The sequence below is a fragment of the Natrix helvetica genome, assembly GCF_964273705.1.
Source record: "Natrix helvetica genome assembly, chromosome: 1".
Classification (NCBI taxonomy): domain Eukaryota; kingdom Metazoa; phylum Chordata; class Lepidosauria; order Squamata; family Natricidae; genus Natrix; species Natrix helvetica.
In genome coordinates, this window is record NC_138548.1 from 131,878,551 (window position 1) to 131,950,639 (window position 72,089).

The window sequence follows — 72,089 nt, forward strand, 5'->3', positions numbered from 1 at the left end:
TTTGAAATAACAGAGATACAATTTCTCTTTCTCTCCTCCCACTCCCTTCATCTACCCTTATTTTTCTTATATAGATTGCTTTTTTCTTTTTTTCTTTTCTTGCCCTTTTCTTTTTCTACCTCTTTTCCGTACCCTTTATCATATTTTTCATATTATGTGCTCTCTATCTTAATCTTGACCTCTCTGCTTACTATTTTTATATAACTACTATATACTCTTTCTCCTTCTTTCCTCCTTCCTTCCTCTTTCTTTTTTCTTATCTTCTCTTTCTCCTAGAGTTTATTGCAATTGGATTGAACTGCAAAATGAAGAAGAAGAAGAGAGAATAAATTAGCAAGATGAGTAGAAAGCCAACACCAGTGGGCTCTACAACAACAACCCCTACCTCCTCACCAGCAGGAGGACAAAGATCAATACAATCTATGATTCAACAGGAAAAAGAGAAGACTATATCACTAGATTCAATTATGCAATCAATACAGAAACTACAAACAAGGCTCCGATGAAAAATTGGATACACTTATAAAGAAATTGGGCAATATAGAAATGAAGATGGAGACAATGGATCAGCGAATTGGCAACATAGAAAAAAAACAGATGAAGCAGAGAGAAATATAAAAGATATACAACAGTGGGTCAAAAAACAAGAAGATAATATGCAAAAAATTGCTGAGAGAGAGAAGCAAAGAGAAAAGAGGGATGAAGAATTTGATTCTAGATTGAGTGAAGTGGAAACAGAAAGTAGTGCAATAATCGGATGGGAGATGGAGCATTCCGAATATTTTCTGAGGTTTCAAAATATAGTAGAAGAAAAGGGAGAAAATTTGCCACAAATAATATCTGAAATCCTCATAGAAATATTAGAGATACCTGAAGAGAAGATACTGGACGGTATAGATGAGACATTTCGAGTTAATACAAGATATGCAATGAGAAACTCCCTCCCCAGGGAAGTCCACGTAAGATTTACTAAAAAAGCATTAAAACTACAAATTCTGCAAAATACAAGAGATAGAAAACTGGAATATAAAGGCAAGGAGATTGCAATTCTAAAGCAAATACCAAGAAGGGTGAGAGAGAAGAGAAGAAAGTACCAATTCTTGACTACAGTTTTACTTAAAATAGGAGTTAACTATAGATGGCTGATTCCGGAAGGCCTAATATTTCTATGGAAAGGACAGAGATACAGAATTGATACAATTGAGAAGGCAGAAGCTTTCTATGCAGAACATTTGAGAGGAAAGGCAGCGAAGCCTGGAAACAAAGAACTACCGGTGCAACTGCTGGATATACCTATAATTGAAACTGAGAAGATAGAGGGTGCTGTAGCTGGAATTGACATTGAAGAAGGTGCTGTTGGGGGTGTAGAGATTAGAGCACAATGGGAACCAAGATCAACTAGAGCTATAAATCTTATATATAAAACATAAGGATGGAAGGAATAAAATTACTTTCAATTTATTTATATTTGGTGCTTCTAGACTGCCCCCTCTCCCAGAAGGGACTCGGGGCGGTGTACAGTCCATAGAGAATATCACAAAATACAATAAAAAATTAAATATGTACAGTTTGGAGGAGGTTAAAATGCAATTAAAAGAACTGTACAAAGCTAATATAAATATAAGTTTTAAATCCCTAAAACAGACACAACAAATTAAAAACCCCTAAGATAACCAGATAATAATACAATTAATATAAATGGACTTAATTCGCCAAATAAAAGAAAGAAAATATTTCATAAATTAGGAAAACTAAAATTAGACATAATTTGCCTACAAGAAGTACATATCCAGCAAAGAAATGGCCACCTATTAGTACAACCAAAACTGGGGAAAAAATTTACTTCGTTAGCGGACTGTAAGAAAAGTGGAGTGAAATTTTACATTAAAGATAAAATTCCTGCGAAACAAATCTATACAGATGAAGATGGAAGAATTTTAATGGTGGAAATAATGGATAATGTTAGGAAAATACTTTTAATTGGAATTTACGCACCTAATGAAAAACAAGATGAATTTTATTAAAAAATCCACAAGAAAATTTCTGACCTAGACTATGTTGATATTTGTATGATGGGAGACTTCAATGGCATTGTAGACCAGAACATGGACTATAAAACCCATAAAACAACAAAATTAAATAGAAAAACACTCCCAAAGTCCTTCTTCAGGATGATGGATGAAATAAACCTAAAAGATGTTTGGAGAGAAAGGAACCCCACTAAAAACAATACACCTTCTACTCAAATAGACACTCATCACTCTCTAGAATTGATATGATTTGGGCCTCAACGGACATATCCAGCAGTGCACTAGAAGTGGAAATTGAGTCCAATATTTGGGCGGATCACAACCCAATGACAATAGGATGGAGACAACAAAGAATAAGATCTAGATGGACACTAAATAGCATGATATTGAAAGAGAAAGAATTTGTAAAGAAAATGGAAAAAGAATTGACTTTCTTCTTTAAAGAAAACAAAAAAGAAGATACATCCTTACAGAATCTCTGGGATACAATGAAGGCCTTTTCTAGAGGTTTGATAATAGACTATGCAAGAAAGAGAAATTTAAAGAAAAGACAAGTGTCTAAGGACCTAGAAAAAGACTACAGCACTTTGGAAAAAGAACTACAGAAATTTCCACAAAAGAAAGAGATTAAAATAAAGATGGACACAATAAAACACAAAATGGACCTACTGGAAAAGGAGGACTTGGCTCAAAAAATCAGAGATGCTAAATAGAACTATTTTGAAAATGCAAGTAAACCAGGCAGATGGCTGGCATATAAACTGAGAAAAGAAAGAGAGACCAAGAAAATACTACAACTAAGAGATGAACAAGGACAATTGCACTATGGAAATATGGAAAAGAAGAAAATTATACAAGATTACTATGCTAAGTTGTATGAACAAGAGAACATAAAAGAGGAAGAAGTGAAACAATATTTACAAAATGCCAAACTCCCCCAAATACCAAGTGATACTAGAACTATATTAGAAGATAAAATAACAATGTTGGAACTAACCGAGGCCCTTAAAAGACAAAATAATGGGAAGGCCCCAGGACCGGATGGCCTTCCTGTGGAATTCTATAGAACACTAGAGAAATCCTTGGCCATTCCCCTACTAGAAGTTATGAATGAAGTAATGACTGAAAGCAAAATACCTAACTCATGGCTGGAGGCATATATTACATTGCTACCCAAAGAGGAGGCAGACCATACGCAAATTAAGAATTACAGACCTATCTCTTTGTTGAATTCAGACTACAAGTTATTTGCTTCTATATTGGCGGAGAGACTGAAAAAATACTTAAATGGGTTTATTCACCCGGACCAAAACGGCTTTTTACCAAAGAGGCAAATTAGAGACAATATAAGGACAATTTTGGATACCTTGGAATATTATCAGGTCCACTCTGGGAAGCAAATGGCTTTGATGTTTCTGGATGCGCAGAAAGCCTTTGATAATGTGAATTGGATGTTTATGATACAACAAATGGAACAAATGAATTTTGGTAAGAACTTTATTCAAGCCATACAAACGATATACCACAAGCAAACAGCTAAGATAATGATAAACAGAGAACTGACGGATCCAATCGAAATTAAAAGAGGCACAAGGCTGTCCACTATCACCACTACTTTTTGTTTTAACATTAGAAGTACTAAACAGAAAGATTAGAGAAGAGGAAGAAATAAAGGGAATGACTATTAAAAAGGAAGAATATAAGCTGAAAGCATTTGCAGATGATCTAGTCTTTATTCTTGAGGAGCCACTTCAATCTGCACTTAAATTGATAGGAGAAATTGAGGTGTATGGAGAAGTTGCAGGTTTGAAAATAAATAAAGACAAAACAAAGATCTTGACAAAAAATATACCCTTAAAACAAAAAGAAGAATTGGCGGAAATTTTGGAAATGCAAATTACAAATAAAGTTAAATATTTGGGGATTCACCTAACAGCCAGATGCAGCACTCTTAAAGAAGATAATTATCTTAGATTGAAGCAACAAATTGCAATAGATTTGGCGAAATGGGAGAATCTTCAATTATCAATGATTGGGAGAATCGCAACAATCAAAATGAATATCCTACCTAGGATGCTATATTTGTTCCAGACGATTCCAATTAAGCTGAGGAAAGGCTATTTTGAAGAATTAAATAAAATGGTGTTGAAATTCATATGGCAAGGGAAAAAAGCAAGAATAAAATGTAAATTGTTACAAGATGCTAAATCAAGAGGAGGGTGGGGCCTACCCGATTAGGAGTTATATTACCAGGCAGCTGGCCTGATTTGGATTAAGGAATGGATAATGCTAAGAAATGCTAGGCTTTTGAATTTAGAGGGTCATGACCTGTTGTTGGGATGGCACGCATACTTATGGTATAAGGGAACTAAAAGGCATGGTTATTTCAGAAGGCATTTTATAAGAGAGGCTCTGTTATTAAATTGGGAGAAGGTTAAGAGGTTGCACTACTTGAAAATTCCAGTCTGGATATCAACTATTGAAGCTTTTTCATATCCAATAATATATAAAAGGGAAGAAACAGTTAGATATGCTGAATTATTGAATACAGACGGTGAACTCAAATCCATACAATAATTGAAACAGGAAGGTATTGAACTCAATTAGTATTCATATGTGCAAATACATTCTAGGTATAATGAAGATTGAAAAAATGAGGGCTTTTATGATAAAATGACTGAATTAGATAAAATCTTAACAGGTAATGACGAAAAAGTAATTCAAAAATTTTACACCTATCTACTAGAGGTGAAATTATATGAAGAACAAGTTAAAGGAACTATGTTAGCTTGGGGAAAAAACTTTGGACATGGGATTGACTTAGAAAAATGGCAAAAACTGTGGACTCAAAATTATAAAATGACAATGTCAACTGCATATAAAGAGAATTTGTATAAGATGTTTTATAGGTGGCACCTATCCCCATCGAGAATAGCAAGAATGTCTAAGAATAAGTCTGAAAAATGCTGGAAATGTCAACATACGTCGGGCACATTCTACCACATGTGGTGGACTTGTCCTGAAGCTAAAAGATACTGGACTAAAATACACATGTGGTTGGAGAAAATGATACATAAACATATAGACTTGAAACCAGAACTTTTTTTAATGGGAATAATACCAGAAGGATACAACAAGGACTTGAAATATTTGATCATAAATGTGTTAACAGCTGCTAGAATTGTATTTGCCAAAAACTGGAAAAATGAAAAATTACCAACAGATGAAGAAATTATTCGGAAAATAATGGACTGTGCTGAAATGAGTAAACTTACATTTGAAATTAGAGAATTAGAGGATGAGCAATTCTATAAAGTATGGGATTTGTTTTATCAATGGCTGGATAAAAAAACCTGGAAATGAATTCTTTTTTCCTTTATCTTATCTTATATGTAATAATAATAGAAAGCTATACTTAATGTGAAAAAATTTTTTTTCTTTTCTCTCTTTTTATATATGTTAATTTTTTACTATGAAACAGACTACTTACTTATACGATATAAGAATAATAATGTACTTAATGTATAAGAGTGAGATGATTGTAGGTGGTGACTATTTTATAATATAAAATGGAATAACGATGATGTAATGAATAATGGATATAAATATAGATTGAAATACTTAATGACAACATGGATTGATAATTAATAATGGAAAATTATATTTGGAGTTGTGGATGTTGGGAAATTCTATGGTTAACGGAAAGTAGAAATGTGTAATATAAATTAATGGGAATTTTTTGACTTAATCTTTATTCTTATTTTTTAGAGATTGGTGATATAATTTTATAAAGACTTATTGTTATAGTAGATAATTATGGATGTAAGGAAACAAGTGTTGTCACAAATGAAAGAATATTAATGGTAACTTGAACACATATAGGTTTAATATAGGTTTTTGAGCATATAGGTTTAATATAGGTTTAATGGATAATCAGTGACTTTATTCTTAATTGTAAAAACCGTTGCACAAAAACTTGTAACCAAATGACATGCTTGATGAAATTGTGTTTTTTTTCTCTCCTTGCTCTTGTTCTGTATGTGTTGTTTTGTCTTTTTTAAAGAAAATAATTTTTTTAAAAAATAATAATAATAATTTGATGGCACATCAATCAACAATCAATCAGTTGATTGTTTAGATTCAGTTAGATTGCTCAAGATTGCAGAAACAATGGAAAGAAGGAAACTTAATCATTGGGAGCAAACTATAATAGTAAGGACCAGAGAAGGTACCAAGTAAAATCTCAGGTGTTTCTACACTAATGAATAGACCAGGGCAGTGGTGAAATCTTATTTTTTCCCTACTGGTTCTGTGGGTGTGGCTTGGGGGGTGTCAAATGACTGGGTGGGAATGGCTATGTAGTCATGTGACTGGGAAGGTCAAAGGACAGAAACTCACTTTAACAATGTCCTGCTGAGCAGGGGTTGGACTAGATGACCTCAGGAAAGCCCCCTGGGAGGAAAAAAAACCCACCTCCTGTTTTTGGCCTAGCAGGCCTCGGGGAAGCCTCCTGGGAACAAAAACAGACCCCAAATGCTAAAAAAAAAAGTTAAAAAAAATTCCTACCATCGCGCAGCACAGCTGATCATCGGAACTTTATTTTACTTTGTTAAGCATTGTTTTTTACTACCAGTTCAAGTGAACCAGCATGAACCGGTAGCATTTTACTCCTGGACCAGGGGTGTCAAACCCGGGTCGTCACAGCAACATCACGTTACGTATCACGACTTTTTCCCCTTTGCCAGTGTGTGACACATCCACCTCTTTGGCTGCAAGTTTGACAGCCTTGGTATAGACTATGTGAAACAAACAAGGAGGATTTGATGACCTAACACAGGAGAAATCTAATGTATATATGATTGGAACATGACCTTGGAAAGCTACAAAATACAGAAAGAGTGGAGGTAAGAATGCACTGAACATAAAGCATATGTCTGCATAGAAATTAATTAATTGACTATGAAAAACTTCTTGACAGTGTCTGTCATTTAGTAAGAATAATGTAACATATAATAATGGTAAGATGAGAGATACAAAAGTAAAATCATAATGGAAATTATGTCTGGATTGGGAGCTGAAGACTGATTGGACAGGCAAAAGATATGTGTAGAGAACCCTAGAAATGACCTTGGAGAAGAAGTGGGGTGATTATATATAAAAAAAAGGATGAATTAAGCTTGGGAAAGAAAAAAAGCATTAGAAAGAAACTGAACTCTCTTTGGCATAAAAGGAAGGGGAGTGAAAGCACTGTCAGGCTTTCAAGATATTGTTACTAGCACCATTTCATTGTAGAGAAAAATACCTGGGAAGGTGAAATTAAAAACAATTTCTACTACAAGGAAAAATGAGATAAATTTAGAGACATCATTGTGGATCCACACAGTGTTCTAAAGGTGCAGAAATATATATATATATATGAAGAAGACTTCTTTGATTAGAGAAAAGACACTACATTTATTGGTGAGTGAAAACTTCTTATGGACTTTTTGTGTAAAAGTAAAAAAAAAGGCACATGTGATTTATGGCTTTCATGCTTTAATAGAATAGATGGTAGAAAGAAGAGCATTATGATGTAACTTTAGAGAAAGAGGTTAAATTATAATTATACTCATAACTGCTGTGAAGAATAACAGAAGCCACTTCTTTGTATCTTTTTTCTTTTCTATTTTTCTTCAACTTTTTTTTGAATTTTTTGCTTTCTCTTGGCTCACTTTCTTTTTCACTTTTCTTCTTTGTTTTATGTTAGTGTGTATTAATTTTTATCTTCTTTTTAAAAAGTTTCAATAAAAACCAGGTGACAGAAAACATAGATAGGAAGAAGAAGTACTTATGCCATTTCTTTTCATAAATATCGTATTGTAAAGATTAAAATTAAGGTTTGCAAATAACCACCACCACAACAAAAGGTTAAAACTTCCTTCCCCATCCCGCTTGTCAAAACTTTGATGGGTATGTCAAAAACTAGAAGAAAGCAAAACATAAATCTATAGTAAGGGTTAATAGCAGGGGTGGGCTTCAAAAATTGCAGCAACAGGATTGCTGACCTGTTGCTGGGTGGGCAAGGCCTAGTTGGTCTCCTGCACCAGGGGGGCTTTTTCACCCTCCCCAGGCTCCTGAGGCTTCCCTTGAGCCTTTGGGAGGGCAAAAACTGTTTTCTCTGGGCTCTGGAGGCTCTCCAGAGGCTGGAAACAGGCATATTTCTGGACTTATGGAACCTCCAATAGGTCCATTTCCCCCCTCTCCAAGCCTCCATGTGGTGTTTACCTGGCATGATGAACGGCTGTGTGGAGATTTTTGGGAGGGGTGGGAGGGCAGGGCAGGGTGGGCGTGGCCAGCCAGGGGTGGCATTTGGGGGTTCACCAAACTGGGCAGAATCCTAGCTGGAGGATTGCCCAAACCCGTGCAAACCCCCAGCAGCCCACCTCTGGTTAATAGGTAACATATGGTAGTCAAAAGACAGAATGTTTATCTTCCCTGAAAAGGGACAATAAGGGGAAACCCTAACTCAACATTACTGAGCAAACTAGTAAAACGAGAGAGCTACAATACAGGATTGATACATAGAGTGTAAAAGAACTTTTAACTAATTGAAATGAATTCAGATGTTTGGAACTAGAAGAGGTATATCCTGGGCTTCTGAAGGAACTAACAACTGTTAACTATACTATGTGAGAACTTCTGGCAATCTGGTAAATCCCAAAAGTCTGGAAACAGCCAATGTTATCACTGGTTTCAAAAAATGGGGAAGGGGAGAAGGACCTGGAAAATAAGAGATCTATCAGTTTGACATCTATACTAGGCAAAGTCCCTTAGCAGATTATTAAACTGCATATCTGGGATCACTTGCAAAAGAATGCATCAATTCATAGGAGACAGCATAGACTTTTCACAAATAAGGCATGTCTGACTAACTCTCTCACCCTTTTTTCATTGGAGTCACACTTTAATTGGAGAAACGCTATGGATGCAGAGCTCCCTGATATCAGCAAAATATGCCATGATATCTTTCATTATGTCCTCTTTAATAAAATGAATAAGCTAGATAATACAACTGTGAGATAGATTCCTTATTAGCTGAGTGACTGTATCCAGAGAATATTCATAAATGGCTTTATATAAGGTTTGATAGTATTATCAATTGGAGTGCCACAAGATTTGTCCTGAGCCCTGTGCGGTTTAATATGTTAATTAATTACACAGATGAAGAATTTAAAGGATCATTATTAAGTCTAAAGAGGACAAAATGGGTAATGATTTAGAGGAAAAATAAAAAAATTCTAAGAGATCTTGACAGACTTGAACAGTCAAAATGAACAGGATGAAATTTAACAAGAAGAAATGTAAAGTCTGCATCTGGGGAGACAGAAATGAAAATCTGAAGTATACGATGGGAGACACCAGTTTTGGCACTAGTACAAGTGAAAAGAGTATCCTAATAAATCATAAGTTGAACATTAAGTAACAATGTAATGCAACTGCTGAAAAGACAAACACTATTTTAGATGTATAAAGGGGAGCACAGAATAATGTCACAAAAATCAATTGCCCTATCCTACTTTGCTTTGATCAGCTTCTACTTAGAATAGGTGTCTACTTTAAGTATCTCAGTCTAAAAAGGAAAGCAAGTTTTGAGAAGAGCTATAAAACATTTGAGACTGGAAATCAAATTCTATACATAACAGTTAGAGAAACTGGGTGTATTTAGTGTGCAGAAGAGAAGAATGAGAGTAGTCTTTAGATATATAAAGGATAGCCACATAGAAACACTTGTTTTATACTGTCCCCAAAGGCAGGATCAGACTCAATAGTTAAAAAGTTCAGTGAAGTAGATTCAGGTTTAGCATCTGAAGAAATTTCTAGAGAGTTAATGCTATCAACCAATAGAAAAACTGAGTGGGATGATTGAGTAGTATGATTCCCTTAACTAGAGGTCTCCAAGTAAGATAACCTTCTGTTTAAAATGCTCTAGCAGATCCTGCACCAAGTAGGGGATAGATTAGATTCTTATGAGATTCCATCCAACTTTATGATTATGTGACTGAATAACGACAGTATTACATAGTTATGGTATCTAGTAGAGCTGAGCAGAAATTCTCTGGAAGAAAGCTATGCTGCTTTATTACCATAATAAAGGTTTGCTTGACTGGAAGAATGCATCCCTTGTGTCAAACCTATGGCTAAGAATTTCAGGGTGAGGGGACCTTGTACCAGATTTTAACAGCCTCTGCTTTGACAAGTCTACACTATGCTCACTCTCTCAGATGCAACTGTCTTCCACTATGTGGTGCCATTCTCTCTCTCACACACACAACATCTGTCTTCCATTCAGCAGTTGTAACTGTGAGTTAAACTCTTCCATCTTGAAAAGGGATTGAGTGGCTATGTAGTGGCAGGATCTTGAGACAGAATCCAATCAACCACTTGGTATCTGGTGCATAACCATCACCGGGATTTCCAGTTGTAGTCTTTGGGACTTGAACCTGAAGTGACCAGAGGTGGATGTCACATACTGTAACAACTGGTTCACCCAGAATACAAAAATGTGAGTGCGCAGGTGCACCTTCCATGCATGTGTGTGGCAGAAAACACACAGTGATTATATAGGATGGGATAGCACTGGGGTGGGTGGGCAAGCCCAGTTGCTGATTGGACCCACCAGTTCGCCCAAACTGGTTCAAACTGACAACAGCTCACCTCTGGGAGGGACCTAAACATAACTAGAAAGCCCTGGTAGTTTCAGGAAGCCAATAGCAATGCTGGAGATGTGGACAACAACAAGAGCCAGGGTGTCAAACTCGCATTCTACTGGCTGATGTGTCATGCACTGGCCACACCCACCCCTGTTTTAGCAAAGGGGAAAAAGTCACCATACATCACATGATGACAATGTGATGGTGCATGTTTGACGCCCCTGAACAAGGGGATCTTTGCAGCTCCTGAGAATGCTGGGTGCTGTTGACTCTTTCCTACCATGATTTTGTGCAGATGCAGCCAAGACTTCAAGTTACTTAAATACACTTATATTAATTTTTGCTATAGCATAAAAGGTCAGTTTAAGGCAGGGATTGTTAGCAAAAGGGCACAATAGTATGCACATGGGACAGAACAAATACTCCTAATTATACTTGCAGGGACAAGGATATCTCTTGGAGAGCCAATCACAAACCCAAAATTACACCCCAAGTGTGAATTTTGAGTAATAGTCACAATAATATCTGGATTAGCCTGGTAATTATTGAAACAACAATGAATTGTTTCTCCATGTGTACACAGCCGCATAATGGTTTCTGAAATCATGCCATCTGGAAAGAAGGGCTATTTTGACATCTGCATATGAATAGGCTGTCATCAATCTAGCACAGATGAAATCTCAGATGATAATTGAGCAACAACTGAATAGCAAAACAAACTTCACTGATCACTGTTTTTTTTTTCCTTTTTACATCTACAGCAGACTTTTCCTCAGTCCTAGTCCAATACCTTAACCATTATACCACCACGGCTCTTATAAATTATTGAGCATTTTAACAGAAGCATTTACATAGATCAACTCACAAATCAAAATTGCAACTTCCTTATTACTACTTTGGGAAATGGAGTTTCACAAAGGAAAATTTGTGGTTTGTTTTTCTCCTCTCCCACCTTTAATGTAATGATTTTAAAAAAAAAAGAAATAGTGAGTCTTGAAAGATTTGAAGAGATAAGTGGTTATATTTAAAATGTTAGGCTCGTACTCCAAAGTAGGCACAAAGGTGCATATTATTCCCTCAGCCATCATAGCTTACATAAACATGACTTATATCATATTCTATTTCTCTTCAGACCAATTTATTTACTGTAATCAAGTTATTTTTCTTACACTTTCCCATTTCCTTTTTGGAATAAAAGTAGCTTCTCAACAAGACTTTCAATCAGATTAAAATAGCTTTGTAAGACTGCTCTTTCCTCCAGGCCTACAGATTAACTAAATATCATTTTCCAAATAGTTAGAAATGACGAAACTTAAAATACTTCTTCCATTATTATTCCACGTAGATGACACTTTCAGGTGCCAAAACTGCAAATATTAAATAGCGGTATGTAAGTATTAGAAGAAGAAAAAAAGCCACCCAATTTCAGCCGTTAATTTCTGTTACATGAAAGTCAATTAATATTAGCTCACACATCTTACAAAATTTAAGGTGAGGCTTATAATTTGTGATTGATTGTTAATCATAAACTTGGCTTGGAGTTCAGTAAAACTGAGAATCTAGGACATCTTCATATGGGAAAGAGGAAAACTGAGGAAACAAAAAATGATCAGCCCATTTTACAAGTACAGGTAATCCTTACTTAGCAATCATTTAGCAACCACATTGAAAATTGTGATGACATTAAACCAGTGGTACTAACAACCAGTCCTCAAAGTTCCAGCTGCCATGCTACCCCTATAATCCAATTGCTCTCAATTGCAATGTCCCACAGTCATTTGATTGCAATTTGAGACCTTCCCTGATGGTTCCCCCAAGTAAAGTCAAAAGGAAGATGGCAAGAAAGGTCAAAGTCACTCTGGTAAGTCTCCTCCACTTAGCAATAACCTCCCACAAATCCAAAATCACTTGCATGCATCACTGCAACACTTATATACGGACACTCTGGCAGCAGCCATCTCCTGATATATACCTTCCTATTTTTATTTCTACCAAGCCACAGTCTTTGGGGGGAAAGCTACACACTACACAGAGTTCAGAAAAGGAATAATATTTATTATTTAACTTGTATGCTGCCCAACTCACAACTAGTCTGGGTGGCTCAACAGCAACCTAAACAAGGAAATTTCAATACAACCAGTTGAAAAAAAGGGGAGAAAAGATAAAAGATGGCAAGAACAACAGATCAGATGGGAATGAAAGAAGGGGTCTTATTCTCCCTTGTTAAAGGTATGAGTGAAGAGCAGTGGTAATATCTAAAAAAAAATTCCTACCTGTTCTGTGGGCATGGCTTTGTGGGGGTCATGTGACTGGGTGGGCGTGGCTATGTAGTCATGTGACTAGGGGGGTCAAAAGACAGAAACTCACTTTAACAATGTCCTGCTGGAGCAGGGGTTTGGACTAAATGACCTCCAGGTCCCTCCCAGCTCCGGTTTGCTGTGCTTTTTCAAGGTATCCTCTGAAGCTGTGTCCAGTGCCAGGTTTGTGGTCCTTCATCCCTCTCCTTTTTCCTTCCTTCCTTCCTTCCTTCCTTCCTTCCTTCCTTCCTTCCTTCCTTCCTTCCTTTCGCAGCACCTGCACCCCTGTTTTTGGTCTAGCAGGCCTCAGGGAAGCCTCCTGGGAGCAAAAACAGACCCCAGATGCTTTAAAAAACTTTTTAAAAAGTTCCTACCAGTGCATAGCACAGCTGATCATTGGCCCTTTACTTAGTTAAGAATTTTTTTTTACTACTGGTTCAGGTGAACTGGCCCAAACCCTGGTGAAGAGCCAGGTCTTCAAGTACCTTCTAAATAATGGCAGACTGGGGTCCTTCTGGATCTTGGAGAGAATCTAATTCCAGAGACCAGGTGTTGGTATAGAAAAGACATACTTCCAGGCTTTATAGCATCTGGGGATTTATACGTTATGACCAACACCTTGAATCACACCCAAAAGCAAATTGGAAAACAGTATGGCTCACAAAGAGGAGATGTTACATGGACATGTTGAAGCACATCCATCACTTCCATTTCCATTAGTTTTGGATCAACTTCCAAGTGTGTTTAATAACAGCCCTATGCAGAATGCATTGCAATAGTTGAGCTATAAGGAAACCAGGATGTGAGTGACTGTCTCAAGGGCCACCATGATCTATGAAAGGGAATAACTGGCACATCAGCTTATTATATAAAGACCTTTCTGGTTAATTGATTTTTCATCAGAAGCTGTGAATCCAGGAAGATCCCCAGATTGTGCACCACCTTTGAATGGGAAATGCATCCCCGTCTAAGGTCAAAAATGGACTATCTTCACATGTGACAATCCAAACACTTACAATCATTCATTCATGGCATAGGAGTAAGTGAGAGATGGTTCCTCCCCAAACTATCAAAACCACACAGATATAATAAACTAAAGAAATTAGGCATGAGATAAGAAAAGGAAATATAGTACACTAAAATTTATTTATACCAGTAATATGTATTACATTTCTCCATGTGCTTCCACCCTTGCAAAAAAAAAAAGTTACTTCTACTGCTTCCCTACTGCATTTTCTTTAAAAGTCTCATTTCTCCTTGAAATTCTCATCAATACCATCTAACCACAACTTTCTCATTGACCTTTCCATTTCTCTTGATCTATTCATTTTTCCTTGCAATTAAATCTTCCATTTATTTTCTCTGTAGGACCAAATCACCTTGGTATACTTTTTTTCAAAGTGTCGACTCAATTTTGCATTCAGTCCACATTCATTTATAACACATTCATTCTTGATATTTTTTCTTCTTGTGCACTTTTTTTTCAAACTGTCTACTATACTTTGCATTCAGCCCACATTCATTTATAATGCATTCATTCTTGATATTCTCTCTTCTTGTTTTAGCACCAACACTTCTTAAATAACTCATTTCCACAACATTTAACTTACTTCTACATTTCTTCTCACTTATCTATTACTTATAAATAACAAATTGTGTGGAAGCCCTCTCTTATTCTAAATCATTTTTATATCTCAAATATTCATTCCTTACAACAAACAATGTACTCACATATTAACTTTTCTTACGAGCATCTGCACACCTTTAGAATTCCCCAACCATTTCTCCATCTTTAGTTAACATTCCATCAAAGCACACAAAGTCATCTACTTGCTCCAGTTTTTTTCTACATTTATGTATAACTTGCAATAGTTCACTCAATTTTTCCTGTCAAATGCAACTACCTTGGTGTTTACTACATTAATTTTCAGATCCCTATTCCCAAATGCATTACACAGTCTAACATTTGCTGCAAATCACTCAGTTCTCAGCCAACAACACAGTATCAATCGCATTCATAAGTACACATGCATTTATATTTCAAAGCAATGCACCTATAACATCACCACAAGCATTCCTTAAACATTTATCCATAAATACATTAAATAACTGAGGGACATCACACATCTTTGTCTTACTCCTATGCAGAGTCCTTAATTAATAAACATCCCATAGTAACTGTTCAAAATTACAATGGTGCTCTATGTCAAGAAGTTATAGTCATTGCAACTTTCCTGTGGTCACATGACAAATATTGGATTGCTTGGCAACCTGCCCACATTTACAAGATGCACTTAACTCCCCTCATTCACCTATCTCTACCCTATCTTTGCCCTTTTGGCCACCCTGCCCTCCACTGCCCCTGCTGCCCCCACTTGATTTTTGTCATCTCCTCCTTGCCACAGATGATGAGGTATGTCCATCCTGGGCCTTTGAAAGACAACTGCTGGCCATTCAAGTCCTTCCTGAAACCTTGCACAGGCTTGCTGAGGCCTCATGTGGCCAGCAGCTGCCTCAGAAAGGGCTAGGCAAGGTATGTGGGAGCCATGGTGGCACAGTGGTTAGACTGCAGTATTGCAAGCTAATTACACTCACTGCCAGGAGTTCAATCCTCACCGGCTCAAGATCAATATAGCATTCCATGCTTCTGAGGTCAGTAAAATGAGGACCCAGATTATTGGGTTCAATATGCTGACCCTGTAAACTGCTTCGAGCAGGGGTGTCAAACTCCCGGCCCGCAGGCGGGATGCATCATGTGCTGGCCACATCCATCCGTGGTTTAGCAAAGGGGAAAAAAGTTGCAGTACATCACATGATGGCCTCGGGTTTGACACCCCTGGCTTAGAAAGTGCTGTAAAGCTCTATGAAGTGTTATATAAGTCTATGTACTATTGTTATGTCTTGTCAGCAGCACAAGGAAAAAATGGCAAAGATGAGCACAGTAGGGCAGAAATGTGAGGTCTGTGTCCACTATGCTGAAAGCCAGTGTTCTTCCCTACCACTTCAATTCTCTCAAGGCAACACTTTCATCTGCTCTTCATCTTCACCCCATGTTCTCTACTGATAGCCAGTCTCTCAAGAAGGGCAGCTGTCCACCTCATAGTAATTGTGATACCTGCTCTTGTTGTTTATCATTGTAGCTCCAGCCTTGGAACCACATGTACCTTAACCAAAGAGGGAGTGATGTGGAAATATATTGTGACAATAAATGCATAATATGGTAATTAGGAAAACTGTGGCGTACTTATGAGTAACATTTTGAATAATCTTAGAGCAAGCTACATATGATTCCAATTGACCAAGTGTTGACTGTTTTTGCAGAAGTTTTTAAAGAAAAATAATTCACAGAAAATATGAACAATGAGAGTAATACCAAAATCTAATGCACCTAGAGTGATCTGCTTATCTCTTTCTTGCACAGAGTATGACTCAGTACGGACTCAGAGGTTTTTGGATAGAACTGTACAGTGAAGATTTTTCTGTTGTCATTGATCAGGCATAGCTTCCCATTAATTGCCTTCCTCACATACGTATATAATAAATATAAAGTAAGCCAAATGTTACCTCAGACGTAACAATCAGAACAGAGGTAGATTAAAACCAATTGCTGCAAATATTATAAATAATAATTGTAACTAGGAGACACTAAGGGGAGAGCTGATCGATTTATTTTTAAAGCGCATTGTGGTTTGGAACTACCTGAAAAGAATGTCAGTAGTTTGCTATCAGCTCGACTAGGTAGCTCAGACTATGAATCAAATTTCCTAGGAAAGCTAAAGCTACTTTTATTGAGAGTGGCTGTAATAACAAAGTATTGCAATCTGATTGTGCTCTTCTTAGAGTACAGGAAGGTATCTCTCTTAGCCACTTTGAATTGTCATCTTGTTTTAGAAAATGCTTTAATTCTTTTTGCCTAGGCTACACCTTATAGGGTGGCATGGTGGATCAGTGGTTAAGATGTTGGGCTTGTCAGCTGGGAAGCTGGCAGCCCAGATTTGAGACCTGAGTGCCACACAATGGGGGGAACTCATGTCCTAACCCCAGCTCCTGCCAACCTAGCAGTTCGAAAACATGGAAAAGCGAGTAGATAAATAGGTACCACTTTGGTTGGAAGGTACTAGCACTTTGTGACATCATGCTGGCCACATGACTGTGGAAATATCTTCAGACAGCTCTGGCTCAATGACCTTGAAATGGAAATGAGCACCATCCACTATAGTCAGCAATAACTAGCGGAGTAAAATTTGCAGGGACTCCTTTATGTTTATCTTACAGTTTTTTCAAATTGACCACAAGGTCATCTTTTCTCCTCTCTTGTGGTCTCATGTGGCCCTCAGACCAATCTCATGGAGCTGTTTGGTCTCCTTTCTAAGCCATATGCAAGAAATGTGTTGAGGCCTCTCGTATGCACTCTCCTTTCTCTGGCAGCCTGCTACTTAGAGGAGATAGAAATGTGGGTTGGAGAGAAAGGGAAAAAAGGAGGGGCGATCAAAGTCTCTTGCAGTTCACTTAATTTGCTTGCTTCAACCCTATTATGCAGACTCACCAGGTAACTCTAGAGGGACAAGCAGCTGTTAAATAGGAGAGAAAAAGTTGGTTCATCCTCCAAATGAAAGATGACTTCTATCCAGTTATCCAATGACTTAGTGTGATGAAACATTTCATCAGCATGGAAAATTTCTCTTTGAAAATGTGTTTAATGTTTCCTTCAATATAATTCTAGGTCTAGGAGAAGACCTTTGAATCAATACATTTCAAGTGAATTTTGTCTGCACTGACTGCTAAACAATTGTCTGGTGCTGTTTATATTTTTGTTACTTATCTGTGTTGTATATTTATTAAAAGTGTTGCCTGTATTCTGATACATGCAGGTTGCTTGGGAAGAAATAATGAATCAAGAGGAAACAGAGAAGTCTCCTCCCACTTACATTCCTTTGGTTACAGGCCACAGACTAAACTATTCTTTCACAGGCCACTTAACTTCTTATTGCTAGGATTACGCAGAGACCACCCAGTCTATTTCAAGGACTGGATTCAATCCTATGAAAATTAGCAGAATCTGTCCTTGGTTTTTCCAGGATGATTCAACTTGATTTTTCTGGAGTTTGGCTCAGCAATAACCAAAGTTATTATAATATAGTCTCCTTACAATGAATTTTCCTTCCCAATCATGTCTTTTTCTTTACTATAGTCCCTAATCAAGTGAATGTCAAGAAACTGTAACTGCAATGCAGTCAGATCCTTCTCCTCCTCCTTCTCAGTCATCCAACCACTCCCTATTTCTCCAGAGAAATATGTGCTAATTGGCTCAGCCTAAAACTGCAAACACCACTTTCACTGCACTGTGATCTAGGAGCTATTCCAAGCCTGTAGGGAGAATGGGCTGGCTATTTGCATAAGATTGTTGACTTTCGTTTTGTTTCCCAAAGCTTCATCTTGACTTTCTCCTGGTTCCTCTTTCCGCATCTCAGAAAACAGTAGCATCTCATACTCTTGATTCCAATAGGATTTGTCACAGACAACCTGCAGTTGGACTTCTCCATCTTTTGATTATAGCAAACCCTTGCATAGACTCGTTCCACTGAAATCTTACAATATCTCTTTGGGCTCACAATTTTACTCTACTTTATCCACTGCCTGCAGAGGCCTTATCCTGGAGATCTTTTCTTCTGTCTAAAAAGTTTCTGACAGACTATTCTCAAGGGTTGTTCTTATTTAAGAAAGACTTATTGATTATTGAATCCCAGACTCTCCTTTTTTTTCTCCTAACATCTCCCACTCACCTCCTCCAAGGCATTACATATAGGCCTTGACGTGCAACCATTTGTTTAGTGATCATTCAAAGTTACAGTGGCACTGAAGAAAATGACTTCTGATCATTTTTCAGTACTGCAGGCTAGTTCTGCTGCCTGCCACCTGCCTGCAATTTGGCCGTTCCAATCTTACCAGGCTCTGGGTTGACTCAGCCTTCCATCCTTCTGAGGTTGGTAAAATGTGAACCCATATTGTTGGGAGCAAGAGGCTGACTCTGTAAACCGCGTAGAGATGGCTGTAAAAGCACTGTAAAGTGGTATATAAGTCTAAGTGTGTCAGAGTTTGTTGCATAAATTCAAATCCAGAAGCCCTCACAGGTAACTGACGCAGCTGGATTCATTAACTTCTTTATATTCATAAGAATAGAGGAATGAATGTACAATGCCAACAGGTGGTTCTTCCAAGTAAACACAAGGCAGGAGAGTTACAGGCAAACACAAGCAGTTAGCTTCATTTTAGCAGACAAACCCAGACAGACTACTAGTTTACTTCTTAGAGCAGCAGACTGCTTAAGTTTCTGTTTCAATTCTTTGCACAGACTCAGATCTGTTTCAGCTCCTATTGGCTGACTTAGTTGCTATGCCTATTCATTGGCTGACCTTGTTCCTATGTCTCATCTAGTCACAAATATTTTAACAAACTGATATTACTATTTTTCACACTTATGACTATTGCAGCATCCCCATGGTTACATGACCAAAAAAATATATGCTTGACAACTGGCGTATATTATTGACTGTTGCACTGTCCTTGGGTCATGTGATCACTTTTTGTGATATTCTGACAAGCGAAGTCAATGGGAAAGCCAGATTCATCTAACAACCATGTTACTAACTTAAAAACTGCAGTGGATCTATTAACCATTGTGGCAAGGAAGGTATAAAATGGGGGGGAACTCACTTAACAACTTTCTTGCTTAGCAATGAAAATTTAGGGCACAGTTCTGGACTACCAGAATAAAAAAAAGTGAACATTCCCCCAAAAGAGGGCAGGGAGATTAATTTCCTCCCCTTATGATGACACTACCACAGCCCCATTTAGAGTAAAGAAGACATATCACCAGGCCTGTGCAGATATTTTGAAACAGCAAGACGTTTCAATTGAATAAAAATTCTTTCACAAATTTCTCCGTGTTCAAGCTTTGACCCCAAAGAAGAGCACAGTCTTGCCCATTATCAAATGAGAACAAAAATTCATCTTGCAGAGAATTACCAGTTGGCAGATTAGAAATGCAATAAGTATAAATAAATAAATACATAAATGAATGAATGAATGAATGAATGAATGAATGAATGAATGAATGAATGAATGAATGAATGAAAGAAAAGCAGAGGAGCGCATAGAGATTTATAGCACCCAGTTTGCAGCCTAATCCTTTAATTTCTTATAGGGCTAGGTGTGTGTTACATTAGCTTCCTTGAAACATCATTCTTGCTGTCGTTTATGCCTGCTGAGGAGAAAAGCACACAGAGTAAAAGGAATTACTGCATATTGTGTGACTAAAGATTTGGAATTGCCACAATTTGAAAGCTTTCAGGGGGGTTTTAATTGAAAGAAGATGGAACGCAAATAATTCACTCTTACTGAAGGGTTATGATGAAGCATATGCTCACAATTTGTACAGCAAATTCACTGGTATGCAAAGAAACACCAAACATCTGGAAAGCTGAGTTTTTTTTCCTTCCTCCTCTTTTACCTGTTTAGCACTTACAGTCATTTGGATGTTTCAACCTTCGTAATAAAGACTGACAGGTCTGACTCTGATGCTGATATTTTTAAAGCAAAGTGCCACCTTGGCTTAAAGCTCCTAGAGGCAGCCTGCAAGGCAACAGGACTTGCAGAACCTATGCAGCTGTTTGATTATTGTTATGGGCCACTTGCAGTATTTTAGTAATGTTGAAACAGCTTTTAAACACTTTCCTACAAGAATCTTCTCCTTCTTCCAACTTCAGTTAGGGTGGATTAAGATGGGTTTTTGATCATATCCTGAAAACACTATTAGAAGGAAAATTCATGTTGGTAATGGACATTTTTATTCATCAGTGAGTGAGGATATACTTTTTGCTCCTACCTACAGATTGTGTTCACTTCGGGACGCCACATTTTGAGGAAGTTTCCGACACAATGGGTCCAGAGATGAGAAACAAAGATACATTGATATATTTAATTGGTGTGTGTGTGTGGGGGGGAAGATGTATGAAACATTTTTCCATATCCAAGAGAGGGTTGCCTTGATGAAGGGTCACATATGGTCATGGGTTACATGAAGGAAAATTAAATGTTAGAAAAATCCCAACTCTAAGGACAATTTGACACTAGAGTCAGTTACCTCAAGAAGAAGTAGGTTGAATGTTATGGGAAATAAATCTTCTCTGACATTCAGTCTTCCCTTGTTCCTCACATTCAAATCCTCACAGCCATTTCCAAGGCAAAAAGTGATCAGGTACATCATTTATTTATCAAATTTATTGACTCTAAGTGGCCACTAAAACAAAAGGTGACAAATTTGACAAAGAGATTGAAATTGTCCAAACATGGCTGCTAAAAAATTCCTTTTGGGATACCTATTAATAAACAAAACATCATTTCTTCCATGGGATTGCCACTTCTAACTGCAATGTTAATTAAGCAGGATGCCAGTTCAAATGGTAAATAAGTGGGGAAAAGAAACTACAACTTCAGAAGGAAGCTTAACCCCACACTGCCACCTTTTGGCCATCCAGATAATTGCAGTTTCCAATAATTCCTAAACTGTGGGCTCTGTTTCTATGTTTTTGAGCTACAAAGGAAAGGTTTTTCTATAAATGAAATCACCCCAGGGAATTGACTTGTAGCTACTTACACTTGTTGTGACCCTTTGTCTTGCTATGTTTGCATATTTTGCTTCAAGCAATTTGTCCTATGTTCTTTGGAAAATCCAGCTTGGATAAGACCAGGTCACTCTTCTAACAGTGTCAAAATAGAAATTAGCCATCCATCTGGGAGATTTAGATTTATTTATTTGTTTATTTCAGAGAATGAGGTGGCTGGATGGAGCCATTGAAGCAGTCAGCATGAGCCTAAATGAACTCTTGGGAATGGTAGAGGGTAGGAAGGCGTGGAGAAATGTTGTCCATGGGATTGCGATGGGTCGGACATGACTTTGCAACTAACAACAACAATTTATTTATTTATTTCCCTCCTTTATTATTTTTACAAATAACTCAAGGCAGCAAACATATCCAACACACTTTTCCTCCTCCTATTTTCCCCAAAACAAGCCTGTGATGTATATTGGACTGAGTGTGTGTGTGTGTGTGTGTGTGTGTGTGTGACTGGTCCAAAGTTATCCAGCTAGTTTTCTGCTTACCTTGAATCCTTTCAGAACTCTCTGATTCTAGGATTCAGAAACCTTTTGTATAAATTTTGAGCTTGTAAAAAGCTCGATTGTTTGATTAAATGGATGCTAATCTTTATTTTTTTTATACCTAGATTCCAACTTGTGCCCTCAACCTTTAATTTGGTAAATATATAAGCATATGGGTGGAGGGGGGAAGCTTGAGAAAATAAAGGAAGTACAATATTGCTAATTTATTATACAATAAAATATGGAAATTGTCAGATTTCCAAATATCAGATACTTCCTAACCAAGTGCACATAACAGGATATTAAAGGGGATGAATATTCAAATAAATGAATCTGGGTACTTTTCCTAATTATCTGTATACTGTATATAATTTAGTTTTGGATATATTGTATATTTGAGTACCACTTCCCTTGTGCTGGTTAAATGATCACAATAAAGTTCTTTTTATTTATTGATATAGACACCTATTAAAGCAGATGTTTTGGAAGGAAGAAATAAAATCTTGCTTGGGAAGCAAAAATATTCAAGAGTTGTGGATGACCTAGACTAAAAGCCACAGCTTGTTGTGTCCATGTAGCAATTCAGGGTATACTCAAGGTTACAAAGGTAGCATCTTTTTGAAAAGCTTTAAAGCAGCTTCATCTTTCCCTGGGATCACATGGCTACTTTCTGGCTGCTATATACTCCAGGAAAAGATGCAGTTGCTTTAAATCATTGCCAACTGTTGCTACATTCATGCCTGCACATGCTCTGCGTCTAGAATTAATAAATCGAGAAGCAAATTGAAAGCACCAAACAGCCCTCCTTGGCACTTTCATTCCAACTGTCACAGCTGAATGGATGCAATGACTATCACTGAGCAATCATTTTACTTTGAGCCTCTCCAGGCTGCAGCATCAAAACCTTATTTTCCCGCTGTTTGAGTACTTATTTTATTTATGATATATGGCGAGAAGCTGCTGTTTTGAAGAGAATTTGAGAAGCATTTGCTAACAACCACCTAGATATGTTCTTAACAGCTTTATTTTCTGCAGTGGTTGCTGTTATTTTCATTTCAACAGACTCGTGGTTTTTTGTTTTTTTTTCATGACAAAGTAAATGAGTGCACATCTTCACTGAATAAAGATGGGGATATTCAGTAAAGCTGAAAATAAAAACAGAATGGTAGATATTCAAAACTCTACTTTGAAAAACAACATGCACTTTCTCTTGAATTCTTCATGCATATTTTTTTGCCCAAGCTTTTCAAAGAAAAAAAATCATGTTGTTTTTTGCATCTATAGTTTTTATGCAGTAAAGTAGATGTATATATAGATATAGATACGTATGTCTAGCTCTTAAGATGTACAGGCTAATCTATGTCAGCTCTAGCAAAGTGTACTTATGACTTTATTAGTAGTGTGGATTATTTATTCTTTGATACAAAATTCATTTTTTTAAGGCTTATTTAAAAAAAACAATTTTCTTTACTCTGAAAACAGTAGAATAAAAATGTTATATACTCATATATGAAACACTAAAAATACTAATGGTCTAGCTGTCAAATTTAACATTGTTTTCAATGCAAATTATTACACTGAAATTGTATCTTCAATTTTATATCAATACCAATATCATCATAAGAATCTTTTTTTTATTTAACAGAGGCTGTTTTTATACCAATTCAGACAGCAGAATGCCAAATCCAGAATTATCTTCACTAAACTAACTGATAGGTGACTGGTCTTCAGAGTTCTAGGTATTTTCTAACTCTGGAAATTTCAGGATTTCAGTATGCAAAACATATATTCTGAAATAATATTGTAACACTTCCTCTTTAGTACAACTTCTGAATGGTTTATACAATCTCTTAATTATTTCTCTTTGCATTTGTTGATAAACCATCAATTTATAGTTTAAGCTATAAATCTGTAATTAAAATGCATCCTTGAGTGACTCTTGCAAAAAAAAAAAATCCTAAAAGGATCTAAAATTGAAAAGAAATTTGGATTATAGTCTTTTAAGGCCTTAGACACATTAGGATACATATCTTTAGAATGACTTCACAAAATAACCTTTAACTCATCACAGTATGATTTTACTAACCATAACCATATGAAATAGGACAATAAGATCCACCCTGTTCTGACCTAGGCTTCCTGATACAGTAAAAAGCACATGCTTAGTCACAAAAACCCTCTTTTTATTTTATTTATTTTTTATTGTAATGAGTCCCAAATACTTGCAAAGAGTCCTACAGTAGGATGCCAAAGTCTTTTAGGATAAGGCTGATAAGCACCCACCTTTATCTTCCTTGAAACCCTGCCAAAGACTTAATTGGCAATTAGCTTGGCAAGGCCACATGGAGCAAAGAGTGAAAGCAGAGCTTCCGAAGGTAAACTGATCAGCATAAACCAGGTTGCTTCCTGCTCACATGCCTTTGCACTTCCATTATGTTCTATGGGAGGAGCCAATGACCTCCAAGCCTTACTCCCGAGTCGTCCCTTCTGTCTTAACTGTTCTTGCCTTCTGGCAGCTCTGCACATGTGCCCACTTGGCTCATGGGGAGCCTGTTCCTCTGCCTCACTGATGTCTGATTCCAGAGGCTCCAGAGGCAGCATATAACTCCAAGATGGCCCCCTCTCTGCCTCCAATGCAGAGCCTTCCACAGACTCCAGGACTGGCACATGTTCCTCCCCAACCTCCTCACTGTCCGACTCTGCTGGCCAAACGACAACACAAACAACAAAATTTCAGCAAAGTGTGAAGTTTTGAGATGGAAAAAAGCTTTTTGGTTTCCCATACATGCTTTAGCTTTAGCTTTATGTGTTCCTTTGATATATTTGGAGAACAAATTTCACTGACAGTAAATGACTTTCATGGTCTCTGTCATTCTTGGGTAGAGCTTTAGAGTTTGACTAAAGTCCAGGTAATGCTCAAGCCTTATGCCATTAAAATAATTTAAATATGCCACAGTCCCCTGCTATTGGATGACTCTGATGGATGAGTCCAAAATATATCAATGCTTTCTGTGAGTTTCAACCTCCCAAGTTCAAAAAGGCTAACTAGTTAAAAGTGTGGGATTTAGCGACTCTGCATGGGACATTTTGTGGGAATATTTTTCAGATGTGTAGGAATATAATACTAGTGTCACAATTTTTTCCTCTCTTGATACACATTTTTCTTATAACTAAAATCATCATCATTATCTTTTAAAATGTTCTATATGGGAGTTAGAATGGGGAAGGAAGAAGTGGGAGAATTAAAAATGTAGTGAGTCATTTGAAGCATAATAGTCAGTTCCATTCTGCAAAGTATAATTCACACACCTGTTAATTTGTTGAGGTAGAATTTTCCATTTTCTATCTCCCTCTTGCACTTCTTCTATTCCACTTGCCTCTTTTTCCCCCTTTTAAACAGTCTCAATGCTTTTGGCTTGCACTGCATTTCATGCTTCATAGAAACCATGATCAATACAACTCCCCACCCCCACCCCATTAGCTTTACGTCGAGATGTAAAAATTCTTTGAAGAAAACTCCATTCAATATGGCAGTTTGAAAGCATACCTTGTTACCGGAGTTATTTTTCAGACTGAAATCCATGAAAGAATATACTGCAAAGACTTGGGTGATGGAAGCTTTTTTAAAAAAAAAATTCTTCAATTCACATGTCTGAAAGAGAGAGAGTCTCTCCTTTGATAGCTTTGTCTTCAGATGGAAGAACATAATGCACCATTCTGCACTTCTACCTTCAGCTAATTTTGTCTAATTGCTCCTGATTTCTTCCCCGAGAAATCTATAGGCAAGCAGGTGTTTTGTGCAATTAAGTGTATCCATGCTATGATGACATTCCTGTGGTATATACACATACAACCAATGTTTTTTTTAGACTGCCAACTCCCTTAAGCATAGAACATCTGGCTGCAGTACCACATGTCCTCAAACAGATCTGTTAACTTTCTTAATTTATGATACAAAGCAGGCTTTTTTCTGAGAAGGTGTGACTGGTCATTCATCTTTTGAAATCACTTCAAAAAGTCTTTATTTTCTTAAAACTTGTTGAATGTATTGGTGGTTCCCTTGGTACTTAATCTGCATGGTTTTCTTGATACAATCATCTGATTAAGATTCTGAAATCTTAAGCTTTATTATGTAAAGACTACTAATGATAGTGGTTTTTTAGGATGTTTTTGGGCTGATTAATGATAAATTATTGCATTTATGATGGCCTCAATTGTCTGCCGAGGTCATATGCTGCCCAATATAACTTCAAAGTACAGAAGCCAGCTGGATTGGTTTACAATACAGCCACCTTTTTTTGGGAAGCAAATTTGTACATGATGCATAACATTCAGAATGTTCCTAATCCTCCAGGATTGGGCTTCTTATTGCACCCAACACTAAGACCAGCCCTCTCATTTATTTTCCTGCAAAGAGGTTACCCTTGAAAAAAGCCCCTCTCTGACTGCTTACATTACCCATTAAAGTGCTAAATAAATTGGAAGTAAAGTTTCTTCTCCTAAATGGGCCTGCTGAGAAGGGCTTCCTTGGGGGTCATTCAGCAGTTAGAAAGCAGGAGATAGGACTGGGAAAGATAAGTTGCATCCAACAATGCAGCCCTAGACCTATTTACTGTGAAGAACATTCTACTGGATAAGAATTCTTAGGATAGCTTCCTCAATAAATTGGATTATGTGCTCATGCATCTAAATACTAGAGCGGTGATGTGGGGGATAACAGTTGATGTTCTGATCACTTAGAAAAACCCTAGAGTTTCATTTTGTCAAGTTCTTAGTAATGGTCTCCTGCTTTTCACCCCTTAGTCCCCCCACAAGAATGCTTGTAGTGAGATTGATTAATTTTTAAACACACTTTGAGCTAACGAAATATCAGCCTTCCAAATAAAGTACTTGCTGATCTCTTCTCAGTTTTGTTTATTACCGAGAGTGAAGGTGCTTCAAGATTCCAGTGGGCACTCTCTTTTATTATTACTCATTACTATTACTTGCTGGGGAGCCATTTTGTCTGTTGTGGTTAGAAACATTATTTCAGACTTCTTACTAAGTGAACTGGAAGCCTTTTAAGCGACAACTTGGCAGGATATCAAATTCCAATGAGTATGCATTACCAGCATCTTATGGTAGTAAGCTTTCTAAGAAAACACGTGTGAGAGAAAGAAATTAATCTGAAGGAAAGCAAAGATTTTGTTTAAATAGTAAATGGCCAGCTATTTTAAGACTGTGGAGCTCAAAGACATTTGAATTCCCAAGAATTATTTTAAGGATGAACAACTTTTTGCACTGTTAGTGGGCATTATGTTCTCCAGCAAACAGCATGTGACACCAACCAGCACTTACATAAAAATGGAAAAGAGGTTTAATAGTAAATTTGATGCCAGCTAGCTAGAAGGGTTTCATACTTCTGGAGCATGAATATTGGAAGAGCACAAATATTACATTTGTACCTCATGGAAAGTTGCAATATTGATTTCTTACACTTTATAAAAATGTTTTTCTTTCCTCATTGATAGGGTTGGGCTATTAAGATGTCTTCTGGATCAATTTGTTGTTTCGTGCAGAATATTCAGAGATCTGTGCAGATTATATGTTTTATCAATACATGGTTAGATCTCAACAAGCACACAAAAATATAGCAGAAATAAGATCTATTTGGGAGCCATTAAGCGGCATTATTCACACACGTATCCACACAATTAGAAATACGATTTGAAATTATGGAACAATAATATAATAACATTCCATAAGAAGAATAAATAGCAACCCAGAAAATTAGAACTTGAGATTCTTTGATATAACTTGAACCAGAACAAAAACAACCCACTTTGCAAAGAGACATCTAGTTGTGACCTATTTTTCTTTTATAAAAACCAGAATCATATTAAACTTTTTTTAAAAAAATTATGAAAATAATTGTAGGGAGGGTATACACTCGAAAACAGTAAGCTTGGTCTACATAGCTATTTATTTTTTACCTAATCGAGATAAGAGGATGGATAAGAGGAAAAATAATATATTTTAACAATCTTCTTTTACCATCATTGTGTGGTCCTTTCCTTTTTATCTTTTTAAAATAACTTGAAAATTCCATTCACCATGAACTCAGGTTGATCCTAAAGGTCTACCCATTGCAATAATATAAATGCTTGTAGCTGAACTATGCTACTGTAAATCAAAATACTGTTAATCAAAATCATTTAAAACACTTAAATATGCCTTCTTAAGCTCATAACATCCACCGTGACACTGACAGCACAATTTCACAGAAGCTTGTAAAATCATAATTATATTAATTGTAGCAAGAATCCACAGCCTACCTGTGAAAGTCACATTTTCATGGGATATTTAAAGCTCCCCCATCGACACTCTTCCCAATGCTTTGCCTAGGCCTCTTTCCAGCAATTTTAGTTCATTCCTCTTTTGCTACAATTCTGAAAATGCCCAGGTACTTATGAAGATTACAGACCCACTGAAGAAACAGCCATACAATGAAGTCTGAAAGTACATTCAGATAATCAGTTTCTTCCCATTTATTTATGGTTCAATAAACAAATGTATTTTTCCATTAAATTGCTGGAAAAGATCAAAAACCAGCATAAAGAGGGGGGGGGGACACCATTAAGATATAAGCAATGTTAATACAAGCAACTTAAATTGAAAGTACCGTATTTTGCCATACAGACTCATGAAGGCCAGCAGTTCAAGGACATGAAATGTCTAGATCATTCCACCTTACACTTAACTCTTCTAAAACCCTGTCAAGTTCTTGGTTTTTTAGGCTTAGGCCTAATTGTCTTTAATGTGACTCCCAGAATGCATGATAAAAGTAATTTTACAACACATTCTGATAGAGAGAAGTTCCTTTGAGGATGGGCTCCAGCACTAGTCCAAAAGCTCAGAAGACTAAACATCTGGTCCCAGTGACCAACCCAGACTGGATACTGCAACATTATCCTGGGACACTTATAATTGTCTTCATTCATGTTAAAAGTAAATACTTATAATTGTTCCCTATGCCGTCCATCTGGTAAACTTGCAAGATTTCTTTTTCTTGCCATGTGCATGTATACATCCAAACTAGACTGCGTTGTCTCTCTGTGTTATATATTATTTGTGAGTATATGCATAATTTTGTATTTATTTATTTAGTCATGTTCATGTAATGTATATTGTAGGTGCTGACTTTTTGAGAGCTCTTACGCAATGACATTTCATTTTAACGTATGCAGATTAATGTACATTCAAAGTGACAATAAAGTTATTATTCTATTCTATTCTATTCTATTCTATTCTATTCAACTCTAATCCATTCCATTCCATTCTATAATTACAACTTATATTGTTTTTTATTGTTTCCTAGTATGATTTGATTGCTTATTAGTATCCTATGACTATCACTAAATGTTGTATCTTATGATTCTTGACAGATATATTTCATTTTTTCTTTATGTACACTCAGAGCATATGTACCAAAGACAAACTCCTTATGTGTCCAATCACATTTGGCCAATAAAGGATTCTATTCTATTCTATTCTATTCTATTCTATTCTATTCTATTCTAATTCTAATTCTAATTCTAATTCTATTTAATTCTATTAATATCATACATCAGTGTGTACACCTACATTTCAAGAAGAATAATGCAATGAGAGTGTGGAAAACTGTTCATCAAAGGATGGCAACGCAGTGCTCCGTTTCCCTCATTGTATTCCTGGGAGAAAAGAAACTGAGGATTCAAGATTGGAGAGGTACAGATAGGTGCTAAAAAAAACCTCCATCTGTCAAAGAATCGGGATTATACATAGATTCTCTTAAAACTTTCAATAAATATTCTTGTTGATAGTATAGTAATCTTATACTTGTCAAGTATAAATAAATAATATATAAATTCCTTTTTCACCCCATAGGTGATACATTTCTTCCTCAATCTTGGGTCATTTACCAGAGGTCTGGGAGTTGAGCACTCTGCCCAATATCTTAGCTATTCCTAGCACTGCATTCTTCTGGACAATTCTTCTGGAGTTTGCAGGGTCTAGCCCATACACTATGCAGATGTTCATGTACACAATGCCAGCTACTTGGTTGTGCCATTCAGTGTGTGCTGTTTCTGTCTGCATATTATACCCTGTCACTGTATTTTGGACTGTCTTTGAGGCCTCTCCAGATAATCTGCACCTCAGGTCCTGTCTTTGTGGTAGACTGCTGTTTCTGTGGATCTGGAGCTTAGTACCTATTTTTATGCCTATTCTTATACCAAAGTACTTGTAGATAATCTATTACATGGCTCATATATGCTGACTCAGACCTCACCTGGGTTGACAAGGTTTACATCAGATGTTAGAGAACTAGGGTCTTTGCATAGTCATGGCATCCCAGAGACATAAAGAAGTAAAACAAAAGAATTTCAAAACCAGAAAGCAATTTGGTGACAGCAACAAGAAAAAGACTCACTTGGAAATGGCATAGTACAAATTTAACAAATAACTACATACTTGATAGATGGCCCAGATGTAATCATTTTTAATACTTAAAAAACAAAGAGATCATATGAAAATGACATCACTGGCAGCAAAAAATATGCAGCACATGGTCCTTTAATATCATCTTGTGGCGAGATGGGCAGCCATAATAAATAAATAAATCACACTTTAAATAAATTGAAAGCGTTCTCAAGTTCTTCCTACTTTTGGAGTAACAAAATAGTGGTTCCTGTTAAAACAAAGGTATGCATTTTTTTTAGTCCTACTGGTGCATTTGGCCTTCTGTGTTATATTCTGAAAAAGAGGTGAGGACAAGACAAAAATAAATAAATCTAAATTTAAAGCATTTTATATTACCTTAACTCACAAACACAGTGAAGGAGATAGATCTTCTTGTATTTAGCTATGTTCCCTTTTTGTCATGAATGCAGTTTTGTAATAATCTTAAATTGTTCCCCCTGGTGAGTCTTAACAAAGTTTTTGAGGACCTCCATTTACTTTCAGAATTCCAAGATGTATATGTTCCTGCCACTAAGACACTTCTGCTTCATCTTTCATTATTAATGAAGATGAATTACTTATCCATATATTATTTTCAGTATTCACTGTCATCATCTTAAATTATTTCTGTCCGAAAACAGTGAAACGTGTAGCGCAGAGAAAACATTTTAAAAGAAAGATATGCTGAATTCAATCAGTGGAACCAACTTTTTCTGAGACATAGAGTTACGTTATTGTTAGTGAATAATAGTTAGATGTCTGGTGCCAAGTGATTAATTTGCTTGAAAATAATTCAACTTAGATAAAGTTTGAATTGTTTCTCACTGGCCATACTGCAGCCACATCTGTAAGAATGGAATAGCAGGTGTTTTATTTTTATGGCTTCCTGTTTATTGTTGACAAGTCCATTTGTTCTTGTATAAGAATCTGAGTACACATTTTATTGGAATAGAGTTTGTGTCTGTGCAATGTAATTAATATTCTTATTACTTTTTTGAATGTTGCATTACTGGAAACAGTAGCCATTGAGAATAACAGTGCCGTAAACCTCATTTGATTTGACCTATAGAAGGTCAAACTTCATTCAGCTACTTTGCTTTCCACATTCTAATTCTACATGAAATTCATCTCTCAAACTAAATAATTCCAATTCCTTTAAAGTTATATCACATTTCAGTCATAATCTCAGCTACTTTATCATCTCTCTTGAATAGTGTGAAAATGAATGCTGTAAACATTCCATGATATTTTAGTTTGGTCTCAAAAGACACAGAACAACCCCAGGTAGATCTCTAGCTGATTTGTTTTAGAAAAAAGAAAGAAAGAAATTGTGCACTTTACTCTTTATGTAGTGGGTGGACACAGTAAATATAAATGATATTATAATATAAGTGATAAATTATTTATCCTAAGACATTCATGGGGTTTGTCCAAGATATATTGCTGCCTGAGGCGAACAGCAATGAGTAGCCTCCTTTGTTTGACATTAATGGATTGGCAATTGGCTCCTGCTTCAACTTTCATAAATGGACAACACTATCCACCCTAGGTGATGCTAGGTAATACCAGAGAGACTGCCTAAAACATCCAATTCTATTTTGAGCCAGAGAATTGGGAGGGTGAGGATAAGCAGTTTATTTCCCCCACATGCTTAAAACTGCAATTCTACCTTAAAGTAAGTCAAGTCTACTGTAGAGGAAGATGTTCTCTATGGACAGGCAATGGTTACAATCTTGGTATATTGAGGCAAACATCATAAATGAATAAGCATGTTGACTATGGCAGGACTAATTTTATATCTTTAGATTTTCAAAATGATTTTTATAAATTGTTATTGCATTACCAAGTGAAAGGACTCACACCTCACCAGTACTTTATCATGGAAGGTCTGATAATAATAATAATAATAATAATAATAATAATAATAATAATAATAATAATAATAATAATAATAATAACAACAACAACAACAACAACAACAACAACAACAACAACTTTTATTTCTAGACCGCACCCTTTCCTAGGCAGGACTCAGGGCGATGTACAGTCATGTTAAAACCATATACAAATACATAGACATGAACGTAGACGTAGACGTAGAAATAGACGTAGACGTAGACGGAGGAGGTGAAAAATATACTGTACAATTCTTAGTTAAAATACAAATACAATTAAATTTCCCTTAAAAAATTCCCCAATAAAATGTTTGCCCGGAGGTGGAAGATGGAACTATCAATCGGCTAAGCCAGCTAGTCGGAACAGGTGAGTCTTGAGCTTCTGTCGGAAGGAGCGGAGGTCATTAGTCGTTTTAATATCGGGAGGGAGGTCATTCCAGAGGGTTGGGCCCATCACAGAGAAGGCTCTACTCCTAGGCGCCACCCGCTGGCACTGCTTGGTGGATGGCACCTGGAGGAGTCCCTCTCTGTGAGAGCGGATAGGTCGTAGAGATGTATGAGGTGAGATGCGGTCCCACAGGTAACTAGGTCCCGTGCCATGGAGCGCTTTGAAGATGGTGACCAACACCTTGAAACGCACCCGAAAAACCACAGGTAGCCAGTGCAGCTCGCGCAGGAAAGGTGTTATATGGGAGTATCGTGATCCTCCCATGATAACCCGCACGGCCGCATTCTGAACCAGCTGTAGTCTTTGGGTGCATCTCAAGGGAAGCCCCATGTAGAGAGCATTGCAGTAGTCCAGGCGAGACGTCACCAGCGCATGAGTGACTGTGTGTAGGGCGTCCCGATCCAATAGGGGGCACAATTGGCGCACCAGGCGAACCTGGTGGAATGCCCCCTTTGCCACGGCTGTCAGATGGTCATCCATCGACAGCCGGGCATCAAGGAGGACACCCAGATTGCGCGCCCGTTCCACAGGGGGCAATAATTCGCCCCCTATGGCCAGTGATGGCATCAACTGGTTGAATCGGGGCGCTGGTAGCCACAGCCACTCAGTCTTGGAAGGGTTAAGTTTAAGTCTGTTGTCCCCCATCCAGACCCGCACGGCTTCCAAACACCGGGACAACATTTCGACGGCCTCGTTGGGGTGGTTTGGGGTGGAAATGTACAGCTATGTATCATCAGCGTACAGATGGTATCCAACCCCAAAACCACGGATGATCTCACCCAGCGGCTTCATGTATGTGTTGAACAGGAGGGGCGAGAGGACCAAACCCTGAGGCACCCCACATGTGAGTGGCCTCAGGATCGACCTCTGCTCCCCTGCCAACACACACTGCGTCCAGTCGGAGAGATAGGAGCGGAACCACCGCAGAACAGTGCCCCCCACGCCCATCTCTTCCAGCCGGCACAATAAGATACCATGGTCGATGGTATCGAAAGCCGCTGATAGATCTAATAGGACCAGGATAGAGGAACAACCCCTATCTCTGGCCCTCCATAGATCATCTACCAACGCGACCAAGGCCGTCTCCATGCTGTGACCGGGTCGAAAGCCGGACTGGGACAGGTCAAGATAGACTGCTTCCTCCAGGTGACGTGGGAACTGTTGCGCCACCACACTCTCTACGACCTTCGCTAAAAAGGGAAGGTTGGAGACAGGACGGTAATTGGCTAGTTCCTCTGGGTCCAGGGAAGGCCTCTTGAGTAGGGGCCTCACCACCGCCTCTTTCAAGGCGGTCGGCAAGGACCCCTCCCCTAGTGAAGCGTTCACCAGACCCAGGAGCCAGCCTCGTGTAACCTCCCAGGATGCCAGTACAAGCCAGGAGGGACACGGGTCCAGTAAACATGAGGTGGCTCGCAGTCGCCCACGTAACCTGTCCAAGTCCTCGGGGGCAACAGAATCAAACTCCTCCCAGCATGGTGTCTCAAGACTTGCTTCCGACGTCTCCCCTGGTCCACTAAAGGGGGCCCATCCACTCCGGATCTGATCGATTTTGTCCTGCAGATATTCCCCAAACTCCTCTGCTCTACCCTGTAAAGGGGCTTCCCGCAACCTCTGAGATAAGAGAGAGCCTATGTGTTAGAGCCTATGTGGCTTTTTAATATAGGGTTACCTCATCTAAGTGCATGGCTATTACTTTCCTGCCATCTAGTGCCTATCCAGATTTTGCAGCTAGATACGGTAGTCCTAATTTATGAACACATTTTTATGTACTAAATCACCTTCCTTGGAAGACCATATCATACTCATATCGTATAAGTCTATGTGTGATGATATTGAATCATTATCACATGTAATATTTATACGACAGATAACTACTTTCAGATACTTCAGAAAAGTTATTACCTACCTAACATTTCAAGAGGGAATAAGGCCAATAAATATAAGTAATAAGTATACATTGTGAACCAAAACATGATTAATAAAAAGCAATCATGTAATAGATGAGCAAAATATATAATTGCTTTTCTGAGTTATGGTTTATTCAGATTCTCTTCCTCACCTGCTAGATCATTCTCCTCCTCAACAAAGGGTGACCAAACCAAACAAACCTGAATGATAACCAAAAGCGATCTCAGATTCTTAACCAAAACTTATGCCGAACAGTTATTGTAAGGAATCAACTGAAAGACTTCCAATGTGAATTGTTCATATTGGATTGGAAAGTTACTTTCCTCTTTGAAGTAGTCCTTTTGAAGTGGACATACTTGGTTTTCCAGATGCTGGAGGACATCTCAGAGATTTTCCCTGTTTCAAATGTTAGGATTTCTAATAAGCTTAGATAATTGAGAAATACATTAAAAGAGAAAATGAACTTTGATGCAAAGTAGGAGAGGTTTTCCAGAAGAAGCAAAAAATATATATGTTAAAATCTAGATGCCAAGAATTTCATGGCTAATTAAATCTATAATTGGAAGAAGTTGGAACCAGGGTGAAGGAAGAGCTTCCAATGGGAGGAAAATGGTAGACATTAAGAGAAGATAAAATGGCTGCTCTCATTTGAGTCAGTAAAAAATGTGTTTAATAGCTTTAAAGGTAAAGGTTTCCCTTGCACATATGTTCTAATCATTCCCAACTCTAGGGGACATTTCAAAGCCAAAGAGCCAGCGCTGTCCAAAGAAGACTCCATGGTCATGTGGCCGGTATGACTAAATGCTAAAGGTGCACGGAACACTTTTACCTTCCCACCAAAGGTGGTTCCTATTTTCCTATTTGCATTTTATGTGCTTTCAAACTGTTAGGTTGGCAGAAGGTGAGACAAGTAACAGGAGCCCACCCACTCTGTTATGCAGCACTAGGGATTCAAATGGCCGAACTGCCGACATTTCTGATCGACAAACTCAGTGTCTTAGCCACTGAGCCACCACATCCCTATATTTAATAACTTTAGTGTTATTTAAAGTTATTTATGAATCTGGGTGATATTATCTGTACGGTCACTGTTTCTCTAATGATGCTACATGGTAAAGTTGTTCTTATCTGTTCATATATTTTTTTCCTTGTTGGATTTGGGGAGAGAACTGCATCCTTATGTCTTCCACCCTCTCCAATGAACCATATTTGTTTAAAATGGATTGCAAAGGAGCCTGAAGGAATCTGGCTGGGAGATCTCAAAAGGAGCTACTGCCTTATACTTAACATAACCTCTAAGGAACCTCTAAGGAATGTCTCTGAAGTGCAGAAATCATAATGATTTTGCATTTTTTAACAATCTAATTTGGAAAAGTTTTCCTTAGAAAACATTTTAAATTAGAAAAGGATTTTTAAAAAAACAGCTGATTTTGAGCCAATCAATTTTTCTCAGCCCAACCCACCGTACAGGGTTATTGTGGTGGAGAAAATGGGGAGAGGAAGGAGGATGGTGTATGTTTGCCATCTTGAATTATTCATAAAGTAATAAAAGCAGGATAAAAATAAAAATAAAAAAACACGCATGCATAAAGTGTCTTAAAGATAATCATTCTGAAACAAAAGTTGTTTCACAATTCATGCTTTAAAATGGAGTAGAATTGCCAATCCTTAAGAATTAAAATGTTGAACCAGCTAGGGATCGGATGGAATCAAGTACCTGCAAAAGGATGATTGATTCTGTAGTTATTTGTTGGAAATGCCATTTGTTTCTACTAAACTTTTAAATATTCTGAGTTAGGGAAAGATTACAAAGTTTAATTTCATGTTTCTCAAAGAAGAGAACTTGTTGGTAAATTCTCAGTTTTATAATGGTGACTTCCTACATGTACCCTGCTGATAAATGAGTGAAAGGAGAGAAAGGGTTGTATGAATATTTTTTATTTATTTATTTTACTATATATTTGTCTCTCTGGTGGCGTACAGCATCCTTATTTTCTTGCACGTCAATTAAAACTAGGAAACAGGGAACTTTTTTAAAAATACAGGAAGTGCAAGCAGTCAGAAAACTGTGGTACAGAGTAATCAAAAGACTAAGTCAGTGCGCAAATGAGGGAACAAAATACAAGCTTTTTTTAATGCAGGTAGAAAACTTTCAGATAATTGGAACAGATTTTTAAACAGTGCTGGCTGTAATAAAGTGAAGGCTGAAGCTAAATACTGTGATACACAAACAATTTGTCTTCTGGCAGTCCTATATGAAGACCTATCCTTATTATATCTTAGTCTTTGCATAAAAATCGGTTTGCACCGTGGTACATAAAACTCTCGGTGGGGATGGATGGACAATACTTCTTCAACATTTAGCTGCATAAGAGCTCATTAAAAGTCACAAATAATGAGACCAGAAGTTTCAGGTGAAAGTAAATTGCACCCACCAAGGCATTGCAAAGAGGTCCATGAGAGCTGTGCTTATGGAGCTTCCATTCCCATTTCTCTAGAAATCTTTTTTTTTCATCAGTGAAGAATTTAAAAAAAAATATGTCAATGAAGTAGGAAAGCTCTAGGACACTGTTTTTATTTTCTACTTCCAGGTGGAAGAACAGAGCTTGTTATTTGGGCCATTCCGGCATTCTCATTAGGAATATGGAATGATAAGAATTAAAAGAGAAAGAGAGACAGAGACAAGAGAACATTGATCCAACTCTTTGATTCCCAGAAGGATAGTAATTTGCAAGAGTTAAAGAAATGTGGAAATGTTTCCCATCCCCCATGGGAATGATTTTTGCCCCAGTAAGATGGCAGTGTATATGTTTATTAGAATAACTGAAAATAAATTTATGGTGATGAGAAGTTTATAGGAAGCAGGCAAATCGTGGGCCTGGCAGAAAATGTGAAGATGAGGACCCCAAGAGCTCATTTGTGCTTCATCAAGGAAAAAGATTTGACAGGGGATTGTATTTCCCCTTACAGGATATAAATTTTAATCAGACCAACCACTGTTAAAGGCAAGGATGGAGGAATCTTGCAGGCTATGGGTTTTATGTTTCTAGTCTGAAAGAAAGCAATGAGTATTTTTTTTGCTTGGAGATTCTGGGAACCTGGATCTATCTGGCAGAAAGACAAATTCCATTGTATTTTGGAGGAATCACTCGCAACTTGTATATGTTAAATTGTGTGTTACTACTTAATTGCCTTTGGTAATCCTTTTAGCCTCCCTATTCCAATATCTTGTGCATTATAACTATTAATTTCACAAATGAGTAACTTCTCACGTTAAAATGAAAATTCTAAGCTTCAAATAAAATGTTGGAATTTTATTTTGTGGCATTCCAAATCTGCTTCCTCCGTTTGTTTAATAAAAACTGCTGCCATTATATTTTAGGATAGCTTTTCACTCATCAACAATCACCCAGTGTTCCTTAACAGATTTTTTTCCCCCTCTTCAGTTAGTGGTCCAGTTCTATTAGTTGGTGAAGACGTCTGAAATCTAAGACACATACAGACATGGTCAATCCAATGAATTTGGTGAGTGTTGAGACATTTTTATCAATATCTATTGATAAAAAAAATACTTGCTACATTTTGAAATTGAGAAAGGTCGATTATAATCCTTGTAATTCTATGGATTAGTTCCTAACACAACAGTTGTAATCAATAAATGGAAGCTGGCTCAGAGACACAACTGTTCCTAAGTTTTATTTAAAACTTTATCTTCACCTTAACCCCCAAAATATCCCAAAGGAATCTGCAGAAACCAATGCAGACAAAGGAATTTATAAACTTGAACACTGTAAGATTGAGTTTGGAACAGAATTGGGTACAAATGATGAACATGTAATGGCTAAAATGTATACTTTTTAAAACTGAAATTTGAGCAATTGAGTCTTCATCTCAGAGAGAATGGACTTCAGAGCCACGGATAGAAAACTGCATAAATATAAACATGAAATTATTTTAGGATGGTGTCCTTGCATAGGAGTATACATATATTTCTATCAGTCTGCTTCCATTTGGTTACATTTAGAGGACATTCCCTCCAGCAGATAATATCTCTTCAAAAGGCCATGCTGATTGCCATAGCAGGTCCCACACCATTGCCTGCTAAAAACAAATGGTCAAAAGTTCCCAAGCAGTTTCATTTTTCAGCTGTTCACATTCATTTGTAGAGTTTCCAACAAATCCGTCATTACTGCACAGTCATTTCTGGGTAGTTATTTAATTTGTTTTTCTTTTTCACTTTCAAAATCTCTATATCTTCTATAGCAGGGTTGTCAAGCAGAACAGATGCATCATGTGCTGGCTACACCCACCCCCGTTTTAGCAAAGGGGAAAAAAGTTCTGATACGTCACATGACGTGATACGTCACATGACGATGCGAGTTTGACACCACTGTTCTATAGTGTCTTGAAATTAGCAGAAGAATCAGAAAATACGCACCTTGACCAGAAATTGTGTATAACAAATCAATGAGAGTGTTTTGCACTCTAATTACAAGGCTATGCACATTTCAAAAATCATGTGGATGAAACTATTTAGATCTTCTGCAAACACAGCACTTCTCTGCTGCTCATTAAAGGGCCTATTTTTTCCAAATTTCTGTGTAGTCCTGAAAAAAAGATTCTGCCACTTAAAAAAATATATATCCATCCATGATGTCATTTTTGGTTCATTTACTGTTGTGCTATGAAAGCAATGGGTATTTTAGATTGTTGTGAATAACAACAGAATATGAGGCACACCTCAGCCAGCACTGGGTTTTGTTTGTTTTGCAATTTTGACAGAAGCTTTTGTCATAGATTGCAATAGCAGCACTGTAGAAAAAGCGTAATATTTGCTCTCCCAGAACAAGTGAAAAGGAGCCTTCCCATACTTCAGAAACCCAGAGAATTGAGAAACTTGAGAATACAACTCTGGTTGTATTGAACATGGAACTTATCAGATCAAACAAAGACCATTTGCTACATGGAACTATTTAGTCAACCCTTTATAACATAAATCAGATTGATTTAGACAAATTGAACAAGGAGGAAAAAGCTATTTGAGAAATAGTGTGGTTTCAGAGAACATCTGATGATAATCTGGAAGCTTTCAGCTTTGGCCAGAGTCAGTTTGAATCAGAGAAAGAAGCTCAGTCAGCACTGCTGTCAATTATAAGAACAGCTAAGCAAGATCTTGGTGGGTTTTTCTCTGACCTGAAGAGGGAAACTTCTTAATGTTTTCAAGTGAGCAAAGGCATACATATACTGACAGTGACAACTAGAGCCTCAACATTTAGCTGAAAGATGATGAAGAATCCTGAAATAATCCTGAAATTAGAAATGGAGGAGGTACCAGAGGGTATATTTACATTTTAAGGTCACAGTCATATTGCTGGAAAGTATGTGTTGTTAGGGTTCTGAATACCATGCAGAAATAAATCATTGTCCAAGGCAAAACATCCTTAAAGGTGCAATTTATTCCGCAGGCATGTTAGCACGGCTATGGAAATTCCAACTCTGGATTACATCCTCTAAGTTCACCCAGTTGAAAGTTCATGATCTCTCCCCACACCCACAAATCCATCACATGTTCCAATCATCATCTTCCACGCTGGCATGTACACCCATCTTCTTCCGGCCAGGTGTCGAGATGCGGAGACAAAAGATGACCTTGGCTTCTATAAAAGAATGTCAACATACATTCCACAATCCTACTCCTTTCTATTCCCCCCTCCCAACTACTACACTAATGAAACAGCATAGAAAATTATTAAAAAGTGTGGCAGGCCAAAGATCCTAAAAAGAACATAACTACAGGCCTGACAGGCGGCCTCTCCTCAAAAGAAAAACGTTTCCTGCAAAGAGAATAACATAAAAGTTAACATAACAAAATTAACCACCTCTTCTCCACCCAGGGGAACCCCTTGACTTCTCGGGAAACTTCCCATTGAATTGCTTTACTAACTTCTCCACTTTTAGTTTCCCACTGTTCACCCAATTAGCTTCAGACCAAGGGTAACCCTTCCAATGCACTAAGTACTGTAAGCAACCCCTATTCAGCCTGAAATCTACAATTTTTTCCACCTCAGATTGTGTTTCCCCTTCCATCACTAAAGGAGGAGATTGAGCTTGGGTGGATGCTCTTCTGTTAGACCCAATTACTGGTTTCAACAAGCTACAATGAAATTCTGGGACAATTTCCCCTAGACTTCTGGGTAGACTGAGTTGAACTGTAACTGAGTTAACTATCTTCACTATTGGGAATGGACCTAGAAATTTTGGACCCAATTCCTTGCTAAGCATTTCTAATCTTATGTATTTGGTAGATAAAAAAACATTGTCCCCCACACGGTAGGGGTTTAGGAGTGAGCGACGTTGATCATCTTGCTTCTGGTAGGCTTCTGCCGCAACTGCTAGAGCCTTCTTCGTATTCTCCCATCCTTTCTTTAGCATGTCCATCCATTCACTCAAAGACATGAAAGAAGGAGGTTCTCTAGGCAACTCAGGCATGGCAACAACTTCCATGCCACTGGTAATCTGGAAACCCGCTAATCCTCTGCTGCTGTGGACCGCATCGTTGTACGCCACTTCGGCGAAGGGTAGCAAGTCCGACCAGTTGTCTCGCTGATAGTCCACAAAACACCGGATGTATTGTTCCACCACCGCATTGGCTCCCTCTGCTGCGCCGTTCATGCTGGGATGAACCTCTGAGCTCAATTCTTGTGTGGACCCAATGGATCTCAGGACCTCTCTCCAGAACTTGGCTGTGAACTGGACTCCGCGGTCTGAAATGATCCTCTTGGGTACTCCGTGCAGGCGATAAATGTGTTTCCCAAACATTTTCGCTAATTCGTTTGCGGATGGCAATCCTGAGCAAGCAATGAAGTGTGCCTGCTTAGAAAACAAATCAATAGCAGTCCAAATTACTTTATGCCCACTGCTGTCTGGGAGTTCCAGGATGAAGTCCATTGCAACCTCTTCCCATGGCCGTTTAGGGCTCTCTGCTGCAGGTGCTGTAGGTTCTGGGCTCTTGGATTCAATCATCCACGGCTGGCCTTGTTCCTCCTCCGAGGCCTCCCCCTTGGTAGGACTCTTCGTCACCTGAAGTTGGGGGTCCTCTTCCAGAGGTCGGTTGGGCATTTCCCCCTCCGAGGCCTCCCCCTTAGTTGGACTCTTTGTCACCTTCAGTTGGGGATCCTCCTCCGGAGATTGTTTGCCCTTTTCCTCTTCCGAGGCCTCCCCCTTGGTAGGACACTTCGTCACTTTAAGCTGGGGATCCTCTTCCAGAGGTCGTTTGCCCAGATGACTTTTCTGTGCTGGCATCTGGGGCCCTCTCTTTACCACCATGGCGACTGGTACACACATTTGTTCTTCGGCAATTCCCTCCTCCGAGGCCTCCCCCTTGGTAGGACTCTTTGTCACCTTAAGCTGGGGATCCTCTTCCAGAGGTCGTTTGCCCAGATGACTTTTCTGTGCTGGCATCTGGGGCCCTCTCTTTACCACCATGGCGACTGGTACACACATGTGTTCTTCGGCAATTCCCTCCTCTGAGGCCTCCCCCTTGGTAGGACTCTTCATCACCATAAGTTGGGGATCCTCTTCCAGAGGTCGTTTAGACTTTTCCCCCTCCGAGGCCTCCCCCTTAGTTGGACTCTTTGTCACCTTAAGTTGGGGATCCTCCTCCGGAGATTGTCTGCCCTTTTCCTCTTCCGAGGCCTCCCCCTTGGTAGGACACTTCCTCACCTTAAGTTGGGGATCCTCTTCCAGAGGTTGTTGGCCCAGATGACTCTTCTGGGGTGGCATCTGGGACCCTCTCTTTAACGCCGTGGTGGTTGGTGCGCACTTTTGTGGCATTGGGGCTGGAGCCAAGCACTCTGACGCTCTGTGGCCAAGTTGACAACAATGGTGGCATTTAATTGGGCCCCACGAGGAATGGAACCTAGTTACATCTCTAAACTCAGGAACCGTTTCATCACACTGCCTTGCTCTCCAACTTGCAGCTGCCCCCTTGGTAAACCCTTCTTCCATGGTGGAGATTGCTTCTCTGTAGGAAGGTGGAGTAAGAACCTTTTGGGGCATTGCAGATGCACCTTGTCCCGCTTCCCATCTTGCAGGCCTGGCTTTGGTAATCCCTTCTTCCATGTTGGTGATTGCTACTCTGTAGGAAGGTGGGGTAAGAACCACTTGGGGCCTTGCAGGCGCACATTTTCCCGCCATCCACAATGCAGGCCTCTGTTTGGTAATCCCTTCTTCCATGGAGATTTCTTCTCTGTAGGAAGGTCTGGTAAGAACCTTTTTGGGCCTTGCAGGGGAGACTGGAACCGGTGGGGAGGTCAATCCCTCGGTTGGCCACTGCCCAGCTTTCTGCCATGGTGCCATCTGCTGAGGGAGGGCAGGTGCCCACTGGCATCCCTCCCATCCATGACCTGGGGTTAAGACCCATCCCGGGGTTGCCTGCTTCACAGGTTGCAGCTCAACCAATGATGGCTGGCTAGGGGGTTTTACGTGCCAAGGACCCTCCTGCTGGCTTGGAGGAGTTATGGGCCAAGTAGGTGTCCTTTGCTGGCTTGGATGAGTTATGGGCCAAGGAGGTGCCCTCTGCTGGCTTGGAGCATTTCCCCATGCTGATGGCAAAGGAGTTGGTAAGTACCATCTCTTCCATCCAAGTCCTGGGAGGAAAGCCCAATTTACTGCCCAATTTGCTTCATTTACTGGTTGCAGCCCCATTTGTGGTGGCTTGCAAGTGACAGATGCTGGAAAAATTCCTTCTTCCTGTCTCCTTTGAAATTCCCATTTTGAAAGGGAATCTTTCTCCCAGCTAGTTGCAGGGTGATAAGCCATTTCATTTATTGCCGTCTGGAAGGAGCCCAAACCTCTGTTCTAGGTTTTTTTTTTTCCAAGCCTTGTTTCCAAGCTGGGGGGAAGGAGGGGGAGCATGCACTCACAATTTTCCTGAAGAAGTACGTCTGCGATCTTCCTTCGTCTTGTCGTGTCTCCTCCTGCATTCCTCCTGATGCAATTAAACTGGAAGCAGCATTCCATTGCCTTTGAAGTTCCGCACTCAGCTTCTTATCACCAAAAGCTTCTCATTAATTCTTCGCTGATATTTACGCTGTCCCGGTCAGCATTGGGAATGCCGAGACCCCATCACCAGATCTTCCATCACCAGCCCTTCCCCCTTGAGAGGGGGAGGGTGCTAGTGAATTATTTTAAAGTAGAGAGTTGGAATAATGTTAGGGTTCTAAATACCATGCAGAAATAAATCATTGTCCAAGGCAAAACATCCTTAAAGTTGCAATTTATTCCGCAGGCATGTTAGCACGGCTATGGAAATTCCAACTCTGGATTACATCCTCTAAGTTCACCCAGTTGAAAGTTCATGATCTCTCCCCACACCCACAAATCCATCACATGTTCCAATCATCATCTTCCACGCTGGCATGTACACCCATCTTTTTCCGGCCAGGTGTCGAGGTGCGGAGACAAAAGATGACCTTGGCTTCTATAAAAGAATGTCAACATACATTCCACAATCCTACTCCTTTCTATTCCCCCCTCCCAACTACTACACTAATGAAACAGCATAGAAAATTATTAAAAAGTGTGGCAGGCCAAAGATCCTAAAAAGAACATAACTACAGGCCTGACATGTGCCTTCTCCTAGCAATCCTGTTATATCACCTCTACCTATGTCTAATTTCTAATATTTATTATCCTGATTTATATCTTGATGTCTTGGCTTCTGCTTTGCCTCTGTTTCATTTGTGTCACTGCCTAGTTTTTGACCTCGAGTATTATGCTAAGTGCACTATACCTTTCTTCTACAGGACAGAAAGATCACAATTATACCATTTAGACTTGAATAGAACAATACCTGATTTTCTTCAGTCAGCTGATGCAAACATTTCTTGTAGGTGATTATATAGGACCAAATGTTAGACAACCATTCCACAGGGGTGTCAAACTTAAGACCTGTGGGCCATATCCAGCCTGCGGGGTGCTTAGTTGTGGCCCACGAGGCTGCCCTAGAAACAGGAAGGACTGGCCTGTGGTGCTTCTGCCAGCGAAAACGGAGCTCAGGAGGGCTATGAGTGGTCCTCCCAAGCTCCATTTTCACTGGCAGAGGGCTGCAGGAGGCCGTTGCAGCTGACAACTGAACTTGTGAGGGCCACATGAAACAGCAAGAACTGGCCTGTGGTGCTTCTGCCAGCGAAAACGGAGCTCAGGAGGGCTATGAGTGGTCCTCCCAAGCTCCATTTTCACTGGCAGAGGGTTGCAGGAAGCCGTCGCAGCTGAAAATGGAGCTCAAGGGCCCATTTTTGCTGGCAGAGCACTTGGGCCTCCACAGGCACCCCTGACACAAGTGATGTTGAGCTGACCACACCCACTCTGGCCATGACCACCCCAGGTCCCTGAGGTCAAACACAACCCTGATGTGGCCCTCGATGAAATCGAGTCTGACACCCCGATCTTTCATGACTGAACTTGTGGTTAGACCTGATTAACTGTATATTTGTGTTGTGGCCCAGCAGCAGCTGGCTGAGCTGTTGGTGGACTCTGACAGCTCAGACCATTATGGGACTGCTCTGGAGGATGAGGAAGACTCTGGAGGGTGTTTGGAGTCAGAGCAGGAACTAGAGAAGCCTGTTGGCCACCAGATGGCATCTGAGTCAGGGAGCAGTGAGGAGGAACCGAGAGAGGTTGTCCCTGATGTGCGTATGCATAGAGTTGATAAGAGAAAGGAACAGCTGTGGAGAAGATGTATTAGAAGAAAGTAAGGACAACTGGTTAAGGGTGTGGCCCCTCCCAAAGAGTTTATAGGTGGAGCGATAGGAGGGGAATCTTTGCAGGAAACAACAGTCCATATTACGACCCATTACAGATGCATTCTGTAAGTTTTAATCTTGGGTTATTGAAGATAACTTTCTAGGCTCCTAGCCAAGGGGTGGCTTTATCTATGTAATTAGTCATGGCAGACAGCCAAGCCTGTGTCTGCATATTCATTGGAATCACGGGACAGAACAATTTGTGTAGCATAAATTAAGGTGTCTTTTGGTTACAATCCTGTTTGTTAGTGTTTGGCTTACTCTTTTTTTTTTACAAATTGTAATACATTATAATTGTCTAAATATCTCAGAAAAATATATTTATTACATTATTTTATATATAATATTCTACTCCATTACCCTGAAACTTTTGTAGAAAGTTGTAAGAGTTGATCTTTGAAAAGTAACTTTGTGACATGCTGGTACTTGCTATGTCTCCTGCTGGCTCATCACCTATTTAGATGTCCATGGTCTAACTCTGAAAAAAATACCATGTCCAATTTATGCTACCTTTGATGTTAAGGAAAGAGAAGAGGAAGGAGCTGAGAATAGGAGTCATTTTAGTTCCCTGTAAAAAAAGGCATGCTCACATGAAACAGAAGAAGGAGCTACAGGATTGAGTTGAAATTAAGGAGGTAGTCTTAAAAAACATCACATGGTACTGGAATGATAATTGAAAAATGGCTGACAATGGCAGCTAAAAAGGAATAAACAGCAATAGCTGTTGAGGACCATTTGTTGATTTCAATAAGCAGCAATGTGGGCTATTAAACCTAAGTTGGATTGGGTAGTGTTTCCCTTGCTGGCTTAATTCAGAGAAGTGCTAAAGTGATCTCTGAGCTTGGTGATTTTCTTGCAGACATATCATTACCAAATTGGGTAGCATCACCAGTGCTAGAAAGGAGTGGGGTTTGCTCTCTTTTTATATACTAGTGGCTTGCTCTTGTCAGTGTTGGTGAGAATGTTCTTGATGGTTCCTTGGTTAGGCTGTTTTTTATTTGTTTGTCTTAGTTGACAATTCCTTGATTGCGGTATTGTCCACTTCTTGATTATTGTTAATTTTGGTTTAATCTCTGCTAGAGGGTTGGAATGCTAAAGGATAGCAAAACAACAAGGCAGAGAGCACGGTGGGATTCCACAAGCTGACAGAGAGTTGATATTAGCTAGAAAAAGGGCAAATTATCTGAGACAGAGATTCAATAAGTCTTTCCTTGGCTCTAAATAGGAAAGGGTTAGGAATAGTGCACACATATGTTAAGTCTATATCCTGACCTGATATAGATTAGAGGGGTTTAGAGTAGTTTTATGCTGAAATATTGAAATCTGAAAAACAGAAATGGTTTTGGTGTGTTTTAAAGACAATCAGTTTTCCTGTTGTATCAACTAACACTAGGGAGAAAGGATAAATAATTCACAGTGGTATGCGATGCAATTAGTTATGCTTACAGACATAGGAACTTAAATATTTTGCTGTTTGCTTGTGTCTGTTTTCTTCAATTAAAAAAAAATATTGGAGTGCTGTTTTGTACTGAATTCCAATCATTTCCCCAGAATCTATACATATTGTTCCTTGTGACAAACTACTACAAGGTTAGCAAGTATGTGTCATAGTTCACTAGGTATTTGATATCAATCTCCTCTTTTAGGCCCCCAAATCCTTGCTTGTTTATGCTCCCACAATCAAGGACATTTTCACAAGTTTATAGGACATTGATAATCAATACAATAAACTATCCATGGTATAATACAAATAAAAATTAAAGTACAAAGCAGCACAATAAAATATCCATAAAACAAAATGAAGGTAAGCAGTCAGCAGTAAACATATAAACAATTACAGAACCAATAAAAAGAATGGTGTTACTTCATACCTCAAATGTGTTCCATAATAACTGTGTTTTAATAGCTTGCAGAAAGCTAACAAAGGAAAACTGATTGAATTTCCAGGAAGAGACTAATCCAGAGTGCAAGTACAACAACTGAAAATCAATGCCTGTCCACCTGCAACCCTTTCATTGGAAAGGAACATTAGTAGGTGCTTCCAGGATTTATTAGGTAGATCAAAACTGGTCACGTAAGACTTTCCTGTTGATATCTCGGTGCCAAAACTTTAAAGATTAAAACCAGTACTTTAAATTGCACTTAGAAACATATGGGAATCAAGTGCAGCACCCAGAGAACAGACATCATATAGTCCTTTTTGCTACATTAGCCAAGAATTAAATTCCTGCATTCTGGATCAGCTGAAGCTTCTAAGCAATCTTCAAAACTAATCCTATATAAAGTATCAGTGTTCAGATGTTTCAGGAAGAAGTCATGAGGTATGATTGACCATCTAAAGGACTTTGTACTCCAGGTTATGCCCACAATTGTCATACTAGCCTGAGCCGCACAGAGGTCTTCTGGCAATGGCCTCTACATTCTTAATTGAGTGGTAATCATGAGTCAAGAAGAATCTTAAGTCACATTTTCTATTCTGTCATTCAACAGATAACACTGAAAACTTCAGAGGACCTCAGTGGACAAATAACAACCCCATCTTCTTCTTCTGTTCAACTTCAGTCTGATCCCTCCTAACCAAATCCCTCTTAGTTTCTAAATTCTGCCTCTTCCCCCACAACATAATCCACTCACCAAAGAAAGAGCACAACTACTGCAAAATGATGTCTACAATCCCCAAAGAGGTCTAAAAGGGTACCATGATCGATGGTATGGAAGCCTGTTGAAAGATCTAAAACTGCAGGGAGATGTCCAGGCAGTTGCCAGGAGTCAAAAAATGATCTGGAGGAACAAAAAAGTGTGTTTTTCAGCTCTGCATTTTAACTATTTCCATAAGAAAGGGAGATCAGTTGACCAATGCTAATACAATTAAGAGATATACTGCAGTTTCCTTCAAAACCGACAGAATCCTTTCTGGAAATGTGTTAAGTATTTCCATTATGCCCTCACCACTCCTTGTGGAGTCAAGAGGAACCAGTTGAAATTGCACCCTATATACTTCACTAGGCCAGAAGGAAGTTCAAATAAGATGGCAAGGCATTTCCTGACTCACCACTCCACTCGCATCTTGAGTGGACTTAGCAAATCATGGCATCTTTGTTGCAAAGATCAGAAATAACTAGATGTGCAGGAGAGGTAGAACTGCACCTTTCTAGAAGGGAGATGGCCACCTGATAAAAAGGTTGCTGGATGACACAATAAAAAAGATGAACTAATTATATTTCAGTTTCTTTATTGCTGTGTGAGGTTCTGAGGAGGTAGTGAAACCAGCCAAACAGAGAAATGGTTTGAAATGCAGTTTGTATTCTTCCTTCGGCATGAACTGACCAACAAAGCACTAAGGCAATGAATAAATTGTCAGAGCTGCCACCCTGTGCTTCCCACCACTTTTAATAGCTACATTGGTAATTAAGATAAGCCGCACCCCATGTGTGTGCACACCCATCACCTTGTCACCCAGAGTGAAACCATCCGGCAATTAATCATGGATTGTTAGCATAAATTTATTCAGTTTGTGTAGGTGGGACAGTAAGTCTTGGCAGCTGGCCCAGTCTTCTCTCCCCTGAATGGCAGCTCTAGGCCTCTGAGCTGGCTGGAGCTGACATGTGGCCCCCCCCCACCATGAAGATAGCATCTGGGGAGCTACGAATTACAGTAAGTTAGGAGTTGAAGGACCCCTTTCCCCTGGTTTTATGGGATGTTTGCAGTGGAATCTCGCTACCAGGTGGGATGACCTACAGTCCTTGCTATGAACCCAAGATGCCTCTGACAGGGGATAACCTTTCCATAAAATAAGGTATTGTAACCGTCCCTTGTGCCACCTGGAATCTAGTATATCTTGCAATATATAGTGCTGTTCCCCATCTACCGTAACCGGAGCTGGCGGTCGTAGTGGGTCTCCTCTAATATCAGAGGCCTGGATTGATTGGAGCAGGCTGCAGTGGAAGACTGGATGTGTTTTCCCCAATAGAGGGGGGAGTCTTAGCTACACTGTGACTGGGTTAATAACTCACACAATTGTGAAAGGCCCAATGAATTTGGGCCCAGGTTTCTTACATGGCAACGGCAGACTGAGATATTTAGTGGAGAGATATACCCTCTGGCCTACATGGAAAGATCCTTGCGCCTTCCGCCTTTTATCGGCACTCTCTTTATATGTGGCAAAAGAGTGACATAACACATCCCTCACCACTTTCCAAACTTTTAGCATCCGGGCTATCCACTCCTGCAAGATCGTGTCATCGGGACGCACTTGAGGACACTCCAGAATTGGGATGAACTCCTGCCCTGTGGCCACATGGAATGGGGTAATCCCTGTACTTTTGTGCACTGCATTGTTATATGCAACTTCTGCAAATGTGAAGAGTTCAGCCCAATCGGTCTGTTAGTACTGGACATAACATCTCAAGTAGTGCTCTACCATCATGTTTGCCCTCTCTGCTGCACCATTAGTTGCGGGGTGGAAGGCTGTACTAAATCCCTGTGAAGACCCCAGTATTGCCACAAATCTATGCCAGAACCGGACAATGAATTGCACTCCCCTGTCTGAAATTATCCTTTTGGGGATGCATGGAGTCTATAGACATGGGTAATAAACAATTTGGCCAGCTTCCTAGCAGATGGAAGGCCAGTACATGCTACAAAATGAGCCTGCTTGGAGAACAGGTCTATTATCGTCCAAATGAACCTTGTTCCCTTGGCTGTCTGGTAAATCCACAATGAAGTACATGGCTATCTGTTCCCATGGCTGAATTGGATCTGTCACCTTCTGTAAAAGTCCAGAAGGCTGTCCAGTCCGGGCCTTCATGCAAACAATACAAACAACAATATGCTGTAGGACAGGTCTCATGGCAGACTACCGGTCTATGCCCTGGCCTCCTGCCTTGAAAACATGTTATGGGTGGCCAGATGGGCGTTGTCAGTCCAGCTGCCATTGGGGATGGAGGTTGCCCCATGGAAACTGCTGTGGGTTGTGTGGGTTTTGGGGCAACTCTGATACGACGCATCTGTTGCAGTCTTTGTCCTCACCTACCCCTCTCCTGTCCTGGCTTATCCTTGTGGAATTCTATAGCTAATTCCTTGGCGGCCTGGAATCATGCAGTCAGTCTAGGTGGCAACCCTCTGTAGACACAGGCCCGGCGTAGTGTTCGGTCAATAACAATCTTAAAGTAATGCACCAGCAACCTCTCTGGCCACATCCTCACTTTGTTGGCCAGATGCCGGAACTCTCTGATGTATTCAGCTACTGGCTTCCCTTGTTGTCTTGTAGCCAGCAATTCTGATTCTGCCCACTGGATCCTGGTGGTATCTTCAAACCTCTCCCACAGTGCCATCAGGAACAGACCAATGTCTGTGAGTTCCACAGCATGATCCCAATACAAATCAGCCACCCAGTCAGCAGCCTCTCCATCCATCACTGCTATCATGGCCATCACCATGTCCCACTGCGATATATACATATGGCCATAACAATACATGTGATTTAACACCTGGCCTAAGAAGACGGCCACTCATCCCGGGCTACTGTCAAACGTAGCCTGTATTGCCGGTGGATCCCAGCATCCCATCACTCCGGGACCATAACCAGCTGGAGATCACCTCTGGGTAAGGAGAGGGTGAGGTACATAACTCTCTCACGCTGCTTGTCTCTCACAGGTGTCCCATGCCTCATAGTGTAAACCTAGCCCAGGCTGCTGATTTCCTACTCTTGTGGCCCCTTGGGCACCATACTGTTCTGGATTGGTTATGCTGGACTGTCCAATGACTCCCCCTGCCTGTTGGGATCCATGCTCCGGGGACCCTCTCCAACCACTGCCACGTCCATTATCTCGGAACCCCACTGCCCCAAACCTTTCCTGCAGCATCTGTAGAGTTGGGCTGTCCACCGTGGTGGTGTAACTCCAATCGTCATCTGAGCTGTGCCTTTCATGCCATTGGGCAAAATGGGTTCCAAAAGAGGTGAGCTGGGGAGCATGGGGTGGTAAGCCTCTGTGGTCCTGAGCTGCTGGCAAGCCCAGATACAAATCCCCTGCATGGGCTTGGCCCACATCGGCCTCTAGAGGTTCTGCTGTAGGCTTCCATGCCATCCAGTGGTCCTTAGACCTTACATCCAATTGTGCCTCTCCTGCTGGCCCTCACACAGCCTCCAGCACAGTTGTATCAGTTGCCATGGCAGACTCCTCCAAGCCCACAGCCTCCAACCCAAGCACTGTACCTTCAGCCATGGTGTGAGCTCTGACAAACTGTCAGGTTCCGAAGAGGTAATGAAACCAGCCAAACACAGAAATGGTTTGAAATGCAGTTTGTATTCTTCCTTCGGCATGAACTGACCAACAAAGCACTAACGCAATGAATAAATTGTGAGAGCTGCCACCTGGTGCTCCCCACCACCTTTTATAGCTACATTGGTAATTAAGGTAAGCCGCACCCCGTGTGTGCACATACCCATCACCTTGTGACTCAGAGTGAAACCACCTGGCAATCATGGATTGTTAGCATGAATTTCTTCAGTTTGTGTAGGTGGGATGGTGAGTCTTGGCAGCTGGCCCAGTCTTCTCCCCCCTGAATGGCAGCTCCAGGCCTCTGAGCTGGCCAGAGCTGACAGCTAATGTTTAAACTCAAATCTGAACCCATATTCATTCTCGGCAGATTCATTGTTCTTTGACACCCTAGATATCTCTTCTGCTACGTCTTCTCCCAGAAGGTCTTGGTAGACTAATTAGCCATGTGGATTTAACCAACACAGAGAGTTGTCTCAGAACAATCACATCAAATGCATACTTCATCTTCTGTTGCCAGTGGCTACAGCAGAACTGTGCACAAAATTACTTGAAAAACTGCAAAGCATGCACCCATGGAAATCATTCTGAGATGAACTATTTTAATTGGCTTATTCATCTAATGAATGGCCCCTATGACCTTCCATCTTATCTAGATTAGTTAGTGATCTGACCATGACAAAGGGCAGATGGAAATGCCCTCTACATTCAGATCAGTATACATTTTCTTTTGCGCAAAACATAATCCAATGGCCTGAGATAATTTGGAACAAGCCTGTTATTTCCATGGAGGCCATAAACTCCTGAACTTTGACTGAACTGGTCCCCAAAACATGAAAGTTGATGACAAACTTGTAACCCAACTTAACTGAAAGCCATCCACATCTTACTACATCCCAGTTATTTCATGACTGAGTCCCTCATCACAACACCACTTTCCCCTGGAGGTGCTTATGCTTTTGAAAAACTTCAAACCAGAGAAAATCTCAGAGAGGGCATCTTCTACACTCTAATTCAACTACAACTTGGTGATACATAATGTTTAGGCTATTTCTAAATTATCCTGATCTTGCTATAATTCAGAATTTTTTCATGAACTACATATGGGATATGGGAATCAGTCCTTCATTTCTCAGTTGATCATGTTTTTAGCATTTTTTTTTCAGAACTAGAATTGTACATTCTTTGAAATGAGTCAGAAGCTTTGTTTCAAAATGCATGGAAGCATGACTTTTTAAAGCAGCACATTTTTTTCAGAAATGTGTGTTGTGGTCCGCCAGCAGCCAGTGGAGATGGCAGCAGAATTGGACAGTGAGGAGGTTGGGGAGGAGCATGGGCCAGTCCCGGAGGCTTGGGAAAGCTCGGACGAGGGCTCTGTGTCAGAGGCAGAGATGCGGCCGAGGCTGTCTGGCAGTCATCAGGGGCCTATGGAGTTAGACAACAATGAGGCAGAGGAACAGATAGAGCCTGTTCTCAGTGTGCACATGCGCAGAATTGCCAGAAGAAAAGAACAACTTAGAAATCAGAGTAGACTTGGGAGTAAAGTCATAGATGGAAGGTGATTGGCACCTCTCATGGGAAATAAAAGAGGAGAGAAAGGGGAGTGGGCTTTTGCAGGAAACAATTCATTTGTTTGGTCATTAGATTCATTTCAGGAGTGTGAAGATCTGTTCATGAATCTCAGAGACTCTGTGCCGTCTTTCCTTGTATAACACCTCATTTGGAAAATATTTACATGGCAGCTTTCCAAGATAGATAAGGTCTGTAATAAATATTCCTTTGAAAGACTGTTTGCCAGGCCTTGCTGAATGTGAATGAGAGGAATTCACATTTGTTTAATAAAAGGGGTTTTGTCAGGACCAGGACTCTACTTCATGCTTTTTGGGAAAGCCTAGATCAGAACAGTGTGAGCCTTAAAAATAGATATGACTATGCATTAAAAATGGCATTTCTTTGAGCTGGCTACTTTCATTTTTCCCTGGTTTGAGAGAAAACTGGTGAAAAACAGGCTGATTTTAAAAGACCCTCTACATCTGAAGGACTGATCATTTTTAAGCACACAAGAGCCGGTTTGGGACACCATATAATAGGCCACAATCCCAGACCAAACAAAACTAATTCTTTTGAAAGGGGATTTATTAAACAGTTTTCATTATTTGCTCTGTTGTGTTGCCATAAAACACTCAATTAATTTCAGAAGCTTTAGATTTGTGTTTTCACTTTTAAATAGGAACCTTTTCCTAGTATTTCAGTCTCTGTTAACTTATCAAGTCCTCAACATGACTGAATTTAATTACATTATTGCAGGCGAGCAAAGTGATGGTATATTTTTAGCACTTGAAAAACCAGAGGTAGGGTTTTATTTTTTTAAAAAAACCCAAACTGTACATAACTGGTTTAATATTGGCCAGATGGTACTTCTATATGCATTGGTTTTAGCTGCAAATGAGAATGTTTGACAGTCCAGCTTTGGCAGATAACTGTTAGATTTCAAATTCCCTGTGAGCAGAATATACGTATAAAGTCTTCAAGAGTTTATTCCCCAAGGGAAGCAGCTAAGAGAGCCGAAAGGGAACATGGTATATATTTCCATTTATGTGCAAACCTTGGAAGTTGACACCTGTTTCAAGCAGAAGAAGAGGGAAGCCCTTACATCCTTACATCCTGATTCTTCCCATCAAATGTGATATCATCCCTGTCCTACAGCTTGTGTTGCTTCTCCTCTTTCTCCTAAAGAGAAGTCTTTAGTCTTTCTCCTAAAACCCATTGATAAATGTAATGTAATTTTGATTTGCCCAATGCTCCTTCAGGCTGCTTAACATGCATGGGGATTTGCTAAATAAACACTGCTGAATTTTGATCTTATCTTTGAAAAAGAAACTCAGGACTTGCAAGTAGTACAAGTCAAGTAGCCACAACTTATGACCAGTTGCTTAGTGGCTGTTCAAAGTTATGACGGACATCCCTGGAGTACGTATGGCCCAGTTCCACAGTTCTAACTGCCAGGCTCCCATCTGATCACATGACCACAACCAGTCTGCATTTACAGACATGTACAATGTCTAATGGTCATCTGATCATGTTTTAAGACTGGTCCACTGCAAGAAAGGTTGAAAAAACAGGTTGGTCAAGTGAGTGACCCACTTTATGCCATCATGACGTATGACCATGATGGGTAGGCTTCATTATGATTGTCAGTCAAGGATTGCCTATATTTAATTCAATGTTTTATCTGAGGCAGCAGTATTAAGGGGTAAATGAAACCTTAAAGTTTGCCCTCACCCTCACCCTGTTCATTCTCAACATGTGCTACACCTAAACATCTATAAAATAGTCATGAGGTGTGACTGAGCTGTGGTGGCACAGTGGTTAGAATACAGTATTGCAGGCTAATTCTGCTGACTGCCAGCAGTTCGATTTTCACCAGCTCAAGGTTGACTTGGCCTTCCATCTTTCTGAAGTCAGTAAAATGACTCTATAAACCACTTAGAGAAACCACATAGTGCTGTAAAGAACTATGAAGTTGTATATAAGTGAGTGCAATAGTGCTATGAGTAGATTACAGATTGTTTAATATAGTTCACACTTGTTTTATAATATATAATGTGATAATTCATTATGCAATAGTTCTAGAAATTAAAGGGCTATTCAAACTGAGGTAAATTGGAAACTGATCTATGAATTTGACAAGGGCTAGTAATTCTTTTAGTGTCTTATTCATATGTTCATTGCTTCAATGTGCTAAACTAAATGTTGATTGCCATCTATGAATGAACCAACTCCATAAATGCTCCTCAACTGCAGTAAAATGAAGTAATTATTCTGCATTTCTATTGGTTTATTTAACACATAGATAGAGCTGCTCGTCTATTCGATGGAACTTTGGATGGAGAGCAAAAGATAAAACATAATGCACAGTTTATTTGAAGCACAAAGTCAAGGTCACTGTGAAAACACCTTACCAGCATGCTCTCCTCCACACATGCCAGGATCCATTAACATCCTGGCCCCAATGCAGGTGTGATGCAGAGCCCCTAGTCATGCAGGCTAACTGAATTTTTAGAAAACATTACAAGACATCATTTTTAAGTACGCTTCCATGTAGGGGTAGGGAGGGGAGAGCAACCAGTTATCTTTTCACATTAAGCAATTTTGAAACAGTTTTTTTTAAAAAACTATTTCTAAATAAAGTGTTTTTCACTGTGTCAAAAGCACAGTTAGGAAAAATTGCTAGAAAGACAGCCAGCAAGAGAGAAAGAGAGAGAGGGGGGGGGAGGGAGAGGGAGAAGAAAATCATAGGTTATTTTTCCTATTCTAAGGCATGCTAACAAAGAACACTCAATGTTATTTCCAGCCTACATTCTCTCATAAAATGCCCAAATGGGTTTTTTTATGGTTTCCCCCTCCCTGCAATTCTCACCTTTGGGTTGAAATAAGCATGAGAAAGTCCAATGGGTAATTATTTTACAAAAGAATTCAAACCTTGGGAGATGTAATAGGGGTGCTTCATCAGCCATAACTGTAGCTTTATTGCTGTAACACTGCACACAGCAGCGAGGGGGGGGGGGGAATGCCGCCTGTTTGCTACGGAGGTAGATTTTATTGAGGAATTCAAGTGGAGATACTTTCAAGGGACGGAAGCATGAAAAATATTGAAGGAGGCTGCTGGAAACACATGTGCAATTCTCCTCTGCATTGACTTGTACTGGCTTACTGTTAAAGAATGTCACTGAAGGGAGCCAGTCACACTACTTTTTGGTGTGATATAATCAATAAACCCAGTTTCAGCACCTTCTCAGTGTCTGTTGTGATGATGATTTAGATTTGTTACCTCTCTGATCAAAAGCAAAAGGAAGTTTTACTTCTTTTCTGACGAGTAAGTTCTCTGTCTGTGTTCTAGAGTCTGTATACAGCATGTGACATATCTCTCGCTATCCCAAATTACTGCAAGTACCACATTTTGTTCACTCTAATAAAGGAGAATATTTGTAGCTCAGGATGGATATCAGGGGTCTTTGGTTCTCTCTGACCTTGCTTTGTTCACTCTCCCAGGAGATATTTCTCTTTCTAAAATAAGAAGCCATACTACTCCTATATGCATCAGTAGTTCCATTTATGCTGCAATTTTTCTTTTCTAAAATCTACCCAGAATAAAAGCTGAGCAGTACTTGTATTAGACCCAATCAAAGCAATTTATAAAGGTGTGCAAAGCATGAGTTTTACTTTACTATGTTATTAATATTTGTTGACAGTGTGAAGTCGCAGCTGCCAATTCTTAGTTGGTGTTGGCCTTCATATGCATCAAGTTGTTCCCAGGAACCTAGGAAGTTGTAAAATATTGGTGTAGTATATCCAGATCCAAGCAGCTTTATGTAATTGACAGATGGAATTCTGGTCAATGTGCAAATCTTCTAAGTGCTGTCCAAGATTATTTTGGCATGGCACCCAGCGTGCCATATCCAAATTTTTTCAATTTCAATTGTCAGAGCTTAATTTTGCTGATGCCAGTCAGAAATGTGGTCTGCTCTCCAGCAGTTTGAGCCCGGCTCTGTGAGATGGTGTGAGCTCCCATTGCTTGTTCCCTAACTCCTGCCCACCCACAGTTCAAAAGCAAGCTATTATTGTGAGTAAATACATGGATACCAGTTTGTGGGAAAATCTAGCTGCATTCATGTGTACAGAGCGTGGAAGCTGGCACTGGACCTGGCCAGATGCGAAGCATTGTGACATGAGGCAAGGCGTGGTGAGGCCAACAAAGGAGCCCAGAAGAGCCAGTAACCAGTGGTTACTGGCTCTTCTCCTCTACCCAAAGTCAGTAAAGTGAAGTGTAAAGCTAGTTTGACACCCCACCCCCCATGGTGCACCAAGGATAGGTGCATAAGCCCCAGATAGAATGAACAAGCAATCTAGGCTGTCAGGATTGCATTGTGTCTAGCATTTGTAGATTTCTATGACATTGTATACTCTATGCTAAATACATAAATACATTCAGATCTTGATACTTTTGTACTCTATTCTTCTGTTCCCCTGGTATCTCCACATAAATTAGCCACCCTTTCAATCACAGTCATATCTGGTGTTATCTGCCAAGACTTTATCAGAAATCCGACTATATTTGAACCTATTTATTTTCAACTACTGGTATATGTTTCCAGCAATTTTTCATTACTGGCACATAATAAGTTTTACAGATGTTCCAGTGACTTGTTTTAGTGACTTTGTTATATCATCTCTTATTATTATGCATGGTCGTGCAGTCATCCAGATGTTTAGACTGGATTTGTTATTTTTTTTTATCCCTCTATCAAGTCCTTACCAAGAACCTGGAATAAGAAGAAGTTTGATGGTATTAAAGGTATCATCATAGAATGTAAGCTGTTCCAACTAAAGCTGCCTTTTGCAACTGATGGATGGTGACTTTGTCTTTGGTGTTCAAGTTCTGTTCTAGATGCTTTGTGATTGTAGCCATGGTGCCTATTATTGTTGATACTACATTTACTTTTTTTGCCACAAATGTTCTACTTCTATTTTCAGGTCTTTTCATTTTGTGATTTTCTTCAGTTGCTTTCTCTTCTTTTCTGCTGCTTCCAGATGTTGCCACACCCACTATTCAGACTTTTTTTGTCTTTCTTATCCACAATTATTAAGCCTGGGATATTATGTGCTAGGTGTCTGTTTAAATTCTAAAGTCCGAGAGTACTTTAGCTTCTTCATTTTCTATGATTTTTACTATTTGCAGTCCCAAAAGCTCTTGTTTGCAGGCAAATGGTATTTCTTGCAGAAATTCCCCAGCACCATTCTTGTTAATTTGCTGTGATTGTTGTCATTGTGGCACTTTAAGAAACTGAAGAGAATTTAACAACAATAAATTTGTGAAGTATATTGGGATGAGACAATGAATAGCCCAAATCATCAAATGAGCTTTTCATAACCATGGATGGGCTAGAATCTGAGTCTTCCCTGTTGTGGTCTAATATTTTTAAAACAAGACTACCCTGGTTCTCATTAATATCAGTGAACCTTCACTAAGCTTGTTTTTCCAAAACAACCAGAAATAAGTGTTTATTATTTCTAAAATACACTTAGGGTCTCTGTTCTGAATTCTTGCTGTAGGAAAAGTGGTACAAATACAGTAGATGCCATAGATTCTCTCCTTTGGATGGTTGAAATTTTATGTTGTCCAAAGAGACAGCATTTATCAAATTTATCTAAGTGAATGAGACAAATTAAATTGCTTTGCTTCCTTTCTTGTTTGGTATTTCTCTTCTTCAATCTTCAGTTCTACAAGCTGAAATAATTCAGGGGGAATAGATGCTTTTACTGCAGTGCACCACGGATGATAGTTAAGGAGATCAAACACAATTTTCTCAGTAAGTGTGTATTTCTGATTCAATTTGCCACTGTGCTTTAAGCTACTTTCATAGATACATGTGTTTTGCCTGCTTCTAATGAGATATTATAGATCTGTCGCAGACTTTATTCTCTGCATTTATCTAAGGCATTATTTGAAATACCATCCAGACATATTAGTATGCAAAAAAGCTAGGAGGCTTCTAAAGAAAGTGCAGGAGCATCCATTACATACAGGATGCCACTCAGAGGGAACCAGTATTTACAGATGTGAAAACAAAGCAGAAATGAGAAATAATGAGATTTCGTGGTTTTTTAAAATAATTTTCTTGAAGTTTTTAATTAAACTTAGTAAAAATTAATGCAAATAGGAGGGAGGGAGGAAAAGGAAAGTTCAGAAAGTTGAGAAAAAAAGGAAAAGAAAAAGAAAAAAAATAGAAGGGAAAAGAAAAAGACAAGATAATAAAAACAAGTGGTTTCCAAACTTCCTCACACCAAGCATAAACTGATATAATACGTTTTCATCCTCTTTTAAAATTACAAATACAAAAACCCCTTCTCCCATAGCTCAGGTTTTATCTGTACAGATACTGTAGTCCTTCATTTATGAATGTTGTCTAATGAATGTATTAATTAATGATATGCTTGTTTTAAAAATCTTATAGCAAAACTAACCTATATTCTTAATCTTTCTGGTCTCCCAGTTGGAGACCAGAGTTTCTATACTCAATTCAGTCATAATTGCCCTTTAAGAACTCTGGAACCATGTATCTTGGGCCATTTTTTTCTTTTTTTTCCTCCTTCCTGGAACAAATATATATATATTTTAATATTGTGCTGCTTGCTTTTCTAACATTTATTTTATTGTAAATGCATGTATGTATTTTTCTTTTCCCATTTTATATGCATGTACGAAAAAGATATTTTCCTTCCTAATTATTTTTCTTTCAGTTCGGCTACAATGTTTCTTATTCTCCTGTGTGTAAGAGAGGGGTGAACAACTCCCCAGGCATATGTTAATCTCTTGAGAATTTAGTGTGATTTGGATTCTCACTTCATTTGTCACTGAAATATCAAAACTGCCAGAAATGTTCTAAAGATCTACTACCATTAGAATCCTTTTTAAAAGGTGACAAATGAAAAATCTGGCATACAGCCTGGTTACTTGAGGGACCAGCTGTCTCCCATACTATCTGCCTATCTGATTTAATCTGTCCTCTCTTTGGACCCTGAAAGTATGCCTACTCTGTAGCACAGGGGTGTCAAACTTGCATCATCATGGCAGCATCACATGACATATTGGGATTTTTTTCCCCTTTGCTACACCAGGCATGGGTGTGACCAGCGCATGACACATTTGTCCCATGGGCCATGAGTTTGGCAGCCCTGCTATAGCAGTACTGTTCTCTGGAATGAAGTTTCTTCTGAAATCAGCAATAGCAATAGAATAATATTTAAACTTATATACCATCCCATCAGGCTCAAACTCTAGACTGTAGAGTTTGCCTGCAATACTGCTTTCTCACCACTGCGTCACCAGGTAGATGGGTTCCGAAATGCTTATGTTTTCATGGGCCTTAAAGACCTGGTGTTTGCATTGGTTTTTATTGAGGACAATTGATACCCTTTCTTTCATTAAGTTCTCCTCGGGATTTGTTTCCTTTGCCATCTTTGTTCTTTTGGTCTTGTGATTTTTTTCTTTTGGCACTGTTCTTTCTTTTTCAATGCTTTTAACCATTGTAAACAATTATAATTACTTCCATCACAGTACACATTTAAGATATATACATGAATTGTATGTCAAGTTAAATTTCAGAATCTGATCTGTTTTTACATCCCATATGTTTTCCCTTTACCTAGTGTTCTTTTTATAACAAATCAACTGATTTGTGTGCATGTACAATATTTTAATAGATTATTTACAATTTTAAGGAGAGAATACATAATGATAGCCGAAGTATAATGAGATTCTATTATATCAGGATCCAATGTTTACATGGTTGATCTCAGTCTCTTATCTCCCCTTTGACTGGCTTGACCTATATTGAACTTTCTAGATACTTAAGTAATATAAAAACATTTTTAAAGTTTTTTTTATCTTGCCTTTATTATTTTTATAAAGAACTCAAGGTGGCAAACATAACTTTGCTTTAAAAAGGGTACTTTTTAAAAAGGCAACTGGACTCTCTCTCTTTTTTTTTTCCTTGAAGCTTCTTGGATGAGAACAAAACATCTTCAAAAAAGAAAAAAAGAAAATCCAGTTGTCTTGGGGGTTTGGGTAGAAGCACCTTTTGGACAACCATGTCTGAGAATCTCCAGAAACATAACTAATACCTCTTCCTCTTTCTATTTATGTTAGAAAGCAAGAGAGTTCCACGTTCCATCTTAGCCATGAAAACCAGATGGATGACTTTGGGTTAGTCATTCTCTCTCAGCCCAACTCACCTCACATGGTTGTTGTTGTGTGGAAAATAGGAAGAGGAATGTGCATTGGATATGTCTGCTACCTTGAGTTGTTTGTAAAGATAATAAAAATGGGAAACAAATAAATAAATAAAAACAGAGCAAAAAACTAAAACACATCTTTACCAGCAGTCAACACCCAGAGGAGCAGAATTAATACCAAGATTAGCCTGTTTTTCCCCCAAAAAAGACCTCCCTGGATAATAAGCCCAATCGGGCTTTTGAGCACATGCACTAAAGTAAGCCCTCCCCCCCAAAAATAAACCCTCCCCCAAAATATTAGCAGCCATGAGGTGACCACACTTACTGCCTCCTGTACCTCAAAAATAATAAGACTTCCCCAAAAATAAGGTCAAGTGCTTATTTTGGGATCAAAAGAAAATAAGACCCTGTCTTATTTTCGGGAAAACACAGGTAGCACTAGATCAACGATCAAGAAATAAACAATATTACAATAAATAAACAATAAACAATAATAACAAACAAGCCAACAGTAAACAACAGGCCCATCAAGAAACCACTCACAATACTGATAGGACAAGACACTAGTATATAAAATATGAGCAAACCCCACTTCTGGCACTGATGATGCTACCTAGTTGGGAAATGAAACTTCTGCAACAATCAAGCTCAGAGAGTATCAAGGACCCCACATTTCAACCCTGAGCTACAAATATTCTCTTCTATCGATTCTACATTCTGGCAAGAACTAGAGAATCAAAGGCTATTCGGTAATCAATAAATAATGGTATTTTCTTGTTCTTGCTCATATTTTCTTGCTCTCTCCTTTATCCATCTTATGTAAGCTATCAAATAGATTTCTCTGCCCTTAATGAAATCTGCCTGATCAATTATCTTTTATTTCTTTATGCATTCTTTATCTTCTTTGCAAAATAACAAGCATAATTTTGTTTGCTTGAGAAATGAGTATAATGATTCTATCATTAACATGTTCATTTGCATCACTCTTCTTTGGCGTAGATATTGACCTTTTCCGCTCTCCAAGCCATATAGTTTTGTTCCCTATCTGTTTATATGGAGGCATTACCACTTTAACTGCCATTTCTCCTTCAGCTTTTAATATTTCACTAAGTATTTCACGTCCATCTGGTGCTTTCCTATTAAAGAGCAGGTTTCTTGCCTATTATTTCTTGCTTTCTAGTTGAATTAATCCCTGAATATATTCTATCTCTAGAAATATTTCTTTTATTCTATTACTCTGTTTACAAATGGCTACAGTATAATCTTTCCATTTTTCTTTAATTTCATTTGTCCTTATTAGATCTCCTAGGTGACTGCATTTCAGTCTTTCTATGTTAACTGTAAGTTTTCATAGGATTTCTCTGATTTGCTGAAAGATATCTTTAATCTTTAATGTCTTCCTGGCCCTGACTTGGTCTGCCTGAAGATGTGTCTCTCTCCAAAGGAACTGGACATTACCATATGTAAGCCCTTTACTGATTGTAAGTTATTTGTTGATTATTGTTTGTTTCTCTTCTCCATCATGACATTTCTATTCTTGTTGTAGTGTATACATATTGCTCTTTTTAACCTTGTAAGTTGTCCAGAGTCATATATGAATTGATGACTCTAAAATTTTGATTTATAAAAGTATCATATTTTTCGAAGTATAAGATGCATCTTTTTCCCTCAAAAAAAGAGGCTGAAAATCTGGGTGTGTCTTATACACTGAAAACAGCATTTTTTTTGCCTCCCAAATCCCCGCTCCCTTCACCAAAATGGCTGTGCATAGACTTTAGGAGGCTTTCAGAGTGCTTCTGGTGTCTGGGGAGGGCAGAAGTGAATGAAAAATGGGCTGTTTTTTGCTCAATTGTGCCCCCCCCGGAGCGCTCTACAAGCCTCCTAAAGGCTATTCATGCCCTTTTTTTGGGGGGGGGAAACAGGCTCATTTTTGTTTTTGGGAGGTTTGCAGTATGCAAAAAAAAAATTTTTTAAAATTTGTCTCTTCAAAATCTTGGTGCGTCTTAGACTCCAAATATACTTTGCATTATAAATGCATTAACACCACCCACACACACACACCTGTATTAATATTTCAGCATATTTGTTATTATTCTTGACTGAACCTTCCTTCCTTCCTTCTTAGTCTTTTCTTCCTTGATGTTAGGTGTTCATGTTCACTCATCTTCCACCATTGTTGTTGTGAAGATTTTCTTCTAACTTTTGTTAACTAATAAGATAGCTTGTTTTAAGATATTTTCTTTGACATTTTGGAAATATTTCCCCCCTTTGATTTTCTCTTATCTCTTCCCACATCTCACATTTTCTTCACTGAACTGTTTATTTTCATTGATTTCGTATTCCTAGAGTATGTCCTCCAAATCAAATCTTGCTGGCATGTCTTCTTTCCTTTATTCATGGTATGTTCCACAATCTATCTCTGGATGATAATATCCTAATAATATTGTACTTTTCTATGTTCTGTTTTCTATTGTGTAATCACAATAGAATTGAAAATATTGGAATATTTATTCCAATATTGTGCATCGGGTGATGTACATGTTGCTTAATGCAAGTATTTGAAAGAATGCTTTTGCAAAAAAATAGTTCAAATAATCTCATAATTCCAAGTTCTTTCATTTCTACAACTGCTCCATTTCAATCACCTATTAGTAATACAATGTAATTGTTTTTGATATAGCATCTTGTGGCTCTTGCCATTTGTGAGTAATACCCACCATTGCACCTTAGTATGTTTTATTGTGTAAAGCTGAATGTAATAGATAATTCTAATAGACATGATTCTATTATTTATTGAGTTAGAGTCAGCCACATATTCAATGATATCCAATTTGAGTATTCTCTCTCCATTGTTTAGTATGGTCTCATATTTCGAATAGCATATCATAAAATAATCTAACATGGCCAGTTATGGTCTATCTAATTTGCTTCATTTAAGTGGTCTGCCAATTGTGGTTTGTTGATTTCTAAAACATCCAATCCAGAATGGTTCATCTCCATACTGACACTTTCAATTTTTTTTGTTTATGATTCTCAATTCTATGTTCCTATTCCATGTATTCCTATGAAACAAGCAACTCATATCAATACTTGGCTAACTCTCTTACAACTTTAGTCTAGCCATATCATTATCACAGATCAACTTAAGAAAGCTCAGTATTCTTACTAGCAACTTGAAGAGCATCTTTTAAATCTGAGAGTCTCATCATCTGACACCCAAATTTATTCAGGATTTTACTGAGAAAAACTCACTTTTTTACAACCCCGTAGTCCCTATTAAGAGTAGAGTCAGAACCATTGATGATGCTGAGCATTTACTGACCAGATGTCCTTCCTGACTCCTACAGACAATTCACAGCAGGTATATTTTCATTGTACCCTAGGAGAGAAACATCTGTCGCTACCTAGGATTGAACTTTCAATCTTCCAAGTGGGAGGCAAATATTAGAATAGAATAGAGTTGGAAGAGACTTTGGAAGTCTGGGCGGGAAACCTATACCACTTCACACAAATGGTTATCCAATATCTTCTTAAAAACTTCAAGTGTTGGAGCATTCACAACTTCTGGAGGCAAGTTGTTCCACTGCTTAATTGTTCTAACTGTTAGGAAATGTCTCCTTAGTTCTAATTTGCTTCTCTCCTTGATTAGTTTCCACCCATTACTTCTTGTCCTGCCTTCAGCTGCTTTGGAGAATAGCCGGACTCCCTCTTCTTTCTGGCAACACCTGAGATATTGGAGCATTGGACACATGTCTCCCCTAGTCCTTCTTTTCATTAAACTAGAAATACCAAGTTCCTGCAACCGTTCTTCACCACATCTTCACCATTAGGCAGCCATACTGTTCATTCAGTGTTTTACTCGTGCCCAAATAATTTTCTTTGTGACAGTATTGAAGTAATTTATCATTGACTACTTCCAGGTTTGATGTTGAAGTTCCTTCTCTTAAGCAGGTTGGTTTCCCTCACACCTACCTCATAACAGATATTGCAGATATCTCGTAGCTTCAGTGGTCCTCTTTTAATCTGCCAGCAATGGTGTCTCTCCCAGGAATTTCTGCTCACAATAACATTCCTTTTTCTTCTCATGATCTGTAAGCAACGTGTACTTTGAACTCCTGCTGAGTTATTTCTTGTCAGGATGGTCCTCCACAGAGGGGGCAGAATTATATTTCACAATATATGTTTTGCTTTGCTAAAGGCATTTACATTATTATTGTTGATCTCTTAGATGGGTCTCAATGGTAACTACCCAAAATTGAATAAATATTCCTATCAATTTGATTAAATAGTAATTTATATACCTAACTTACTTTTTCAAAATAAGCTCCTCTTCTCATTTTGGCCATATTCAGTTTGATTATAAATTAAGGCTAAAAAAAATAACCAAGATCCCAGTTGTAAGATATTATTTTATTTGAAAAAAATGTTTTTTTTTTAATTTTGGCAGTAATTTATTGATTCCCCCCCCCCTTAAAATCTAGGCTTCAATATGGTTTAGGGTGGTGCAATGGAGTGGTGAAATCTAAAAATTTTCCCTACCGTTTCTGTGGGCATGGCTTGGTGGGCGTGGCTTGGTGGTCATGTGACCGGGTGGGCGTGGCTTGGTGGTCATGGTCATGTGCCCAGGTGAACTCAAAAAACAACTTTCACACTTCACACACATACAACACAAAAGCTACACAACTGATTCCTACGCTACTGACTCACACATAATGCAGAAGCAGCTGGACTTCACACAAAATGGCCCTTGCAACAGGCAGGAACCTCAAAGAGTCACGGTTAGGGCTAATAAGTAGTAAAAATGCTTTAAAAAAGTAAAAGAAAAAATAAAGAGGTTCTGACATCCCCCAGCACAGCTGATTGTCAAACAGCTGATAGTCGGAACCTTTTTTAAAAATCATTTTTAAAGCATTTTTTTACTACCAGTTGGGTGAATAGGTAGCAAAAAAAGTTTTTTAAAAAAGTTTTTAAAAAGGTTCATCAACTGTGACAATCAGCTGCACCGTGCAATCATGGGAACCTTTTTTTAAAAAACTTTTTAAAAGCATTTGTTACTACCGGTTCCAGCAAACCAGGCAGAGCCTGTAGCATTTCATCCCTGGTGCAATGGCTCAGTGGTTAAGATGCTGGGCTTGTCAATTGGAAAGCCTCAGCTTGGGTTCAGGAACAATGTGTCCTATGGTGGGATGAGTCTTTGCCTAGGTCCTGCCCACAAATGCAAGTAGATAAATAGGTATCATGTCAGTGGGGCGAAAAAAGCACTCTGTGGTGTCATGCTGGCCACACAACCACACAAATGTCTTTGGAGAGTGCTGGCTCATGGTCTTGAAATGGAGATGAACACTGCCCCCTATAGTTGGCAATGACTAGCAGAGTTAAATCCACAGGGATTTGTTTCCTTTCCGTAATATGGCCTAGAGGGTATTGCTATATTGTAAATTAAATTGGGGACATAAACATATTATTTTAGATAGTTTTATTTTAGACTAGCTGTACCTGGCCACACGTTGTAGTGGCCCAGTCTGGTTAAATGGAAAAGAAAGAAAAGAGAAAGCACAAGTTTCTAATATGTTTAATTTCACAATGCTTGTGGGTATACAATATTTTTTGTTGTTCCATTGTCTGTGCAGATATAGAGATTGTCTGATTTGCCGACTCTAGAACATGCAACATATAATTGTCCATGTGAGAAACAATTTTCAATTGCTGGAAAGACGTTGGACTGGGCACATTTACCAAAAGCATGCGAAGAAAGAAACATTCCCAGGGTGATTCCCTCCGGGCAGGGCCATGCCATTTTCAGCAGCGGCAAAGTTTGTGAGGGTCTTGCCCACCTGGTGGGCCCTGCTATTCGCTGCACCGGCCACGGCTCCCCCGGCAGAGGCATGGAAGTGAACCACAGTGGCCCCTGCAAGAGCCGCCATGGAGGACGCTCCCGGAGGCCCGGCCTTGTGCCCTCCAAGCTCCCCGCGATGGGCAGCCTCCAGAACGATGGGCTGGCCGGGCTGAGAAGATGCTCTGCCTCCTCTGGAGTTCTGGGCTGGGCTGGATTAAGGGCATGGCGAGACAGCCGAGGGATGGCGCAGGCACCACCCTGCCTCAGACAGCAAAGGCCCGGCGGGAGGAGAGGGGAGAAAAGCATGTTTTTACCTGTCACAGGTGTGACATCTATATAATATAAATATATAAAAACATGTGCATCATCGAATGGAATGTTGTGTCAAAATTTCAAAGCAATCGGTGAAGAACTTTAGGAGATTTGAGATTTTGAACAAACAAACATTACATTTTTATTTATATAGATTTTAGATTTAGCCATGGTGGTGCATTGGTTGGAATTAAGTATTGCTAGGATTTTGATCCTGACTGGCTCAAGGTTGATTCATCCTTCCATACTTCTGAGGTCAGTAAATTGAGGACCCAGATTTTTGGGGACAATATGCTGACATTGTAAACTACTCAGAGACTCCTATAAAGCTCTAAGAGATGGTATATAAGCCTAAGTGCTTTAGTGTTGCAAAATCAAAAGATTACTGAATCTTGTTTAGTCCAACTTCTTATTATTTATTCCTTTTCTCTAGTGATAGAACAAGACCTATACTTATCAACATAGCATCAATTCAAATGTTATTTTCTTTTTAAGTCAAGGGACAGAACATAATTTTTTAATAAAAAGATTGAATTGCATAAAAGATGTCTCCTTATCAAAATGATTTGTTTCTTTTTAAAAGCTTAGGTATATAGAAAATTGTTATCCTGGTTTTGTAGGTACATAGAAAATTGTTATTCCAGTTTTGTAGATGCTGCATTTACACTGTATAAATAGGCTGTGGAAAACATTCATAAGCTGCCTTGCAGGGGTACAAAAATAAAACTTATTTTTTTAAATTGAGAATCAGTTTTATAGCTATTGCTGCCAGAGATAAAAAAATGATTTCACAGCTGTAACATTCCTTAATTTAATTCAAGGATGATTTTCCTACAGTGCATAATTTTTGCATTCTCAGATACAATATGCATTTTGGAAGTTGTGTGCTTCAGATAACTTGGGCTGAGTTCCTGCTGTGAAATGTAGCAAGATGTGTTTGTGAAATATGGGTCACATGTCAACTATGGACTTCTACACAACCACCCTCTTTTGAATAGCTAGATTAATTCCTTAATTATTTCTAGATTGGACTCAAGCTTTTTGCCCCTTGACTATTGTTATCTTGCAGCTTCCCTGTCTGTAATTTTCACTCTTCTTTCAGATATCCAGATATCTCTTGCTCCTTCAAATAAATTTGCCATTTTACCTTACAACTGGGACTAGATTTAGTTGATGTCTTCTTTCCTCTCTTTAATTCCCTCACTTATTACATTAGGCAATGTTCTGACCCCCACTCTTCGTACACCAAAGCACTCCAAGACAAGAATTACTGCTAGACGATTTATTCACAGTAAATTAACACACTGACTAGACCTTGGCAGCAGATTTCCGTGATAAGAAACAGGCGAGAGCTTCTCCAGCATTGATAATTAAGTTGAATCCTGCAACCAGCCTCCAGGAAGTCACTCCTTTTATACAATCTTGAGAGGAGCCTAATTACAACCACCTGGGTCCAATTATATTCTGTATCTGTGTAGTTGTTCTCTACGTCTATCAGCCCTTCGTTCCCGGGCGTCCAAGACCAACTCCCTTGTCTCCTCCCCACTGCTCCAAGGAATGATGTCAGGAGCACACTCCCTTTGGCTTTCAACGCTGCTCCATGCCTCAGGCGCCTCCTGGTGGCCAACCAGCCTCTCTGATCCCTGCTCAGAGTCGGAACCCTGTCCAGGGTCCTCCACATCTTCCAGAGCTGACTCATCAGGCCCCTCGCTGTCGGAGCCTGGTTGCAGCTCCAACGGCTCCTGCTGGGTCACAACAAACAATCTGTATAATCTTGCTTATACAACCAGGATATAACATGAGAAGTATGTACATTTACATCAGTGACGTGCAGTCAGGTGAGGCAAGTGAGGCACAGCCTCACCACTCTCATCATGAAAAAAAAAGTAAAAGGAAAAAGCTGAGCTAGTTGCTGCCTCACCGTGGATGACTCTGCTTAACCTCACTGGTGCTCTCCCTCCCCAAGTGTAGTGACTTCCTCCCCAGGCCCCCATTCATTTCTCTCTCACACACACACAGCTGGATAAAATTATATAAAAATCTAGCCCAGCTTCACTGATTACAAGTTTGAAAAGGCAACGTGGCTCCACCTGCAATCAAACTACACTTGGGGAGGGAGAGCACAAGTGAGCACTGAGGAGACCACAGGAGGAGGCAGGAAGCCAGGCAAAGAGCCATGCTGTAGTACACACACTTCCCTCCAGCCTCTTTCTTTTGGAAGGCTCGGCTCGGCTCCCCTCCGGCTTCTCTGCCTCTCCTCTCACCCCAGCCTGCCAGCAGGAGGTGGTGGGTGGGCTTTATTGTGTTCCAGGCATTTCCCACCCAGACAGCAGGCTGCATTTGCAATGGTGGAGGTGTTTGGGAAAGGCAGCAGGGGAATGGGGATGGCAGAGGAGCTGCTTTCAAGCCACTGGAAAAGATATCCAATCCAACTTTTGTGTGTGTGTGGGTTTGTTTGAGAGTGAGTGAGAGAGGGAAGGGGAAGGAGAGATAGTCCAATCCAACTTCTGTCTGTGTGTGTGTGTGTGTGTGTGTGTGTTTGAGAGAGGGGGAGGAAGGGAGAGAGGGAGGAAGGAGGGGAAGGAGAAGAAAAAGAAAAAGAAAGAAGGAGCAAAGGAGAAAAACAAATGCTGTCGCTTTAAATTGGAACTGAGCATGCCTGGCTGTGGAATTCTGGGAGTTGAAGTCCACAAGTCTAAAAATATTTGAAACCCAGCACTGTGTCAGTGCCTCACCAGTCATAAACCTCACGGCACGTCACTGATTTACATTTACTGTATGTATAGAACTCCCCTCTCAAAAAAACCTCTGTGTGGTACATTTCTTCAAGGTTCTTCACTGAATAACTTTCCATTCTCCATTCTTTCCTTGGAATCTTTACAATAACCCCTCAGTTCCAGGATGCCACTATAATTGAGGTTCTCCCCTCCCCCGAGCATTGTAGGAGAGCAAAAGACATGATACCTATTGTGATATTATAGTGCAAATGATGCAAATTACATAATTTACTTAATTTGTGAAATGATGTCATCTCGATTGGAACTTTTCCAGAACTTTATGTGTCTGTTGTAGTCTCCAGCTTCTTTCCATGGTCTTTAATTTTGTGAAGTGCTCTGACTATTGATGGATTACATAAATATATTTATCATTATTGTCAATTATATTTCTGTTCATAAGGAAGATCCCATCAAAAGATTTTAGTTTTGATAAATACTCATACTGTTTATTTTTTTATTTATTTATTTATTTCTTGGATTTCTAAACCGCCCCCTCTCCCAGAAAGGGACTCGGGGCGGTGTACAGTCAAATGCAGATAAAAATACAATAGTAATATAAAACAATTAAATACATTTGGATGGAGGAGATAAGGCTGTGCAAGAAATAAATAGACTATAAAAAACCCTAAAAACACCCCAATTAAAACCCAAACCCAATTAACATATATCCCGGGAGGTAAACTAAGAGAGTGCCAGGCCAGCTGATTGAAATAGGTGAGTCTTTAATTTCTGACGGAAGGAACGGAGGTCGGTGGTAGTTCGAATGTCGGGGGGGAGGTCATTCCAGAGGGTTGGGCCCATCACAGAGAAGGACCTACTCCTAGGTGTCGCCCACTGGCATTGCCTAGCGGACGGCACCAGGAGGAGTCCCTCTCTGTGTGAGCGGATAGGTCGCAGGGACGTGTGTGGAAGGATGCGATCCTGCAGATAACTAGGTCCTATGCCATGGAGCGCTTTAAAGATGGTGATCAGTACCTTGAAACGCACCCAAAAGGCCACAGGTAGCCAGTGCAGCTCGCGCAGGAGAGGTGTTACGTGGGAGTAACGTGTACTCCCCATGATAACCCGCGCGGCTGCGTTCTGAACTAGCTGCAGTCTCCGGATGCGTCCCAAGGGAAGCCCCATGTAGAGGGCATTGCAGTAGTCCAGGCGAGACGTCACCAGCGCATGAGTGACCGTGCGCAGGGCACTCCGGTCCAGTAGGGGGCGCAATTGGCGCACCAGGCGAACCTGGTGGAACGCCCCCTTTGCCATGGCTGCCACATGGTCCTCCATTGACAGCCGGGCATCAAGGAGGACGCCCAAATTGCGCGCCCGCTCCACAGGGGACAGTTGTTCGCCCCCTATGGCCAGTGATGGCGTCAGCTGGCTGAACCGAGG